A 71366-nucleotide genomic window follows, 5' to 3' on the forward strand; every position below is an offset into this window, starting at 1 on the left:
GAAGTGCTTCCTTAGCCTGGGCTTGTGCCAAGGAAGGGGAATCACCAGAAAGCCCCATGTTGTTTCACTCCATAAAGTGCACTGTATTCTAAGACCTTAGAATCCTTGGCATGTCCCTTTACACTGCCTTTCTCCTCCTTGATCATCATGAAATAAATTGTTGCAAAAGGAAAACTACCTAAGTCCCTGAAATCCACCTACTATAGGGTGATTTGAGATTTGAAGAAAACTGTTCATTACTCTGACGTTCTCATTTTATAAACAAGCAGCAAAGCTGTGTTCCTATAATAGAGCTACAATGTCTTCTGTTTGTGTATATTTGCATAATAATTGCTACACAAAATCAAACTCCAAGCTTCGTCTTTTGCATTCGGCTTCATTATTTTTTTCACAGCATCAAAAATATTTTGTCTATCTGCTTCTAAGGTCTTTTCCAGAGTTCATCTTTTCACTCTGTCATTCCCTCTTTCTTTTTGGCCTAATCAATGAAAGCATTTTGCTCCCGAAGCTAGAAATCCAGCCCAACTATCAAATCAGGAGACATAAGACTTGCATATTCACCAAGAGGATATTACCATAAGGCGGAGATCTTCAGATTCAACTTTTATTTGTGCCTGTCACTGGCAACAAAAGAGAGGTTGGCTGTGTCCAAGGGAATCAGTGCTGGGGATCTTTTTGTGTCAAAGCTGTGTGATAAACAGACTACCAGTAATATCCTTTAGACAGGATCCTTCCCTGCTGCCTATTTCTGCTGAGCTTGTTTTTGCCTGTCTTTTTCTCGCACTACACTGCCCAAACACTCCACAGAGGCAGTCGATTTCTGTAATTTCAAGGAAAAAAATAACTGAGATGAAACATGTTTTCTCTTTGAGGGTGACCTCTGACCTTTCCTATCCAATACACCTGACACCAGGGCTTTAGAAAGAGACCCGTTTAGGTCTGGGATGCTGATGTTGGCTTTCTCTTTTTCTCTTTCTTTTCTTTTATTTTTCCTTCTCTCTCTCTCTCTCTCTCTCTCACCCTGTCTCTCTGCCCCCTTCGGTCCCTCCCTCTCTTACTCCCTCTTCCTCTCTCTGCCTTCTCAGAGGCCGAACTCCATGAAAAGTTGGTGCAATCCTCGCAGCTCCCCGCTCCGCCCGGGCCGAGGAAGACGGGCGGGACACGCAGGGCGTTTTGTTAAATGCTCCGGTCGTTCGCAGGGGCTGGGACTTGATAAAAGGAGACAGTTTTCTGAAAAGATTTGATTGAAATGGCGTGTGCCAGGGCTGATGGGAGCCAGCGAGGGACAAAGCGCCGAGAATCCATGGACACCCGAGCAATTATGCCTCCGCGCTGAAGGTGGATTAGCGCGCTGGAAAGAAGCATATGTTTGGCCCGGGGCGACACTTCCCCCCGGCTGAGCTTAGAGAATGGGAGCGCGGAGAGCGGCTGGACCCGGAATATCAACTATCTGCGAAGCCCCCCTCCCCAGCCCAGCCCAGCCCAGCCAGTCTCCCCGCCCCCGCCCAGAAAAGTCGGAGCGCATTTTTACAAAGAGAGGAGGAGGAAAAGGAGGGGGAGGAGAGGGCTGGGAGGAGGGGGAAGGGATGGGGGGAGGGAATCCCAGAAGTGCCAGTGGGCCTGGGATTGGCGAGAAGCGCCACCCAAGGCTTTTATCTCGGGTCATCCTACTGGGACGTCCAGGCTTGGGTGCGGAGGTCACCGAAACGCTCCTCCGTGAAATTTCAGTAGTTCAGTCCGGGATGTTCGCTCAAACGGGTGTTGGAAGGTCAACCAAATTGTTGCAATAAAGCAAGGTCTTAATGACTCTTTAAAGATTCAGGTGGCTAATGGTCAATGTCGCGGGAGGGCAGGAGGCGCTGAGCGCGCGACACAGGTTCTCCGCGTCCGGGTGTGTCTAGATGAAGGCAAGGCCTCGGGAGAGGTGTCCGACAGTGAGGTGTTTGGTGAGATGGGTTGAGTTGTGGAAAGAAGCTTGGGGAGGCCTGGTCAGAAAGGAAGGGTGGAGGTGCCTGGGGTCGAAGTCCCACGCAGTCTTAGCTGCTTAGAGACCAGGCCAGGGATGCAAAAACTGCGCGCCGCCCTGGGAGTCGTGGAGGCAGAAAGTTTCCAAGATCCTGCCTCCGATCATTAATTAAAGCACCGCTCCTGTGAAAATGGCCCTTAAAACTCTGACCCGGAGCCTCCCGGCTCGCTCTCACTGCACCGGTGAGCGCGCGCAGGGAGGCAGGAGGCTCAGGCAGGTCCCAAAACTCTTTCTCAGGGTTTTACAGCAGCTTAATTGGGTCTAACCTAGTCGCAAGGGTCGGTGGCCGCCGCCCAGGCCGCCCACACCCCATCCCGGGGCTGCCCTCCCGGCGCCCTACGGTCCCCAACCCCGCCTTCATCCAACCCCAGGCTGGGCTCGAACCTCTGTATCCCGTTCCACCGTCACCACTCCCGCCTCCCACCTCTAACGCCAGACTTTCAAAATCAAGTTGCACTTTGCTTCCGATCCAAAGAGGCACACGACGGGATTCGGGGGCGAATTTAGCTAGGGCGGCGCCCAGGCCGGCGGGCGGGATCTGGGTGGATCCCGCGGGGTGCGTGGAGGGGGTGCGGATCGTGCCGCTTCCTCCTAGGCTGGGGTCCTGGCGCCCGGAGCTGAGATCTGGCGCTGGGGACCGACTCCATGCTGTGGACAAAGGCACAGCCCAGACTTGGGGGCTCCAAAAAAGACGGGGGTGGGGGAGAATTCTGAAATAGGATTTGGTAGCTGACAAAGCAGACGGAAATTTGATCCTAGCATTAACTCAGCGCCTTAGGAAAAAAAAAAAAAATCTTTTAAGCTATATTAGCTAAATTTAGTTTGACCAAACAGTTCAAATAAAAATACAAATAAATCTGTGTACATAGATGTGTATATTTCCCCAGGAGAGGCTAGATTCTAAAAGGGTGATGAACGAGAACAATTCAAGAGAGAGCTCAGGGGCAGAAACAGGGGCCCAGGCTTCCTGACTTGCAAAATTTGAGATTTAGGGTGGATAATGGGACAGCAGGGCATGGTGGTGCAGAGAGAGCCTGGACCAGGAGACTCCACTTCTGTTTGAGGCTTGGGTTTAGGATTGTAACTGGAATTTAGTGTATATAATCTTAATTTCCATAGAAAAATCACCAGCAGCGAAAGCAGAGCATAGAACTGGGCCGCAAAAAAAAAAAAAAAAAAAAAAAAAAAAAAAAAAAAAAAAAAAAAAACAAAGAACAACAACAAAAAACACCTGGTGCTGTTGTTGAAAATATTCCCACCTCTACCGGGAAGTTAGTATGGAAAGTCAAAGTAATTCTGTGGAGTTTCCCCAAAGATGATCAGACTCGGTTTCACATTAAAAACTGAGAAACAGAGAGAAAAGGAAGGAAGAGAGGAGAGAGGAAGGAAGGAAGGAAGGAAGGAAAGAAGGAAGGTCCACGTTATAAATACCATTAAGTGTCTCCACTATTGAAAGTTGTTCTCACCTGCACTTGCTTCTCCTCTAACATAGATCTCTCCAGTAATATCCTAAGTGTTACTTTTTTTTTTGTTGAGAAATACATCTCTGTGTGAAAATAAAATTGGCTGTGCTGTTCTTTTCAGGCATCAAAGATGAAAAAGAAACAACACAGTTGGGGCGCCTGGGTGGATCAGTGGGTGAAAGCCTCTGCCTTCAGCTCAGGTCGTGATTCCAGGGTAGTGGGATCGAGCCCCCCATCGAGCCCCGCATCGGGCTCTCTGCTCAGCGGGGAGCCTGCTTCCTCCTCTCTCTCTGCCTGCCTCTCTGCCTACTTGTGATCTCTCTCTCTGTCAAATAAATAAAATCTTAAAAAAAAAAAGAAAGAAAGAAACAACACAGTTTTACACATGAATAACATTTAAAGTTAGTTGTATTTCCCCCCCCACCCCGGGGGTTCAACCTCAAATTTCCTTCATTCCCTCCTGTGCTTTTGCAGTCATGATCCTAAGGGGCAGAATATTATTTTTCAAACCCAGGAACCTCTCATATACATGAATAACTTAGGCTTCCCTCCCAATATCCTTCTCTCTTCCCACTCTGGATAACCATCCTGCTGTCCTCAGTGGGAAACCCCAGTTACTTCTTTGGAGGGAGAATTAAATTGTGTTGGTGATTTGATTGAGAATGTTTCTCATCTATATCCACGTGGGCACAGATGAGTTTGGGCTACTGCTTTGGTAGAAAGAAATCAATGTCATGTTCAATCATACAACTGCTCTGTTTATAAATACTCCACCTCGGACTAATTGATCCCTGCCTTCAGAAACACAGTTGAGTAAATTCTGATCATTAATGGGATTTTCAGTTCTAACTCAGGGTTAATTTGGCAAATAACGTATCTACAGACAGGCATCTGAGAGGAACCCATAACAGGGTCAAACTTTTTCAGTTTCTCTCCCACAGAGTATTCACAAGGAGGACAGTATCCTTAAGAGTAGTAAGTAGTAACTGTTGGAAACTGAGATGGCTATCTGCGCAGCAATCAAGGTTAGTATAGAAAAGAATTGTTCATTGACATTCACAAGGAAAAATACCCCTGAGCATCCTAAGAGGTGCTGCAGGGGTGTGAGAACTGCTGTTAACTGGTGTGTAGTGTGGTTTCATTCTTCTCCGATGGGTGGTTGGGTGAGGCGAACAGTTGACTTGGATTTGTCTGTGGTGCGGGGGGGGGGGGGGGGGGGTATTTTCTCTCCTTGCATTTTAGATTTCTTTTTTACCATATGACACTAAGTGATGGGGAAACATAGATGTGTTTCTTCAAATGCCCAACTTGGATAATCAAGCACATTAAAGAACAAATTTCAGTCCTCTGGCCTCAGGACCGCTGACATCTCTGCACCTGTAACTCAGAGAATGAAAACGCTGGTTATTTATGTCGTACTTTCCGCCTCTTGGATCTCCAGCGAGTTGACCCGGTTTTTATGGCCCTTTTACCCAAGCAATGAGGATTCTTCCCCTCACTTCTCCTCCCTCCCACCCCCCCAACCCTATAACTGAGTGGCTTAGGAGATCTGTAACTGGGATGAAGCAGCTGTTGGCTTCATGCCGTCCTCTAACTTGATTATTCTTTGGACACGTTAGGCAAGCATTAGTGATTGATAATGACGCTAATTAACCCCTTTCCTTTCCAAACAGTAAACTGCTGCCAGCAGGATGCTACAAACAATAAATATAAAACACTGCATACATCAATATCTGTTTAAAGCACAACTTCATTTGGGCACATTTAACCACACTGCTTTCAGTTAACAATTTCGCTGTTTGTCCAACCACTTCTCCAAAAGCCAGAGGGAGGAGGCAGAGGAAGAGAGAGGGTTAAGAAAAGGAGCCTGCGGCTTTAAGACCACAAAATGCTGTCTTACCCGTCAGCTGCAACAAAGTTAAGCTCTAATGAAAACCATGCGTAATTTTTTTTTTTTTTAAATTTCAGGTCAATACTTTTTTAAAACTTAATTAATCCAGCTCTGTTCTTAACCTATTTAAACTTAACACAAGGTTGATGACCACATAGGACTTTTTTCTTCGTGGGGGAAAGTAGCTCTCCTGCCTGCCATTAAATTAGGATGAATTTACTTTTTGATTGAGAAAGAAATGGGGAGACCCTGTTTCAGAAAGACTGGTAGAATTCAGATTTTTAGCAGGATTTGGGGAAACCAGGGCAAATTTGATCTGATTGTGCAGCCTAATATAACCTGAGTTGTAAAGAAATGTACATTAAATTTGGAATTTTGATAAATGAATATTCCTAGCAAGTGAATAAAATGTATTCAATTAACTAAAACCCTGTGCACTTCTGAACTGAAGTGGAATCGACTGTAATTGATTTATTTGAAACCAGAGGTTAAGGACTGAATTAGCTAAGTACAACTGGGTATTTCAAGCCACTGACTTCTCAAATGTCAAATCCCTTCTATTTTAAATATTATTTCAGCTGCGGGGCATTGCAGTCCTGATGGTAGTTCCATCAAGAACTCAAATTATATTAATATTCGATTTTAGGGAGGAATGGATTGGATTGTGATTTTTCAAGGGTGTTGGAGAATAGAAGGGGTAATAAAGGAGCATTGTGTTTTTATAAAAATTGGGTGTGGTAATTAGCATAGCCTAGCAAGTATCCTTATAATTCAAGTATGTATCCTAATTTGAGTTAATCCAAAGAGAATCACGGTTGTTAGTATATAAACATGTGACCTGTCAAGAATCACCATGTGATTTAAAAAATACACATTGGTCACAATAGACAAAGTAAAAAATCTATATAGTCTTCAATTAGTCCCATAAAAATTTCTAATAATAACCCCTCTACTCCTCCCTACCCCTTAAAATATATAACTTCTTTTAAATTTTTGTTTAAAAAGAAAGAAAAAAAGTCACAATATCCTACTTCTCAAAATGTCCAACTACAGAATAAAAATAACTAATTCTGTGCATTTGGAAACCATTGTTTATTATGACCTTGTAATGTTCTAACCCACTATTTCCTTTCTATCTTTCTCAGGATGCAAGGATTATATTGGGTTCAGGTTTTCCAACATAACAGGCATCTGTAAATCCAGATATGAATGAATGGTATTTAATAAGATTGTTTTCGTTTTAAAATGAGTATTTATGTGTCGTTGGAGAAAGAGCAGCAATGTATGGCTGTTTATGAATGCTATTGTGCCTGAGGTTAGGATCCCCCACACAATCTGAGATGCAGCCAAGAAAAACAGCCCTGATAGACAATGCTTCACTTCACCTGCTACGATGCTGTGTGCATTTCATTTCTGTCAAGAGTATGTACAGTTAGGGTTCATTCGCCTCATTATTTTGTTACATCTACGGTTCCAGTTAACCAGTCTCTCTAGGAAATAATAAATAACCGCTTTAAAAAACAGTTGCCGCGTGGCTTTCTAAGGATACACTTTCCATTTGGAAAAAAAAAAAAATTTTTTTTAAACCCACCATTGTTGTGAATTCTCTGGCTTTGGAAAATAGAATTTAGACTCCACCAACTCTCGTTCGTCTGTCGAGATTGATTTCACACAGCCTCCCATAAGGAGATTAGAAAGCAAAAGGCTGCAAAATGGACACTGTCTAATGCTTTGCTTCCTTAGTCCTTCGGAATGTCAAACTGGATGAACAAATGCTAAATTTCCTCCAGTGTGTATACCTAGACACTTTTTCTATGACCTTTCCTATAAACCTTCCAGTTAACTACCCCCATTGTCTTCTTAAAAAACATTTAAAATCTCCCTCACTTCCAAAGCAAGGTCTTTCCAAATCAGACTTTATAAAAGCACTAAATTCGCCATTTTTACGTACAGGAAGTCCTTCCTGCTCTAAGAGCTGAGCACACAGCCCCGTTACTGTAGAAGACAGATAGGAAAGGTCTGGGAGGCAGGACGCACAGCCCTCCCCCATGCTCTCCATCCCACCTCAGAGCACGGTGGGTTTGTATTTCTAAAAGGTCCTAGGAGGAGCCCCTTCGTGATAGAAAAGGGTGGGTCAACATTTAGGGAGGGCAGGCAGAAAAGATTCTGGGAATCCACATAATTCCCCACTCACCTCTGCTATCTCAGGAGATCCTAAGAAGAGCATAGTGGTGAACTCATCCCTAAAGAAAATACTAAAATAAATGAGAGACAAGGTACTCTTTCTCTCTTCATGCATTTCTGCCACTATTCCTTTTCTCTTTCCAGAATACCAAAGCTAGATTTTGCTCATTTACATGTCTTAGGCACAGAGAAGCCTGAGCTAACAAGTAAAGGTTTAAGTGGGTATTTCCTTTGTGCTAATGAACTAACAATTCAAATTTCAGTTATTCTCTAAGACAGGTTCCAAAGTAGTTATGGGGATGGGGGGGCAGGGGAGGGTCTTCTGTTCTGTTCTTCATCTTCCTTGTCATCCTTAACGTTTGGTTCTGAAGGTTTTATATTGTGGTTTCCAGAACACAAATGAAAACCTAAAGGATCAACATAAATAAAATAAAAACTTTATTTTTAATAATAAAATTAATGTTTCTAGTAAGGAAAAGATAGTATGTCATTCCTTTAGCAGTACAAACAATATTTTATCCAAAAGAATACATTGGGTTTTATTGTGTCATTTGTCTGAATACAGACTCCGTGGAATATCGAAATGATACCCTGCTCTGAACTCCAAGTTGAAAGTAAGTTTTTATTATACTTGAGGGAAACAGTGGGTTCAGCTGCTTATTGCAAGGAGCAATTGTCAAGGGAGAGTTAAACTCAATTACTGTAACCATACTGAATAAAAAATACTGCCAAGAACAAAAATACGCCTGGGTAAAGACAGCCACTGAATAAAAAAAAATCGACATAAAGCGTATCAAATATTTATTTATCTGGGCAACAAAGGACTATGATACATTGACAGGCATGGAAACTACGCCAGCACAACTCAATACAATACAACTCGAACTGCTTCCAAAATGGCCAGTGAAAATACAGAATACCAGGTGGTCCCAAATGTTTGAAGTTCTTTGAACAAAAAGAGAGAGCGAGAAAGAGAGAGACAGAGTGTGGGGGTGGGGGGAATCCCTTACCCTTGGTTTAAAGACAATACTCATTTATTGCTCAAATGATGCTTTTCAAGGGAGGATAGTGAAATAAAATAAACTTTTTTTTTTTCTCCCCACAATACATAGAAGGGTTATCAAACCACTCAAGTTTAAAAAATCTTTCCAGGGTCTGATATCAACTTTTTTCTTTCAGTTCAATGAAATGCTAAATGTAATACTAATTATATATAAAATTTTATTTTACTTTTTAAAATTCTGTTCAGCTGTTTCATTGTCATCTTTAACATGCTACAACAGGGCTAAATTCATGAATCCCAGAGGGGGGGAAAAAATCCCCCAAACCTTGAATTTCTAAATAAGTACCATGAACCACATGAAGAACTAATAGGGAAGATTCAAAACCCACTAAACAAGAGGTAAACGAGATCACCAGATAAATTAAAAAAAAAAAAAAAAAAAAGAGAGGCTTAAAACAGACTCACCATATTTACAATTCCCATTAAATTACACATAAATAAATATATACAGAGACGTGAACACGGATTCCCTTATATAACTGTGAATCGTGTTGCCAGAGAAAGTTCAAGTTGGTCGCTTTACCTTGGAGAGGAAAAAACTTCTACAACTGAAGACATGACATGGAACTTCGTGTATTTGTGTTCAAGTTTATTCACAATACTGATAAAAATGTCATTTTCCTTTACGCCTTTTTTTTTTAAAGTATGGCTACAATCTGAAGTATGTAAGGGAAGGTGGTGATTCAGTCCCATGAAGCGCATATAGTATTTTTTTAATTTTTATGTTATTATTATTATTATTTATTTTTTTTTTTTTTTAGAAAAAAAAAAATGTTTTTAGCTTTTTTGTGGTGGTGGTTGTTGTTGAGTTGTTGGGTTTTTTGTTTTTTGTTTTTTAAAAAATCGTTCACAAACTTGGACAGAACTTTTCTTTGCTGGCTCCACGGCCTGTTCTGTTCTCTTAGGCTCCACAGGAGGGCAAAGGGGAGTTGGTGCCGACGAGGGACTTCGAGGCTGGGGGCCCAGTCAGCAGGTGCTGTCCCGCTGACGGCAGAGAGTCCCCCCAGCGTCTGGGGGACTGAAGGTGGTGGCGGCAGCATCAGCAATAGCAGCAGTGGGGAGGGGGGCGGGGGCGGGGCGGGGCGCTGGTCCCAGAGCTGTCACCTGCCCATGGCGGTAGGGGACTGGAGACGACTGGGTGGGTAGGCTCGCCGGGCTGGTGAGGCGGGAGAGGCAGGGCAGGGAGGACAGCCTCACTTTCTGTGTTTCTCCTCTTTGTCACTGCTTTTGGCGCTGTTGTCCGTGTGGCTGTTGGGGTTGTTGCTGAGGTACATTTTGTCCATGGCCTTGAGGGCCTCGGTGAGATAGTTCTGCAGGGCTGTGACCGCGGCGCACACCGCTGGGCTGCCGAAGCCGTGGGAGATGAGGTTGAAGTGGGTCAAGCAGCTCTGGATGCCAGGCTCCAGGATGGGGTTCGGCCGCGAGTTCCCCAGGGGAGATCGGTCCTGAGCCAGCAGGTCAGTGAACTCTTTGCATATCTGTCTGCAGCACAAGTGAAGCAGAGAGAAAGGGGGGTTGGGGAGCGGGAAGAGAGAGAGTTGAGGCTCCCCTGTGGGCAACGTGAGCAGCAAAAAGAAAACCTTTCTCCCTGCAGAACCCTGACCTGACCCAAGGCCCCAGAGACAGACTTGGGGGGGGGGGGCACAAGACGGAAGACCCAGTCACCCCTCCATGTCCACTGAATGTGGCCCCTCCTACCTTCACAAATTCTCCCTCTCTCGCTCCCCAGCTACACCTAAGGACTAGCCCCCTTCTTTCTCACTCACACCAAACACCCCTGACACAGAGAAACATTGCACATGTTTAGAAGAGAAACAAAGGAGGAGGAGAGGGATGAGGAGTCAGAAACAAAAGCATTTCCCAATAGCCAATAGCATGCAGCCATCAGTTGTCCTGTTCAAAATATCAGAGAGACCTGCTTCCTGCTCTGTTCTAGAGAGACCTCAGTTGGTTGGATGAAATCCTACAAATAAGGCTGGATGCAGACAGAAAGGCAAACTTTTCTTGGGATTGTTTGCCTTTAAATAAATGCACAAAAAATCGGTTACTTGGGGACAATGCAGACTGATATTGACAGCCAGCTCAGAGAGACAGACAGACAGAGTGCTGGGGAGGAAGAGGGACAAAGGGAGCTCAAGCAGGCTCCAAGCCCCAGTCTGAGAGGCAGGGATAGATCTCAAGACCCTGAGATCGTAACCTGAGTTAAAATCCAAAGTGGGACGCTTACCCAACTGAGCTACCCAGGTGCCCCTCAGACTGATTTTTGAGAAGAAATAGATGCTTCAATTTCAATTTCCCCATTCCAAGGGAAAATTGTGAACACAGGTGTGCTTAGGAAGCTAAGGGAAGAGAAAAAGTTGAAATCTCAGAAAGGGTCTTGAGAAGTCGGAAATACAGACAGCGGAGGCCTGTACACCGGAAGCTGTGAATCTGGGAAGCAAGGCCTAGGTGGGGTCTTCCTGGGGCACCAGCAGTCTGGAGGGGATGGGGGTACTGGTATGAGGCAGGTGGGGAAGAGGGAGAATGGGGGAGCACTTGGCAGGCTGCCTTCTCCAAGGCCAGCTGATGTCCCCAGGCTAGACACTGCCCCAACGGAGGCCTCACAGCCTCTGCCCTCTGGTTCCAAGCCCTCCTGTGACATCAACTTTGATAATTAAGGGCTTCCAAACAAGCCTTTTAATTTCCAGAAAACATATCAAAACAGTCATTTTCTTTTCACACACCACCTGGAGAAGCCTATTCAGCCCAAGCACTGACGGGAATATAACTTGGGCCATTTTGAAACCTATTTGACATCTCACCTGTAGGCTAAAACTTGTGGGCTGTGTGTGTGTTTGTGTGCCTGTGAGAGAGACAGAGACAGAGAGAGAGAGACTTTCCAGGAGGGAGGTGAAAGAAAGGCAAGAAATGGGATAAGGGATTAAGGCTGAAACTAGGACAACTTCTGGCTTCCACATTTTGCAGGCCACTGCTTAATCCTTGCTCTCGGAGCACATATTGATAGGAGACAAAAACTGATACAAGCGAGCCTGTTTTACCCGTTTACAGACTCAATGCTGGTCTTTCTAAAACGACAGTCACCAATCCACACTCAGCTTCCATCAAACCCCTACCATACTCCACCCCCATACACACTTTTTTTGTTTTAACTGAAAAGCGGGAGCAGAAGAGTGGATAAGATTAGGAGCACACCAAGAATCCCACTTACATTTATTTCCCCTTTAAGGTTGAGTATGGATTCTAAGACTGTGTTGGTAACTTCAATTATTTATGACAACAAAACTGATGAACACCAAACGAAGAGAGGAGAAAAGTGTGACCAGAAACAATTCTGGTTGTTTCTCTTGACAGTAAGACACAGACCCCGGAGAGGTAAGGTAAATGCCTTACTTTGTAGCCAGAAGCATGTTTTTTCTTGTCACTTGCTCATTGGGATCGGAATGTTGTCGGTTGAGAAATTCAGCTACTGCTTTGGCAGGAAATTCAGTTTCACACACGTACCCGAAGTCCCGGGCTAGGTGGACTGCTTCTCCTGGCAGGAGGAGAGAGGGGAGGTGAGCACAAGAGAATGAGAAGAGTTGAGGTCAGATTTTCCTTCCAGCACTCTTATTTTCTTAACCCAGATGTTTAAGAAAACACAAACTACTTGTTTTCTCGTTTCAGGCATTTTATTTCCTTCTCTGTAGGATCTGGCAGATGAATTTATCAGGAAAAATGGCCACTTGTCCCAGTCAAGCCAAGAGAACTTGAAAATGCATATCCCATCCCCCACCCACCCTGATCCCTGATGACATTTCCCCAACTTCTCTTTTAAAATGTTCCTTGGATTCCAACCTCACACCTATCAACACATTCATAAATGATATTCATAATTACTCGCTGAGTTTTTCTGCAGGGGAGAACAACTAAAGGTTTACATTTTAACTTGATCGCATATAATTATCTGTTCATCCAAACCGATTAACCAAGAGGATTTGAGGGTCACTCCACTGAGTCTGTCTGTGTTGTTGATTTTCGAATCTTTGGTTTTAATTTCCTGAACCAGTTGGTTTTTACTGCAGGGCTTCCTGCCATTAGCTCCAGCTCCGGAAGAACGCATGCGCCAATTAGAGCATCAAAGCCCTCTCTGCAGAGCTTGTTTCCATAAAATGGAGCGGATCACAAACAATAACAGTTCTCCAAAAACTGCCTCCCTGGAACAGGACTCAACCCCCAAACTCATGCACACTCTCACACTACACCCAAAGCCACTTCGACCATTTCCTTTGCGCTTAATTCTTTTGGGGTATGCATAGTAGGTTCTGTATGTACTCATGGTATTTTTAATGCAAAGCTACTGTTGTTGAGCTTCTGGCCCCGAAGAACTGCTTATTGTTTAACAGTTATCATCTTTAACGCTGTTCACAGATTGCCTCCTGGGAGTCCTCCTCAAGTGCATGATTTTAAACTTTACTACAGTTCTTTATAAAGCTGGAACCCAAACTCCACTGTGATCTATCTCCTCAACTGTAAGGTGTAAAGAAGACAAAATGCCTTCTTTAAATATAAATGGTAGTTTTGATATCTACCTGATCATTTAAGTGTCTTTCTTTTTCCAATGGCAGGAGACATTTCCAACACAACACAAAGGAAAAAGCAAGACAGCTTAGACATTCCTTCTAACACATCTAAACTTAAGCCAATTTACTATCAGAAGAACTTAAAAGGAATCCAGAGGAAGTAGGAATGTGAGTGGATTCTGATGACAGTGTATCTAGAGCACAGAGTGAGAACAGGGGTAGCTTTTGTTTTAAAGGGGTTGGAAGCTTTGTGTGTGTGTGTGTTAAAAACTGCCATGAGGAACTTTCAGCAAGGCTTGTTTTTCTTTTTTCTTTCCTAGCCCAACAATTCAAAATCTAAGATTGCTCACTTTTCTTCCCCTCCACTAGAGAAGCACCATTAAGTAAGAGATAAGGGAGCATATGTTTGGAAAACAAAAACCTAAAAGGGCATATAACCCTGAGCTTTCAGGACGGTCTTAAATCAGGATGCAGGTCAAAGATTCCCAAATTAATTCAGGAAGTAATGGTCACGCATTTCTCAAACGCAGATGTCAGAATAGCTTAAGTGATTTACTGCTGAGCTCTGTGGAGGAGACAGGAACTTGGAGAGAATATGCAGTTCTTAAATTTTCACATTGTTTAGGTCAGAATTGGGTTCAGGGAGGTGGAATTTTATGGCAAAGGGGAAGAAGAAAGGAGGACAGGAGTAAGTGCAAATAGTTTTTTGACGTGCCAGGATTCTGTTCCCTTCCAGCTATACTCGCCAGGAAAAAAAAAAAAAAAGAAAAAAGAAACTGACCAATTGACACAAAATACAACCAAACATCTGACCACAGAGTATTACCCATTTTCCCAGAAGACAGTTCCCTTCTTGTTAGCAAGTGGACTCGCTTACCCTCCACTAGTGACGTGAGCAGGGTGACATTGGCAGCTTTACGTCTCCCTGCTGGCAGATTTAATCCTATTTTGTCCAGTTTTTCTCTTAAAGATCTTCCTCCATTTTTAGACTTCGCCCTGTTTCACAAATACATGCAAGAAAGGGATTTAGAAAACACTGGGTGGCTCTGAGTCACATTATAGTCACTTTAACAACCTTCTAACATGTGCTTTTTAAAGTTGAGAATCATAGCCCCGAGATACTTAAGGGAGGGAAACCTAGGAAGGAATGGCAGGGAAAGATCATGGGAGACAAAGGCTAAACTGTAAAACACCCCCTGTGTTCAGTTATTCCTGCAGCCCTGGTGGCAGGTTGGAAGGTTTTGATTCCGCAACTCTCTAAAGAAGAACCACAAACAAACAAACACGGTTCTCATCTCTGGGGTTTGAGGTATTTTTGAGTTCAACTGATTACTGTGTATTTTCCCTGTTGTTAACAATCACAGAAATCCCAATGGGGTCTTTAAATTGTCTTTGCAAGAATCACTGTTAGGCTGTTCAGAGTAACCAAAGTTATCATCACTCTCACGTTTCCTGTTCTGGCTTTAACCCCAATGGGAAATTCATTTTACCAACTGTTTACATGCCATGTCAGTAGCCTAACTGGAAATGTCAGTAGCCTAACTGGAAATGTCAAAAGCCGGTATCGGCCTTTAAAAATTTCACTGATTTCAGAGACCATGGAGGTGGTTCTTATAAATAGATGTCTAAATAGACTCCGGTAATCAGAAAGTGGTTAAGATAAATTGTTTAAATAAAACAGCAAATTAATTAATTTCAGATTTTATTCCCTACTCAAGTGCTCTTTAATTGTGTGGATTAGATTATACTCCCCTAGGTAAACAGTCTCCAATACTGGGGGTGGGGGAAGGGGAGGAAAAAGCAGAGGTTTCAGATCTGTCAGAGAAAGATTACAAAAGGAAGCCAAAATGACTGTGAAGGAGGAAGAGGAAGAAAACACTGGAAAAGCGGATGTCTGAAACCTTCCAAAAGTGGTTTAATACGCTTTGTGTGGAGCATGCCCACCAGAGCGGGACTATGGGTCCAATGATGAATAAATAAATAAACGGCAAACTTAAGTTCTTGGTCTACTTTAAAAAAAAAAAAAAAAAGGAAAAGGAAAAAAAGATCACCTGGGAAAGTTCAGGCCAACACCCACCACTCACAAAGCTGGGTGGAACCCTAAGAAGGCGAAGCCCAAAGCAGGGAGAAACCTGCCCTGAGGGAAGGTGCTTCACCTAGCAGACCCTTAGCCAATCTTATCTAGGAAACCATTGCGACCTCGCAGGGCCGAGACGTGTATCCCCAGCCACGTATGTAACACGCACTGGTGGGTAACAACTACACAGAATGCACGTACACGTGTCCTGCGTGCTGCCTGGAGCACGTCGCGGCCGCAGTACCTGGGAACCACTAACGTGAGCGCCTTAGGCACCGGGAGTCGCCGTCTGGCCAGAGGTGACGGTGACGCGGGGTGGGGGGGGAGGGGGCTGGGACTCAAATGAAAGCCAATGTCTTCTACTTAAAACCCTATTCGAGGGACGGTGGGTTACCTTCGGAGACCCTACACGGACGTAAGGCAAAGTAAGGCGCCTGAGAGGAAGTTTTCCAGGGCGTGCAAGGTATACGCGGGGAGGGAAAAGGCGGCTGCACGGCGCCCCGCCGCTGTAGCAGCCGGGACTGAACCCGCGGTGCAGTGAGCTGCGCGTGCGCGCGAGGAGTTGGGTTGGGGGCGGAGGACCTGGGGAGCGCGCCGCGGCGACGAAACCGAGCGCGCGCCAGAAGCTCGAGCGCGCGAGAAGGCTGCGGAGAGCGCAGGCGCGCGCCGCCTCATCCCGCCCCTAGCTCCCACCCACCCCGTTTTACGCCCTTCTCCCCTCCCCTTTCCTTTCCCGCGAAGGGAGGGCCACGGCGCGAGGCCCGTCTGCGTCGTCGCCCAAGCGCAGGCGCAGTGTTTCCCCGGGCCGCGGGGCGGGGCGGGCAGGGCGGTGCCGGGCCTCACCTCCGCAGCACTCCGCCCAGCAGCGAAGCGTTGAGACACTCCGGCGGTGAGAGGCGCCGCTGTACTTCCGCCACCGTGACCTTGTACTTCGAGGTGGAGCTGAGGAGCGAGAGACGACCCGGAACTGAACAGAAGACTTCGTTGGGGTTCACGACGCCGCCGAAGAGGTTGTCCTTGTTTATGGGGATGGCGGAGACGGCGTTGCTGTTGGACTTGGACAGGGACACGGGGCCTGCGGAGACAGACGGGGAAGCTGCGTGTGGGCGTCGGGGGTCCCTCCCAAGTCCTCCCCGACCCCGGCTCTCGGCCCGGCTTGCGCCGCAACCCCCACTTTCCTTCCAGCCCTGAAAAATCCTGTGGTTCCTTTCCCCCACCTTCTGCCTTATTCCCTGCTGTACTCCCGTTCTGGGAGCAAGCCTCATCCCCTCGGCGCACCCCGCCCGGCGGCCGGGAGGCGCCCCCCACCTCGCCCCACCAGCTTGGACTGTGCTTCTGCCTCGACCCTTTCCTGTTAGCCGTCAGGGTGCTGTCTAGAAATGGTAGTGAAACTGTGACCCTCAGGGCTCTCATCCGAGGAGAGGTGCTGCAGTACGGGTATAGGGTGCAGGGGAGGGGATTACGCTTGCACACCGAGAGCAAGCTCCGTGTACTTTGGAGGTTTTGTGGGGTGAGGAGTGCAGTGTTGGGGAGAAATTGTTACAAAGATCAGCAGAGAGTTTAGATGGCTGAAGTGGCCTGTATGTGAACAGCTAAAGGCACCAAGCTGGGAGGTGGTGGATTCTCTGGTCACACACAGGGGAAGTGCCCCATCCTTTTGATAAATAGGCCCTTTCCTATGTTTAGTTTTAAAAAGGACCGTTTAGAAATGCATTCCACAGTCCCATTTTGAACTGGGAGAGAAGAAAGATAAACAGGCCTACCATAGGCTCTATCAATGCCCTTCTGTTGAGCAAAGAGTTAATATCCTTGTCTGCTTGAGTGTCTTCATTGGCAAGTGAAGAGGATATATTCTTAATAGGCAAAATCATAAGCTCTTCCTTGGCCCCACCATAGAAAAAAATTCAAGACCAGGAAAAAGTGTACTACCATGTTACATTTCTCCACACCAGTATAATTCAGATGCATTCACCACCATTTACGTCCTGTATGCGTTTGTATTTTAAAATTCCACAAGGAGACATATATAACAATATGCATACATTCTCCTCAGTACTCCTCCCTCCTTAATGGGGATATTCTAGATGTATGGGGAGGTGGGGGGCTCTAGGTTTTGGATAGATCACTTGTGACATTAATAGCTCTGGGGAGGCTAATAGAGACAATAGGAGTTAAACGAACTCTTGAGAGATTACTAATAAAAGAGCCAATTATCATGTCGACTTGGAAAGAGCATCTCTTAAGATTTATCCCTTGCACATCTAATTTGACGTGACAAGGACTTCACAGATGCAAAAATGAAACTTTAAACTAGCTAACAATATACTGATTGGGGTTAGAAATGAGAACAGTTTTATATAGCATCGTCCTCTGGTGGTGCCTAGAATTCTGCAATGTAACATTGCTACTATAACAACAACAAAAAAAAGCTGCTGTGAATAGCATTTAATCCAGTAAACTTTATTTCTACTCACTAAACACAATACAAATTACAAATCCATCCAAATCACTTGACACTTTTTAAAAACAATTTCTGCTCTGAACAATTATGCTAATAATCCTGACATCTTCAAGATGCTAATTTTAACCAAAAGCCAAATTTTTGTTAACCTAATTCACAAAGTTTAAAAACCCTTAAACAGCTAATGAGAAATTAAATTGAAGAACATGAAAGTTTTTTTTTTCTTCCTCTGCTAAGGAGTGGTACAAACGACACAACTCTCATAGTGATGTTGAATTATTTGCACTATTTTAGCATTATACACTTCTTAATACTCATGGCCACTTACACAATGGATTAACTAAACTATTAAACCATTTCAAAATTGAAATGCCACTTCCAAATCAGTTCAACTATTACACATTTCATGTGTCTGTCTAGATATCATTAAACTAAATTAAATGGTCAAATCATGAACAAAGCTAGCCTGTTGCCATTACTAACATACTGAAAGCCGATCATTTAAAGCATGGCTGTTCTATGCCATCTATTTGCTAATTCTGAGCCTTTAGGAAATCCTATTTGAAAAAAATAAATACAGCTCTGAGAGTTCTTTTAAATAGCAGTATGCCTGTAAGGACATGCCTGGAATGTAGAAGGAAATGGCTTACCTTTCTTAATTACAGTTTGATCTGGGATGTTAATACCCGGGTCTTCTACATGCTGCAACAAAAGGATACACATGGATGTAAGTGTGTAATCAAAACAAAAGGAAATGAATATTCTGTGCAAGATGGGGGGAGGGGAAGGTGTAGAATCAAAATTTCCCCCTCCTGTATAGTGACATTTATATATAAACATCTCTTCTTGGCTTATTGGAATTTGAGGCTTTGGAACTCAAGAGGTTTCACTGCACACCCACAGCCAATTTCTCCTCCCCCAGCAAATAATCCATGTTTGAAGGAGATGGGGGTGGGGAATAAAACTTTCTTTGGAAATTAAACCAAGTTTTGGAGCACCTAATCTTTCTCACAAAGTCAGTTTAACCTTTAAAAATGCACCTAGCTTTAGTTTGGCGCCTCAGCGGCTTCGGACTTTAGCGGTTCCAGTGTTCAAGCAGCAAAAGCCAGGGAAACACAATAGAAATGACAGAGGCGGGAGTAACAGGGGAGTGTTGTAAGCATTTTAGGTAATGTGATAAAAAGCAAAGGTGTATACACACCTTCACTTATGGAAAATTAAAATTGTTTTTAAAGATGATTATAGCCTAAACTAGGTATGGGAAACAAATAGGAAAACGATTAAAACAAAAGCAAAAACCTCTGAGGGTATTTTTTCCCCCTGTTGTCCAGCAGCGGGTTTGTTGGTGTGGGTTTTTTTTTCTTCTCTCCCCCCCCCTTTTTTTTTTCCTTTACAGATGGATGGGTATATGTGTGTGCTAGAGTCAAAACGTGATTAGAAAGTAAAATGAAATCATGTTTTCTAATGCAGAAACTGACAGGCAATATAATGTCTGGCTGTGTTTACAAATTAGCACCAGGGCTGCTGAGATAGAAGATTTCGCAATCGTTACCAAACACAGGCATTACCATTTAAAAAACTATTACTTCCTTCTTTAGTCTTTGTCCAACAATAATACTGATTCGAACATTTTCCATTCTGTCTTGGATTTATGCTCCTGTTAATTGTGCCTGATCGCAATGATTCCGGGTGGATGGTACTAAGTTGCTTTATTACAGGTTTTATTATACTCAATGCTCTCATTTGTAACTTGCCTAAAGTGCTTCTGGATTTAAGTATAATTAAATTGAGAAATGTTCAGAAATGACTACTGCTGCAGTTCTTGTGTTTTAACTATATGGGGAAATATGATCCCTTTATGCATGCACCCTAAACCCATAAAGTAAATGTAGTGTGGCATAATACTTTTATTTGTGTTATTTCTAGACCTTGTCCATACAGGGAAGACTGTTAAGTTTAAAACCCCACTGAGATATTAATGATTAAATAATTTTCACCATCAATTTGATTTTCTTAAATATTTAGCAGTCATTCTTATTAAAGGTTAACTGTTGCAGCAATGGGAAAATTGAAAACAACCCTTTTCCTGACCCAAATTCCTTTGAAAGAATTTTTTTCTTAATAGGTGGGGGAGGGTGGGGAAGAGCAACAACTGGGTTTCCTTGTTTTTATTTATCTTTTGGTTAATTTCTCCTACTGACTAATTTCACCACAAAAAGTGACTATACAGGTGTTAAGAATTCACACCAGCCACTTTGGAATTTTTGCAAAGTAGAGCAATTCTAATTCACAGTAATTCCAAACGGCTGCAGTGCATTTTGCAATTCAAATATGTCCAAAGAGCAGGTTAGAAAAAGGATTCAGAGACTCTTTGGGAAGGAGAACTGAAATGATCACAACTTCCAGGTTTGTTTTTTAATTGCTTTTTCTCAACAACTGCTCCTCTTATTTTACTTCCCAAGAAATGCAGTTTAATGTCAGTTTCCAAAAACATTTATGAACACAGACATACACACAATGCTTTCTAAACCCCACAATGGATCAATTGCCTGCTTTCCTTCTTTCCATGCAAGGCTGCTGAATATAACCAACAAATTTCAGTGATTAACTGGGCCAAATGAGAGCTGTAATAAATTTTCTATTTTCCTATGTAACTTAAATAATGTTTTAAATTCACCAAGCAAGCAGGTAAGTTCATCTGACCATTTTCTTTGCAATCTAATGCAGTAATCATTAAACTGTCAACGGACATATTGCTGCAATATTTGATGCACTAATTTGAAATAGCATTTTAGTAAAAATCACATCCAGATACATTTCCTCTCCAAAGAAAAGCAGCATTAACAGAGCCTTTACAGCTTTAATAAAATTATTGGCTCATTCTAATTCCATTTCAGGAGGGTTGTGAGGAAACCATAAATACGTAGAACTGAAACAGAGATGCTGGTTTAAATTTAATTTCAGAAAGTATTTTCAAATTATCAATAGCCTGGTTTACACTGTAAACAGTAAATGTGCTAATACCATGCTTATTCAGAAATCGTTTTAAACTGCATTTATCGATAACTGGATTAGAACTCAAATAATGTATTGCCCAATAGTCTCAAAACATTTAATTTAATATAGGGTGTAGCAGGTTCTGATAGGAGTTGGGAACCCAGCTAATGATTTATGAGGTCAGCACTTAGCACCCCTAGGAGAAGAAGGAGGCTTCATTTTAATGTCCCTCCGCTCCGATTTGCTACTTAACTATTCTTTAATCAGGGTAAGCTACACACAGAACTTTTAGACATCACTAGTGCTTATGAAATCCGGTAGAAATAATTTTCTTAATATGTTGTTCACACTTTATTTTAAACTCCTAGGGTATTTAATGAGCTCTTTTGCTTGAATTGAACATCTTTTCCAGGACAGGGATAAATCCCGCACGCCAGACACAGCGGTGGAATTAGATCCTCTCCCAATCGAAACAGTTTACTGTCCTGGAGAGGGGCAGATATTGTTAATGGTGACATTCATCTGATTTATTTCTGTGTCGGTGGAAATGGTAATGCAGGCATTGTTTGAAGGAGCTCCAGGAACCATTGTTCTAGGGCTATAACTCTCAACTACTTTTTAATTTTTTAATTCGGTCGTTTATGTGGGTTCTCCAAGTGTCCGCCCAAAAAATAAAATGGAATTTTGAAGAAGTAAATGCCACCGAGGGAAACCCCGGGCCACAGTCTGTATGTCCTGATTAATCTTCTCTGGGGGTGGGTGAGCAGGGGCTGCGTTCTCCCTCGCGCCGCCCGCGCGGCCTCTTACCGGGACGTCCTCGATGGCGTGAGGTAAGGAGTGGATCGGGAGGTCTCCGAGTCCTGAGCTAAGCCCGTGTGGGCCGTGCAGGAGGTCTTCGTGCCGCCGGTAGTCCCTGCGAGGATCCAGGCCCGAAAGCTGGTGGGGCAGCCCCCGGTGCGTGTGCAGGAGCCCAGACTCCTGGCTCTGCCTCTGGCCGGGCCAGCCCGGGTGCTGCGGCTGCGGCTGGGCGTGCAAGGGGTTCAGGCTGTAGGGGTCGTTGACGTGGGAGTAAGGATCTTGCGACTGGGGGTAGATAGGCTGGTAGGGCGGGGGGAAGTAGGGGGGCTGGAAGTCGGCATTGGGGGTGTGGGACAGCGGCGGGGCGCTCGTGTAGGGAGATTGACCTACAGTGCCCAGCTGGGGCAACCGCGCCGTCCCGTTGCTGGTGCCGTCGTGGCGGTCCTGAGAGAGAGAAGAAGAAGAAGGGGGGAAAGAACAAGAAATCAGGCGTCGAGTTACATCTGTCCACTCTAAATCCACTCCGCAAGACTGCGTGGGAAACCGTTCATTCCCGTCGGCAGGCCGCCGAAAGAAATGAGCTCTAAGTTGTTCATTTCGGTACCCCCGAAGTGAAATGGGCTTCTTCCAAAAACGCAGAGAATTAGATCGTGCAAATGTGGGAGCATAAGAGGCTCTGTTTAGGCGTTTGTTTCAAAGTGGGGGGGGGGGGAGTGATAGAAAAAGGCCTTCCAGAATACAGCCCGTTAAGCTGCAGCATGAAACCTCCCTTAAGCAAAATTAAAATTCCTGCTAAATATTTAACAGTAGAAGCGGCCTTTTCTTTTTCCCCCCGGATTTGAACCTGCCTGCCACTGCGTTATTGTTTACCCTGTTCCATTTATTTGGAGGGGGCAAAAATCATACACCTTCAAAGACTATTACCATTTTCATGACTATTTAAATAGAAACATTTCGTAGAGGGGCTGTAACGAAAGCACACCTTTAAATTACCAGCTTAAAGAAGGTTTTAACTGCAAGATGGGGTTCTGTCTTTTCCGCTTTCTCAGTTAGGAGCATTTTTCTCAATAGGGTCGATTTACAATATGGATGGGGAGAGGGGGGACGTCCAGTCAACGTTTAAAATAGAAAGATTCAGCCTTATTGGGTTTAAAAGAGAGAGGTGCAACCCGGCGCGGAGGCTCCCGCCCCTTGCACCCCAGCCCCAAAGGGCAGAAGAAACGCCAGACTTTATGTTCCTCTATTGCAATTCGCTTGCCAAAAAAGCGAACAGAGTTGATTCCAGGGGGTGCGAGCCCAGGGAGGTTCAGCCCCGGCCCCGAGGGCAGGGGACACACCGGGCAGCGTTTTTCCTGCATATGGATTAAGCATCAAACGTTGAGAACACCTCGGAACAAGTGAAGACGCAAAGAAATAAGGATGAACGTGGTTAGGAACACGCCTGGGGAAGTAGCGGCGAGGTAGGTCTGCGCGCCGGGAGAGGTCGAGCGGGGGCGGGGGGTAATGCATTCGATTAAAGAATGAAAAAAGCGAGAGAAAAGAGGGAAAGAGCGAAATGCAAATGGAAAAAGGGGTGCCCTGAAGGAAACCTGTGCGCGAAACCCGAGGTTGGGGCAGCTCCGCAGCACCAGGTTTCCAGAAGAGAATTCCTAAGGAAACAGGGATGGGGGTGGGGATGGGACTCACCATAGCTGAAAAACTGTGAACTAACATCTGCGAAGAGTCTGGGGTAACGAGTCAGGGTGGAAAAAAACAAGCAAGCCTGGAGAGCCCGGCTGCCCCGCCGCCCGAGCGCGCCCCACACAAAAGGCGCCGAGAGCCCCGCGCCACCCAGGACTCCAGTCACGGCGCAGACACTCCCCCGAGCGCTGGAGCCCCGCTCTGGTCCATCCGAACTTGAACCACCGATTCGAGCGGCGCCTTCAGCTGGTCGAACCCACGGTCTCTATCCTGCCGTGATCGCTTATGATTCAAAGTTCCTTAAAAAATGAAAAACCCCAAAAAAAGGAAAAAGAAAAAAGTGTGTGTATGTCTGTGTGTATGTGCGTGTTCCTTAATCCGTGTCTCCCCTCTTTTCTTAGCGGCTGCTTCGCTTGAGCTTCTAATAACCGCGCTGGGCAGCGTTCCTGGAGCCTCCTAATAGCAGATATTCATGACTATTAATATTACACGAATACTTAATAAGGGAAGAATGCCTGGAAATCGAGCGTGAAGCGGAGAGGCAACTCGCGCCGGAGCAGGCTCTCAATGCAGTCCATTGACGGGAGCCTCAGTGTAGCAAATCGGAGGTGGGGAGAGGGAGCGCGAGAGACAAAAAGCGGGCGAGAGAGGGAGCGGGCGAGCGCGCGGGGGGCCGCGGCGCGGCGTCTGGCGAATCACAGGGAAGGGGCAACATTTTAAAAGGTTGCAGGGCATGCAAAAGTGAAAGAGAAAGAGGGAGCGAGGGAAATCGAGGGAGAGAGCGCAGAGAGGGAGAATGTGTCTGCGTGCGTGTGTGAGAAAGAAAGTGTGGGTGAGAGAGTGGAGCCCAGAGTGGGGAGCGGGGAGGGAGGGAAGGAGGGAGAGCCCGAGAGGAGGAAGGGAGGGAAAGAGGGAGGGAGGGAAGGAGGGGGAGGGGGCCGAGCCGGAGCGCACGGAGGGGGAGGCCGAGGGGGAGGGGGAGGGGGAGAGGAAGCGAGCGAGGACAATCAGACCTAAAAGGCTGGGGCAGACCTCGGGATACCGTGGGGGCCGCGCGTCGCGGGCAGGAGCTGCCGGGGACCGCGTCCGAGCATTCATCGGGCTCTCGGCGCGGGAGGTGCTGCCCGGCCCTCTCCGGCCGCGGGCTCCTCCGCTCCGCAGCCGGGCCTGGGACTCGGGATTCGTCTGCCCGCCGCCGCGCCGCTCTTCCATGGCCCGGCGCCCCGCCGGGGACCGGCCAGCCCGCCCCCTCCACCGGCCCTCGCCTCGGCCGCCGCTCAAGCTTCCCTCGGGCAGCCCCGGCCGTTCGCTCTGCGGCAGCTGCTGCCCGCCCTCAGCTCTCCCGGGCAGGAGCTAGGGGAGGGAGAGCCGGGACGCGGTCCGGGGCGCGCAGAGACGCTAAGCGGCCCAGCCCGGGCGCCGCTGGCACGGGCTCCCGGCTCCCGGCGCAAACCCGTCCGACTGGCTGGGCCACTCCCGCCCGACGCCCCCCCCCCCCCCATCCGCAGACATGGCTCGCTCTCTCCCAGCGCGGCAAGGCTGCCGCCGCTGCCAGTCCGCCCGCTGGTTTGTCAGAACAAGCGGCACCTCGCCTCCTGCGTGTCCCTGCAGAGCCCCGACATAATTAGACAGCCCTGAGCCGGCTCGGAAACCCGAAATCCCTGCTCCGGCGCTCGCCCACCGCATTCAAAGTTGTTGAAACATCCCTCACTGTGTTCTCTCTCTCTCTCTCTCTCTCTCTCGTTGCCTCACTTACACACACATTCACACGCGCCCCCACAGGGTCCCTCCAGTTCTTTGCCTCCCACCTAGGTCTCAAAGGCGCCCAGCGCCTTGCAGAGGTTCGAACCCCGTACGCCGAGGGCTTGGCACCCAGAGCTGGGTTTCGGCCTCCGCGAAGGTGAAACGCTCGAGCCTCGGGCCAGAGCCCTGGCGGGGACAATTCACCTGCGGAGACTGGGGAGCAAACTCGGACCAGTTCGCAGAGCACCACCTCCCCCCCCCCCCCCGCCTCGGGCCTGAAAACAAAGCGGCTAGTGTGCCCGGGGGTCTCTGCGCCCCGCGCGGCGCACAGCAGGAGCCCCCAGAGATGAGCCCGTCCCCGCGGGATGTCACCCTGCGCCCCATGGGGTGAGGGGAAGGAGAAAAGGAAGAGCCCGGGAAAGGAGATTTTTAAATAGTCGACGGAGAGGAGAGGGGGAAGGGAACCAGTGACACACCGTTCACACAAACCCGGGTTCTGATTTCAAGTGAAGACGAGACCCACGCTGCTGCGCCCACACAGACCTCTGCTCCAGACATTTCCAGCTCCAAATGCCAAAGAGAAAGAAAGGAACAGAGAAGAAAAAAATAGCGAAAGCTGGGACTATCACCTATTTAGGTAATCATCGGCCTCGGGCCCCCTCCCCCTCCTGTGACTCCTCCGCTTATTTCAGCGGGGGTTGTGAAGGAGTTCGGGGCCGCGGCAGCCAGGCCGGTTCCCAGCGCCTCCCGCGGGCGGGCCAGTGGTGTTGGGGCTTCCCCGGCTGCTCCAATAAGCCGAGCTCGGGAGACCCTGGGTTTTAAAATGGGCTCCAAAGAGGCGCGTTCCACCGGCGCCGCGGGCTCCGCACACCGGAGGTCGAGTGCAGCCGGGTCAGGATTCCCACGGTCACTCAGCCGACTGCCCCGCAGCTTCAGGGCCCGCAGCTTGAGGACCCCGCAACTAGGCGGCTCCACGCGGTGCAGCCCTCCCACCTTCGCCCCAGGGATGCTCTCAAAGTATCCCTTAGAGGGAGAAGGTGCTTAGAACTTCTTCAGCAACACAGATACCCAGGGCGAGCCCCGCAGCAATTTGGGAGAGGGGCGCTTCCAGACTGAACCCGATAACTGGGAGGTGCAACACAGGTCAGAGCGAAGTGTGCGGGTGCCTTCTCCAAACAGAAAAGACCCTTCCTTTTTAGAAAGGGGGAGGAGGAAGATAGGAAGGAAGGAGGGAAAAATGAATAAATAAAAGAAGGAATATGAAAGATCGGAGAGGACGTAAGGAGGGAAACGGGATTTTCTCTTTTCTTTCTCTTTCTGGTGACTCGGGCTCCCAGAATCTCGCTCAAGACACACGCAGGGTGCACAGACGCGTGCCCAATTGCCAGCAACTGCCTCAAAAACCCATGTTCCTCTTTCCACTCTTCAGCAGTCCCCAAACTGGCCGGAAAATAGAAGGGGGGAAAGTGGGACACGAGCTTCCAAGGAGGAAAATGAAAGAAGACAGCATCCACATCCTTCCTCTCCAGCTTCTCCCTTGAGTTCTTGGGGCGAATTGGAGAGGCGGGCGCTGCGCTGGGGAAAGTTTGTCCCACCCGCATTTCGCAGCTGGCTGCGAGGAGAGGAGGAGGAGCGGGAAGGTAGAGCTCGGAGCCTGCGGCCGCAGGGATAGCCAGCACCGCGCTTACCTCGCAGTCCTCGTACTTGATATTATCCGTCAGTTTCCAAAGCATTTTCATGGATCGGCGTGAACGGATTTGCCCCCTTCTCCGCCTCGCACCCAAGTGGAGCTACTCTCTGGGTAAGCGCAAAGTGTCGGCTGCCGGCGGTGAGCGCAGGAGGAGGAGGAGGAGGAGGAGGAGGAGGAGGTCGAGGAGGAGGAGGAGGAGGAGGGCGAGGGCGAGGAGGAGGAGGAGGAGGGCAAAAAGGAGGAGGAGGAGGGCGAGGAGGAGGAGGGTGAGGAGGAGGGAGGAGGCGAGAAGGGAAAGAGCTCCCGTGTGCGCTCGGAGATCTCCCTCTAATGGTAGAAACTTTTCCCTTTTCCAGCTCTTTACCAACAGCCTAATCGCCTCATTAGCATATCAACAATAGTCCAATTGCTCGCCAGCACCGCAATCTGCGGCCGGCCGCTCCGACCCAGGTATAAAGGCCTCTCCGAGCGGCGAATTTGCTCCTAGAGCGCACGCCTGCCCGCGAGCCCAGGGAATCTCCCCTGAGACCAGCCGCGCGCCCCGGTCCCCGCCGCCGCGCCATTCCGCCCCTCTCCTCTTCCTCTCCGTCTCCTTCTCGAGGGAGATGCCTTCCGCAAAAACCCGGCACCGTGCAGGGTCCAAGAGGCTGCGCCCGGGGCTCGTCTTTCACCACCTCTCCCTCACCCCTGCCTGCGCTAACCGCGCTGTCCTTTCGGCCCCGTCCAATTTTATTAGAAATTATTATCCCTTTCGCAATTAAATATAATCATCAAACCAAGACCGGCAAAGTCACTCCAGGATTTCTGCCCAACAAGAGATCGCCTCCGCTCGCGGCAGCCACCATCTCGGGCCGCAGCGCCTTGGGAGTTTTATTGGCTTTGCGCTTACCCCCCCATACCCCCCCACCCCCAGGTTGAGAATTTTGCCAAACAGCTCCAGTCGCGCGGCTGGGGTTTGCGATCCTTTAATTGCTGCGTGTAAAATAAAAATTGTACCCCGAAGAGGTTAGTTGACAGCTCCAGGGGTTAAGTGATTTTCCTCTCATTTGTATGAAGCTAGGGCTGACTGATAATTCAACGTGGTGTTGGGGCTAAGGGTTTCGTAGGTGCGATGTGGACAAAATACAGAACTCCTACGGAGACTCACAGTCGCTCCTGGAGTTGTGCGGAAATACTGGCATGTGTGCTTCGTGTCATGCATGCATCAAAATAAATCGCTAGGAACCAACTCTTCGCTGTGCTAATCTGCTCCAGTTTTCCCAAGATCCCCCTTTTTAATTAAAGCAGGGAGAGTTCCTTCATGATTTGGTGATGTTACTAAAGCGGGCGCGCTTGCGGCGCAGTGCCCGGCTGACGCGGAACCCGAGGCCCCGGGGCCACCCCCTGGTCCAGGTTGGCCAGTCCAGGCTTTCCCGGCTCCACACAGGGACTGGCTCGCCCCAGCGGGGCTTTATAGATGTTTTCCTTCTGTTTTGGCGAATTGTTTTAAAGAAGAAATTAAAAAGAAAGACGTGATGTAATCCTTTGAAATACGGAGTAATTAATTTTTCTGGTCAAACTTCTCATTTGCCCTCCATAAAAAAGTTTTTGTGTGTCTTTCTCTCTCTTGAATACTGCAAATTCATCAACAGTAGGTCTGCCTCAGAGTTGCTCTAGGAACGACTTCTGATTCCACCTAGGCCTGTCTTTTGCAAATCTCCAGGCCTCCCAAGGTCTCCAAAGCGTGTCCTTGCAGAGGGGGTAAAGGGTGTTGCAAATCCAAGATTCTCTTAACAGGTGGAAGGAAGGGAAGGAGGAGGGACGACCACCTACCTCCCTACCCCACCCCCCACCCATTTGCTGAGGGCAATTTCTCCTTCCGGATGGCTGCAGCAAATTCCCCAAGCCAGGCAGAGTAGGCCAGAGGCCCTCCCAAAAGTTAGAGAAATGGCTCGAGCTGTAAGGGGGATTTAGAGCATGAGGGACACCCTCCTCCGGCCCTGCCCTGCACTCCTTTTCCCCACCTGCACACTATCACAGTTCTCTGGCTGAACACAGCCCGAGGTTAAGCGCCACGCTCCACCCGGAAAACCGTCAACTTCCAGCACTCACACCACTCACCCTGAGGGGCTGCCCCAGGGCCCGCCGCCCAGCGCAGTGGATTGAAGTCGGGAGATGGGCCGCCGCGAGCATTTACACCTTCCCAGCAAGCGGCCACAGCCTCAGAGCATGAGCTGTAGGCCAAATCCTAAACCTGCGAGCGTGGGATTTTTACACCCTGGGACGTTGCCGCACAGTGCTTAAGGAAACTTCAAGTTTCGCTTTCTTTCAGATTGTGGGCTGGGGAAGGCATTCAAGGCCCTTTATCTTCTCCACCCATCCCCCCTTGCTGACCGGCGCCCAGCAGATTTCAGGCTCCGCACCCTCTAGGGCTTGCTAAACTGTTGTTGTATTCCCGCCGAGGGTGCCTTTGAGGTGCAGATTAGGGCCTGAGGGCTCTGCGCCACCGCTGGAGTTCTGGGCCTTCAAGAAAGGCCCAGGCGAGCGCCCCAGTAGATCCTGGAGCCAGCGGAGCCGCATTTGTAGGAACGTCATTACCACGACAAGTCTCTTCATTGCATGTCAATGCTCTGTCCCCACCGGCACCCCAGGGCAATAGCGCCAGGCCTGGGGCTAGAGGTGGGGGGTCCAGGCCTGAAGTGGGGGCGTGAAGAGGCCGTTGGAGGGAAAAATGAGTATCAGTGTGAGACGGAGACACTGGCAGAAACAAAGAGACAGCAAGGGGTCTGACTGACTCTTCTCTGGTCCTCACCACTCAGTGGGACCCAAGGGCGCAAAAGGCCAAGCCTGAAGGATCCAGCCCCTCCAGGCCCCAAATCCACGTGCCCCACCCGAGAGGCAGGCTTCCCACCACTTGCCAAACTGTGAGCCCGAAGGAGCCAGGCCCAGGGTTCACTCCTTTCCCCTTTGGGCCATATTCTCACTGCACCCGAATGGTAGGCCGTCTGGAGGCTCAGACCCAGGATGATCCTCCGCTACTGGTGCCTTCTCAGACCCGAGGAGTTCGGCTGGGAGGTCTACCGGTTTTGTGGAGAAAACTGCAAGGACCTCACCCCAAGACCTTCCCCAGTCTACACCCTCCAGAGAAAAGAAAGAAGAAGGGCCCTGAGGCCCACTGGAGCAAGGGAGGGAAAGGTGTGGATTCCCAACATTTGTGTTTGGTGTGGGTCTTGCATCCTTAAACCACAAAGTCAGTCTAATTTTTGGGATAAAATTGCATTTTCGTGAGATTTAATTGGGAAGAGAGGTATAAAAGAGCTCAGGGTTAATAAAAATAATAAATAGAAGGAGAGAAGTAAAAATCGCAAGACTATTTCCTTTCCCCAAACTCCAAAGAATATAGAAAAGACAAGACTTCTGAACTTTATTTCTAATGGTATGAATCTGAAACAAGAAAAAGAAAAAGAACTCGCCCCTGAAAAGGGCAGAGCCTTGACTTCTCTCTGGAGAGTTCCCCACCTTCGGTTCAAATCACCCTGCAGCCTTTTCTGCGCACAGAATCTTGCCCTAACCAGGCCTCCTTGGCCAGGAGATTCGGTGCGAGTGGGGGGAGGGATATAGGGTCCCACGGTTCCCATGATGAAATCCGCCAAAGAGGAGAGTGTCTGCTACCCTCACCAGCCTGTGCGGAGCTGCCCTGGTTTCCACAGGGGAAATGTCTGGAAGTTAGGAGAGAGCCAGAAGAATGTTCCTGTGGCCCGGGTTGGGTCAGGACTCAAGGAGGGCAGGATCAAGGGCCCATTTGGCCTTGAGGTACCCGAGGCCTAGCCGGTGGAGTTTGGCAAACTTCGGTTTCTGCAAATTTTGGACCTCCCTTATCACCCATCATTCACCCCTTATCCAGTCACCCCAATCTGTAGCCCAAGAGGCGAAAACTGGCTTCACAACTCGGACCGAGAGAGAGGCTAAACTTTGTACAAACTCTTTTAAGTATTTCCCCAAAGAATATTCTCGCGGGCGCGCCCCGTCCATCCGGACCCCTTTCCATTCTCCACACCCACTAGGCCCCCCAAATTGGAGACAGAAAAAGAGACAGGTGCACCAGAACCCCACCTCATGCGTCGCCCTGGGGTCTAGGGTAAGAACGAAGGCGTACAGAGTAGTGAACCTTCCTTACCACGCACTGCAACCCCCGCCCCGCGCCCTTCCCCCTCCCGAATTAGTCATCCTCCCTTGTTCCCACCGGGTGGGGAGGGGGGGCGTTAAAGGCCGCAGCGCAAACCACAAGTGACCCCCGGGGCCACCTGTGGAGCGTGTGCCGGACTTTGCTCCGCTCCGGGCCCGCCGGCAGCGCGTGTTTTTTCTGCCCTTTCTCTCCTGGGAACTCTCCTGGGCGCTGCCAGGCGTGCCTCGCTTACGACTCTCCTGCCCAGGGCCAAGGCTCTTCCTCTCCGCCTCCCCCTTCCCGGCCCCCTCCCCCCTCCACCCCCGCCCACTTCAGCCCCAGCCAAGGCAAACCCCCGTACCTGCCAGTCCCCCATTTTGGCAAGTATGGACATCGCGGCTCGGCGCTCCAGGCGATGGATCCCCGCCGGGCATGGGCTGTAGGGCTCGGCCGGGCCCGCTCCCTGGAATCGCTTAGACAAATCCTCCTTTTTTACCTGCTCACCAACATCTCACCTGGTCATAAAGAGCTGGGTTGCTACCTGCCGACGCATGCGCGCTAGCCCAGGAATTCACTCCGCCAGCTCTCGTCCCAGCGCCTCGCAGAGCTGACCTGGGAAGTGATGGATTTATAGCCGCGGCAATCTCGCCATCAGCTCCAGCTTTTCCCAACAGCCCCAACCCGCTTTCCCGGTCAGTTTCTGACCGGGGAACAGAGGCAGACTGCTTGCTGGGGTGTGCAGGGCTCGATGCGAGTGTGAGTGGGTGTGTTTTCGCACTCAAGCAATGGGGGCATCTATGCGCTCTTCCCCAGACTCCCCCCCCCCCCTTGGAACTTTGGGGCTGGGAGTCTCCACCCCGAGGTGGGGAGAACTGGAGGTGGGGAGGGGAAAAGAGCAAGGCCCGGAGATTGGGCCCGATCCAATAGGTCCGGCACACCTGTACGCTTGCGGTTCGGCCAGACCCTAGGCCCGGCCTCCCCACTAGCTCGGGAGATTGAGGACAGTCCGGGCCCTCGCGGATCGGAGTCCGCAACCCCCAGGGGGTTCAGCGTCCAATCCCAGATCAAAATGTTTCCCAGTAGGTGGAAACGTTCGCGATTCTATTTCACTTCTGGCTTCTAGTTCAGTCTCCTCCCACCGCAGACACACAAACACACACTCTTGCACACTCATACACTTACACTTCTATTTAAGGTGGTCCCCTCCCCCACTCCTCTAGGAGTTCCCTGCTCTTTATCTTTTCCAATAATAATTCTTTAAAGTAGAATGGGGGCGTTGGTGGTTCTGGGATGGGCAACTGAGGTTTGGGCTGGGGTTTGCTTTCCCATGACAGATAAAATCACTCAAGTGATTTCACCGCTGCTTCTAATTAGAAGGGAGATTTAAAGGAAGCCACAGGATTTGGGGCTCCCGAGGAGCTCATCTCCGCATCAGGAACCACACCTGGTTGGGAGGGAGGCCCGGGTGAGGAGCTTAGCCTCGGGCCGCGCTCCTCCGAGACCCTGCCCGCTCCATCCCGGCAGCGACGAGATGGGAGAATCCGGGGCTTGGGCCTGTAACCTCCGGGACAGGCTCTGAGGCAGGGCCGTTTACCCTCCCCGGCTGGCTGCCGTCGCGGGGACTAAGAGGAACAAAGAACCAGCTTCAAATCGACCACGACACGTCAGGCAAAATGTGTAAGAGGTCAGCTCAGAAGCTGAGGAGTGAAGACTTGTCCCCATACTCAAACTGCCCCTTTCTAGCTCTGAGCTCGAGCCTCCATACCTGCCCCACTGGCCTTGTACCCTCCTGGCATGCACAGAGATGGTGTGGTTGGTGACTCTCAAGGAGTCCCCGTGTCGCCTAGGCATTTGAGTCGTCCCTGGGCTGAGGGACTCTCATCCCTGTGCCTATTCTCTTCTGGATTTGAAACTTTCTTGGACCTGCCTTAGTACCTTGCTCAACAAGTTTGGTGTGTGTTTGTGGGTGCTCCCCCCCCCCCCTTGCGAGAACTTTAAATAATTAAAATTAAGGTCTTTTTAACCCGTAGTATCTTCACTTCACTTTCCCGGCTTTCTCCACACTGTCAGAGCAGGTCGGTGAGTGTCGAATTCTTTAAAGTCCCCAGACAGACGCGGGAGGCGCGTCCCGGAGATTCCGGCGGGGGGCGCTGTGCTCTCTTACAAAATGAACACCGTTCCCGGCCCCGGCGGCCGCACTGCTAGCGCGCACCGGTGGCGCAAGAGCTGGAGGGACCTGAGACCCGCTGGCGGGGCCCGGCCGAGCTCGGGAAGGACCGGCGAGCGTGGGCTGGGGCTGGGGTGGGACGCAAAGAGGACCGTCTCCGACTCTGGTACCTTTTAGGGGCAGGGGGTGGCAAGGCGTGTGCGGGAAAGAGAAGACAACGCTACCAGCGCGGTTAAGCGCGAAGCCACGCTGCTCCGCTGGGCTGGATGGATGGACGAGATTTGAGATCGATGTAGCCTAGGCCTTGCATGAGGGTTTCTGTTCGGATGACTGGGGCTGGGGTCTGGGTGGGGAGGGGACTGAGAAGGAAGACTCCGGAAGCAGCCGGGAGCAAGCATTTCGCTTTGGAGAACGATCACTCGGGGTCCAGACTCCGCGCAGCCATTTACATTTACTGAGCGAAGTTACTGAGCTCGTTTGAACCTCAGTTTTACTCATTTGTAGAATGGGTAATTTGTTGTGAGAATTCACTAGAGGAAAGCGCTTAGCACAGCACTAGCCCGCGTTGCGCTCTCAAGGAAAGCCGCGAAGCCTGGTCAAGGACCGTTTACTCCGCCCATCCCCCACCCTCAGAGTACCTGAGACTGGTTCAGTTCAAGATGCTGTCAACTCCATTGGCCCCCCATTGGCACACTGCATGCAGACACTGTGGTCAACGGCGCCTCCAGCGACTCCTTCCATAAAACCCTCTTCTTCATGTGTGGGCCTTCCCCCTTGTTCCCCAGATACCCATTCCCGACTCCAAGCCTTTCCCCTCTCGACCTCCTCCCGAGGCCAGCACCAGCCTGACTCTGCCTCCAGATGGGAGCCTTGGGGGGCAGGCGGGGTGGCACCTCCCAACTTCACCCAGCACCCAGACTCGGGTCAGATGCACCCAGTACCAGGGCAGTCCCAAGACCACTGGCTGCACTTGGTGACCCACGTCAGCACCTAGCAGTCTCCAGAACTGTGGCCTCAGGCCTCCTGCGAATCAGAGAAAAGTGAGACTTTTTGTTTGTTTGTTTGTTTCTTTTTTTCTTGCTGGGTCAAGGGAAAAGACATCAGCAGTCCTCCTCCTCCCCTCTCCCAACCCTGCCTCCGAAAAGCAGGTTCCGCAGCTAACAGGTCCTGGGACTTCTTGACCCAACCGCAAACTTTTCTGTGCGCTGCTCAGTGCAGGTGGCCAAAGCTGTGGGGAGAGGCTGGAAAACTTGATTTCAGCTGGCACCAATCTCCCAGCTTCATCTCTTCTCAGGCTCTCTGCAGACCCCGGTGCCCAGAGGTATCCGGGTGGAATTTTTCATATCCTGTAACCCGCCTCCCAGCTCCAGGAGCCCCAAAGTTACAGCGGGAGCAATCGCTCCCTTAGGGTAGAGCTGTGCTCCAACCGCATTCCTCCCCACCCCAGAACTTTCTGGACTTACCTCACCTTTTCGTTTTTTCACTCCGCATCAAGTGCCCCTCCCCAGTGTCCCCCAGCCCGCCCACTGGAGGCTCCTTAAGGCACTTGGAAATTTAAATTTAAGTCTGAGCAATGGGTTAACTCAGAATTTCACACCTGTGGTGGCCTCAGCTTGCTTTTCCCTTAGAGGAGTCTGGAATTATTGCGACAGATTGGATGACGGCTCACTGCACCTGGAGCTTCTTCCCCTGTAGAAGTTCATCTTTCTGGCCCTTGGACCTGAGAGAACCTTCAACTTTGGTCATTCTTGGGCCCCTCTCAGTGGTAAAGTGGACCCTAGGATCAGAGCAGGGAAGGGAAAACGTTTGACTCTTCTGCGGGAAAAGTGAGGGGAGCTATGGGGTGATTTGCCACGCCAGGACCCTCCAGCGATTCCTTCAGCACACAAGAGCCCTCTCAACTCTCCAACTGGTTTAGAGCAAAGGATTAGGGTTACCAGTAACCGCAGAGGAAGCCAGACCTCTAACCGAAGTTGCCCAGGGAGAGTGCAGAAGGGACACACCGCTTCCTGGAGCTGCGCTCACATAGGTGCCTCCCAGGCAGGCACACTGAACTGGGAGTTCTTGGAGCATTGGGTACAGAAGGCCCGAGGGGAGCAAAGGCAGGAGGCCCAGAGGCCAAAAACTTAAAGGTGCCCTAGAGGTCAGAGGACCGTGACTCCCTCCACGCGTGGCCCGTGTTCCACCAGGCCCCAGGCGACAGGTGCAGCCGCAGCCTCCGCCGCCCGCTGTGCCAGGGCTGCCGCCGCTCGCTGGTGCGGAACCACTATCGGAACGAGTTTGCGCTTCTGTTTACAAAGCAATCCTGCCATCAAAAGAGGAACAAAATCACCACTTATCACACCCTGTCATAAAGTAATCTGCCCCAGAGGGAAACCCTAGCGAAGAACCGCGAGAAGTGTGTGTGTGTGTGTGTGTGTGTGTGTGTGTGTGCATGCGCGCGTGGCGCGGAGGATACGGGGACAGCCAAGGAAAGGGGAATTCGCCCAACTCTTCCAGAGTAAATCTCTTGGACAGGCAGCGTCCCTCCAGGCGAGGAAAGACTGAGGGCAGCCCCAGCTCTGGCTCCGGGGTGTGATGGGGAGCCCGGTCCAGGACTGGTAGGGCAGAGTGCCCCATCACTCTCTCCGTCTTTGGAATCCACTCATTTGCAGCTCTCCCAAGGGATGCCTACTTTTCTAGGGTCTTCAAAGATCCTCGACCCCCACTCCACACCCCACAGATGAGCAGAGAGGAGAGAAAAGTGAGTTCTTGGAAACTGCGAGGTCCCTCTTGATCTCCTTCCCTATGGGGGCACTGCAGGGTTCACTAGCAGTCTTCAGTAATTCCTAACCAGTGGCTGAGGGTCTTGTTCCCTTTAACTCCCATGGTGCCCCCCACCCACCCACACTTGTTGCTGAGGAGGATATGGTTAAGGCCGCTCTGGCAATACAGACCAAATGGTCTGAAAATTGGGGGATGGGTGCAAAATTATTGGGAAGTTATAAGCAATCCCCGTGAGTGTCCAGTCTCTTTGGGTTATCTTCATCCCTTGGCTTGTCTAGAGTGAAATGAGAAATCCTTCCGTCGACCAAACCTACGCCCAGCAGAGTACCTCTGGGGGTTTCCTTTGGGGCACAGGTGTCTCTGCCCCTTGTGTCACCCTTGGACACAGAGAGCTGGCTTTCCCACCCTCCCCATTTCCTTTCCATTGTGAAGACTTTTCTAGTCTAGCTGTCAGTAATTCAAGACTTCATAACACAACCAGAGTTTAGGCGTGGCATAGGTGATCCTCAAATCCAGTACCGCTCCCCTACCCCCACTCTCCTAGTCAAGGGTGCAATTTCCCCTGCAATCACATTAATGTACCACAACAGCATCTGGTGAATTCATATCCAAGTGCCTGTGATCTAGCCTAGATTTGAAATTCTTGGGCTCCAGGACGCTTGCAATCACTAACCCAGAGAGATCACTTTGGCTCCTAATGGGATATTCTTGAGCTGGGGCATGCAGAATTATCAATGAGAAATTATCATTTGTATTTTTAAAACCTCAGGGGAATTGTTTCGTCCTCTGTAATTCCTATATAGTTGAAAACAGAGAATCCACGTCATGCTTGCAGCACTGTGCAAAACATCTGTAAGGCGGGGGACTTGTCTTTCCCAAGACTGGGGCGCTAGATCTAATGCTGGCAGAATCGCCAAGAACAGAATGGGGGAAGGTCCTTGTCCCCCTCTCCCCGCACACAAGTTATTGTGTCATCTTGGGACAATAAGTGACTTAGGGCAGTTGTGTCCAACCTTTGCTCGATAGTAGAATCACCTAAAGAATGTGAAGCTCCTGATACCTGAGTGGCACCCAAATCAAAGGAATTAGAATTTTGGAGATTAGGACCCAAGTATAAATATTTTTAAAAGTATCCCAGCTGACTGCACTGTGCAGCCAAATTTGAGAACTAATGGCTTAGGGCAGTGGTTCTCAAAGGGTGGTCTAGAGGACAGCCAGGCGAGCATCATATGGAAACTTAACAGAAATGCAAATTCTTAGGCACCACTTTAGCTCTGCTGAAAACTCTGAAGGTGAGGCCCAGCAATCAGTATTGGAAACAGCCCTCCCAGCCAGGCTGGTGTGCGCTCAAATTTGCGAACCACTCCCGTGGGGAACTGTACGCCTCTAACCGAGGCGGCGTTTGCAAGCCGCCGCTATTCGTCTTTGTCTTAGCGAAAAACTGCGACCCCCGGGTTTTACCTGTCCATCCTTTGGCAACACAGGGCTTGTCTCGGCTGTAGGTGCGGAGACGTGTCAGTCTTCCAGCAACTTCCCACCATTAGAATAAACCAACTTAGGAACAAGTGCGACGTCATTGCTAAACAACCCCCTATAAACCCAACGTTCCCCCGCCTCTCCAGGTGGCGTCGGCCGCTTTCGCGGGTTACACTTTAGAACGACACCTGGGTTTGACTTGGGGTCAGATGGAACTTTTTACTCAACCTCTGAGCTCTGGGCTTCTTTTTCTTTCTGAGTCTTTCTTTCTCTACTCTTTCTCTCCCCGTCGCCCCTCCCCCACCCGCAACTCCTGGAACCCTGCTAGGCACCTCTGTCTCACTCGCCCAGGCCACGTGTCTGGGACCTGTCCCGGGAATCTGAAGTCCGTTCACAACTCTCCCCCATTCTCCGACTTCTTCCGGCACTGCGGGCGTGCAGTCTCCCTCCTCTTCAACTTGCCCCCAAATCGTCGGGTTAAGTTTGCTGATCGGTTGCGCACCCAGTCGCCTCTCCCCCTCAGACACCCCGGGCCCGGTTCCTAGGGCAAGCTTGCCGGATCTGTACCTAAAGGGCGCTAGGTTGGCTGGGCGGAGCGGCTCGGCGCCTTTCCCTGCGGCGGGCGGCCGGCGCGGCTGGGTCCCGGTGGCGGCTGGCACCGCGGGGAGCGCGCCCTGCCCTCGGGGCTTCCCACGCAGCTGCCCCTCGGGCCACGCAATCTAGAAAAAGGTGCGCTCCCGGGTGCCCTGCCGCGCCCCGGTCGGGGCCTGGTCACCATCCCGGCTCCCAGTGTCTATCCTTAGGGCGGCATCTGGGCAAACAGGTGGAAGTGCTCCCAGGCGGCGCGGAGGCTTGCGCGGGGGCCGGGGCGAGCCGCGCTCCCGGCACCCCCCTGCCAACTTTCGGCTACCGAACGGGTCTTCTCCGGGGTGCGGGGTCCGGGAGCGGAGGGAGTGTGTGGCGAAGGCGGCGGCGGCGGCGGGAGGAGGGGCGCCGCGCGGGGAGTTGGGCGCCCCCGCCGGGCGGACGGTCCCCGCTGCGCACGGGCTTCGGTCCGGAGGGCGTTCTGGCGCCAAACCCGGGCGGGCCGCGGCGGGGGGGTGGGGGGGTGGGGGGAGCCGATCGGGCTCCCTCCCTTTCAGAATTGAAAGTCTGGTGGAGACAGAGAGTCTCCTAAATTGAGGCACGTCTCCTGAAAGTCTGGGAAGGAAGCCTCAAAACTTTTCGCATGCAAAGCCGGGGCTGTCCGAGCGCTCGGTCCCGGTTCCCTTTGTGCGGGCGCTTAAACGCTCGCCCATTTCCCGCTGCCCGGAGGGGTCGGCCGTCGTGGCTGGACTCCGGCGAGGCTCCGGTTACTTTCAGTTTGTCGTAGCTGCCTAGTGGCAGAACCGGCTGCGCTGCGCGCTCTGAGCTTTTCTCAAGGATTTGCCCCTTTAATTTAGAAACACGAGGTAAGGCCTTATTTTCCAAAAAGTGTAGATCGGGGCTTGGCCTTTCTGCCTTCCTCAAGGAAGCTCCTGATGGTGGGTCAATCTGGCACACGCCAGATTCCACTGCTTTTTTTCACGCGACCACAGACTTTAAAAGAGCAAACTTCGGTTGCCATGAAAACCTGTCCGACTTCCATGTTGGGATCTCATGCAATTTCCTAATAATGGAGCCTTGCTGCTTTTCACGCGCTGCGGGAAGACTTGCCCTCAGTGGGGGTGCTCTGCCATGCGATTTGAGGCCGTGCAAGACTATCAGGGATCTCCAAGGAACAGGCCAGCTATGTCTGGATTTCCAATTACATGTTCCAAAATCAAAGATGTGTGTGTCTTGCTTCTTGAGTCTAAAGAAAAATATATTTTTGGAAGGTTTTTTTTTTTTCTCCCCCCAAATAAAAGGATGCTTAAAACGGCTCTGGAAACTTGGAGGGAGGCATTGTTCAAATGGTATTGTGTTCTACTGTATTTATTTCTACATGGCAAGTTGCATTGGAAATTTAAGTTGATAATTGAACAAGGCCAGATCAAGCATGTGAGGTTTTTAGAAAATCGACAAGGCACACATCTCTTCATCTGTTTCCAAACTCAAAGTGTATTTTTTCTAAATCTTACAATGTAAATGGTACAACCTTCCTAATTGGATAATTTCAGCCCTTATGTTGTGGATATAAGAATTATACAATTGTCCTTTGAAGTGCAGTGCTGAGGAAAATGGAAAGGAAGTTTTTTCTTGGGAAGCGATTGCAAACAAACACCAGAACCTGACAATTTATACACACAGTTCCCTTTCTGACTTGACCTCCCCTCTCTGAGAATTACTATTTAAAATACCAAAGTTATGGGATACTAAGTTAACTGTGGTCTTCATTTTAAATATTTGATTTCTCATTTTGAAAAACTCATTTTCATTTGCTTCAGGAACTTTTGAAGGAAAAATCGTCTGAGACACTTTTTTGAACAGACAATAGCAGTTGACTGATTTTAATTTCCAGTTACCTTAAATTTTTTTAAATTTTCTTTTTAAAAAAGATATTTATATTTTTTTTTGTAGGAGAGAGAAAGAGAGAACACAAGCAGGGGTAGTGGGAGAGGGAGAAGCAGTCCCCCCACCTGCCCCCAGCAGGGAGGAGAATCCAGGGCTGGAACCCAGGACAGGGGATCAGGACCTGAGCTGAAGGCAGACACTTAACTGACTGAGCCACCAAGGGACCCCAATTTTTTTTTCTAATTTTAAAACTACACCTAGAGGAAACTCTCAAGTGTATGAATAAAGGATAAAACTTAAAAACTGTTTAAATACATATTCTCTCCTTTCATTGTTGGAGCGCATAAACACCTTTATATAAAATTCAGATTAAGTAAAACATAAAAAAATACATATCCAGTTTACATATTCTTATTGTGTTCAAATATTTACACACAACCCCACCTCCCAGGATATTGACAAGATTTTAGCATTTTTTTTTTAAATTTTCATGTTCTGCTAGAAAGAGAAACTAACAAAGCAAAAATTCTTTAAACAGTAGGATTTCCTTGGCCCTGGTGTATCTCAATGCCAACACTAGCTAGGAACAATCTGATGTGATTTTCAACAGCAGCCTGGCTCAAACCTCCCAAAGAGTGGGAATTCAAGATGCTTTCCCTAGTTTTATTTCAAGGGAGAAAGAATCATTATAATGCCCTTCACCACAAAGTGTGTTCTGAGCTTAGTACTGGTACAGGTTCTGAGCCCAACACCATTCAGCTTGTTGGTAGCCCAGGGAGTCGGGACTAGGTGTCCAGGCTGGTGGCCTTTCCCTTGCCACACCTGTTCCCCCATTGAGTTAGTCCATGACACTGTGTCCTAGACTGTGCTCGGGATTAAAGGCCTGATTCCAATACCCTTTTAACTAAATGTTTGTAAACCTAAGTATCGAACCCTCTTTAAAGGAGTTGAGATTAAATATGACCTATGTACCCATTGTTAATTGCAATGGAGAATGTTCAGTGTTGATAGAAATGACCAAGGCCTTGATTCTGGTGGTGCTAGAGAGACGGCTCTTGGATTTAATGTTGATGTTGCACTGGTGACTGTTTCCCACCAAACAGTCAACCTCTACTGAAAGCTACAAGAAAACCAGAAAATGTAAAACACTTCTAGTCCAACTATGCCTGCAGTTCTCTGTCTCATCAATGTCTCATCATTGTCTAGACACTTGCTTGATATTTTAGAATACACAATTCTAGTATTAGCAGCCCACTTCTAGTAATAAGTGGTGGCAGGAAAGCAGGACTAATCCTTCTAGATTATTATAATCCTTCTAGACTATTTGGGAAGAATTATTAGAGAGCAACAAGAAACAAGCAAAAATAAGAAGAAAACATTAAATGAGTAGGAAAGTAAAAAATTGAAGTATCTACCAAAAGAGAATGTTGATTCATAAGTAATCATAACAATGAAAATGGGTTATAATAACAGCTGAAGGAAATCTTCACCAGCAAGTTCAACTAATAAGTTCATGTGACATAAAATCTTGTTAACTTCTTTAATAAATTCTTTAATATTAACAAACATTCTGAAGAAGGCATTCCATTTATAAAAAGAGTGCTTTTGATCGTCTCTTAGCGGTGGCACATTTGGAAGCAAAATTGAATCACCGTGACTACCACTGTCTCTGAAAATCTCTTTTCCAAACATTTTCCAAATACACACACACACACACACACACACACACAATCTCCTACATGTTAGATCTGGACGTTTTTCCTAAACATTTGCTGCCCCCATGTGTTCCTTTAGAAAACTGAGTGTTAAGGCTAAATAACACTAAGGGTTATTTAGCATCTCCTAGACAGCATTCAATTTTGATATACAGAACTACCATCAGAGAAACGCTGAAATCATTGTAGGAAGAAGCACCAAAGACAGGGCTGGAGAAAGGTGGAGAAAAGATCTCACTTTTGCAGCAGACTTCTGATGTAATCTCTAGGAATTGCATAACTTCTTTATGCCTTTGCTTTTTAAAAAATTCACATGGGTGGCTGGTTGGCAGGACGGGGCGCGAAGGGAGCCAGATTTTCTTTAAGGTCCCGTCTAGCCTCATGTTTGGTCATTCTTATTGAGGATAATAAAACAGAAGTAGGAAAACCTAGTGATTCCATTTCTGGCTAGGTAGTTAACTTGGAGATGTGCCCAAAACTCATGAATGAATTTCCTGTTTCATCACTGGAATCCATTACCTTGGCCCTCTGTCATCTTGACAAACCTGCTTCTCAATGTCTGAGTAGCTCCAAGCCTAAGGAGACAAGAAAGAATTCATTTTCTTTAATGACCAACAATTATGAAGCCGACTGCTTGTGATTTGAAAACTGAAAATCATCTTCACAGTTTATAGTACGTATTAGGAACAGGTGCTTCTACAGCTTTAGCTGTTCATAAATCTTCTATGCAAACCCATGGTAGACTTCACAAAACTATTCCCTCCCCATTTCCTTGATAACAGAACCCTGATTTTACTTAGTTATCAGGCCACCACGTGTTTCAGGAAAGGCTGGGTCCCTCCCTTACCCAAGGGGATGAATCTTGGTTCATCTAAGAATTAGGCTACTCACTTTCACTGCCTTCTTTTTTTTTTTTTTATTCAGAAGTTTTTGTTTTATTATTATTGTTATGGAGGTGCAAATGACATAGATTAGTTTCAGCTGTACATTATAATGGTTTGATATTTGCATGTATTGTGAAGTGATGACCACAATGAGCCTAGCTAATGGTCACCACCATGCATAATTACATTTTTTTTTCTTGCAATGACAACTTTTAAGTTCTACTCTGTTAGCAATTTTCAAGGAAGCAATACAGTATTAACTAACCCCAGTTGCCATGCTGTACATTATATCACCATGACTTATTGCTTTTATAAGTGGAATTTTGTAACTTTTGACCCCTTCACCCATTTTCCTAACCCTCAGCTTCACTCTGACAACCACCAATCTGTTCTCTGTATCTAGGAACCCAGTTTATTTATTTTTTTTTTCGGATTCCACATGTAAGTGGGATTCTATGGTATTTGTCTTTCCTTGATTTATTTCACTTAGCGCCTGTTCTTAAGGTCCATCCATGTTGTCACAAATGGCAAGATTTCCTCCTCTTTGCAGCTGAATAATACTCCTGTGTGTGGGTGTATACATATACACGTACCACAGTTTTTAAAAAATCCATTCATCAACTGATGAACACGAGGCTGTTTCCATATCTTCGCTATTGTAGAAAATGCTGTAGGGGCACCTGGGTGGCTCAGTGGGTTAAGCCTCTGCCTTCGGCGGCTCAGGTCATGATCTCAGGGTCCTGGGATCGAGTCCCGCATCAGGCTCTCTGCTCAGCAGGGAGCCTGCGTCCCCCTCTCCCTCTGCCTACCTCTCTGCCTACTTGTGGTCTCTGTCTGTCAAATAAATAAATAAAATCTTTTTTTTTTTAATGCTGTAATGAACATAGGGGTTCATATATCTTTTTGAGCTAGGGTAATTTTTCTTTGGCTAAATACTCAGAAGTATTGCTGGATCCTATGGTAGTTCTATTTTTAATTTTTTGAGGCACCACTATACTGTTTTCCATGATGGTTCTGCCAAGTTACATTCCCATCAATAGTGCACGAAGATTCACTTTTCTTCACATCCTTGTCAACACTTGTTATTTCCTGTCTTTTTGATATTAACCATTCTAACAGATGTAATCACTGCTCACTGTTAATCAGAATTTTCTGAGAAGCGCTATAAAAATACTGACTCTCAGTCTCCCCCCAGAGATTCTGGTTACTTGGTCTAGAGCTTTACTGTTTTTGAAAACTCTCCAAGTGATGCTAGTGTGCAACCTGGATTGAGAATCACCTGTCTAACCCAGTGATGATCATTTCGTTCACTTCTCTGGCAGTTAGTTTAGGAATGAACACATGATGCAATTTTCAGCCTTTTAAGAGGAAATCTGATTGCAGTGGGGCATCTGGGATAGTTTTCCCCACTCTTAGAAAGGAACAGAAGATGAGATTATGTCTTTATTTTTCCTTCTAGGTTTTGGTTATTACCATCTGAGGGTAGAAGGAATGTGATGTCTGGAGCTGCTGCAGCCACTTTGTGACCATGAAGGAAGCTCCCACCTGCAAGGAACAGCTGAGTGGAAAGACTGAAATAATTCCAGTCTTTGATGATCTTGTTAAACTGCTAAATTAACTAACCCCATAGCTGTCCTACCTCAGGACTTAATATGTATGTGAATAGAAGACATTTAATTTAGAGTAGAAGACATTTGATTTAGTCATCATCCTGATACCCTGATTTTTTTTTTTTTTTTTTTTTTTTTTAGAAAGCAGGCACACTTATTTTAAATGGGATTCCTTGAACAATGCACATGGAAATCCTGGGAGTTCATGGAATTCTGCTAATATTGTATAGGGATGTTTTCTAAGTAGGATTCTCTAGTGGGTATGTATATCTTAACATAGTAAAATGTGTGATGATATAATTTCAGAATGTTATTCCTTTCACTTCTGTCTTCAAACTAAAGCAGTCTATTCATTTGCATATACAAAACCAAGACTGGGGCAGAGAACCTACAAGTAGAAACTTTCTTATTTACCTGGATAAGATTAAGCCTAAAGATAAAGAAATTTTTCTTACAATTCAGACAAAATCCCTAAACTATCATAATGTGTACAATTGCCATTTAAACTACTATCCTCTTCCAAGTAATTATTAGTGGTATAAACTTCATTACCACTTACCTTGAATATGTGAATCATTAAAATGATACCAGGATATCAAGGTTTCCCAATTGTTTCCTTTCTTTTTTTATTTTTTTTTTAAGATTTATTTATTTATTTTTGAGAAAGAGAGAAAGCAACCATGAGCAGGGGGAGGGCCAGAGAAAGAGGGAGAGAGAGAATCTTAAGCACACGCGTCACTGAACCCCGACCAGGGCCCACTCAGGACCCCAAGATCATGACATAAACTGAAATCAAGAGTCAGATGCTCAACTGACTGAGCCACCCAGGTGCCCCAAGATTTGCTGATTGTTTCTTACCAATTGCTTAGCTTTAATGACCAAAGTGTTTGAAAATTCCTGTACTCAAATCTGTTTTTCTTTTAAAGAATCTGGCCTTCTTTTTTTTTTTTTTTACTTTCGGCTTTGGTTTTCATGTTCACCATTAATGTACACATCACCATGTGATGTACTGTGAAGCCCTTTGACTTTTTTTTGTGTCTTCTTCTTCGCACACATGAAACATTAATGCGGTCGCTACATCCCTAGGGCACAGGGTTCTAAGTCATACTCAGATTTATGAGCCCTCCTTTGAATATCATATATTAGCGCTAGAATATTCATGTGCTAGCATACTATGCCTCACAAAACAATGCGGTAAATGATTCTACCCTCGGTTGCTTGGAGGAGCTTGATTCTGGTCTTCCATTCTTGTGTTTCCTAAGCATTACTGGCATATTAGTAAAGCACATGTCTTGCTATGTGAATTATATGCAAGTGTACCCTGACTTCAACAAGTGCATATATATTAGGGAGGTATTACTTTTAGCCGGATTACCATCTATTACAATGTGAAATTTAAAAAATCCAAAGCCCCAAAGGCATTAAATGTAACATTTCAGGTTAAACGTAGGCAGATTTTCAAACATTCTCTCCATTACCAGGTGGCTTAATATATAACTGAATAGAAAACAGACTTAGGGTGTAGGAAATATTCATTTTTTAAAAAGATTTAATTTATTTAGTTGTCAGACAGAGAGCACAAACAGGGAGGGCAGCAGGCAGAGGGAGAAGCAGGCTCCCCACTGAGCAGGGAACTGAATGTGGGGCTCGAGCCCAGGACCCTGGGATCATGACCTGAGCTTAACTGACTGAGCAACCCAGGCGTCCCAATATTCATGTGTTCTTATCTAAATAGTGTTATTCCACTTCTCCCTCTGTACCAAGAAACCAATGATATTTATAGACATTATTAACAATTTTAACCAGAAGAATCTTCTGAGAGCCACTGGTGTACTATGTGTCCTTGGAGCAATGGGCAGAGGGACAGGCGCGAGGTAATGACCTTCAGAGCCCAAGTTCAGTTTGGTGGAGGAGCCAAGTGCTGGGTCTGATTGCAGTCCACTCATTATTGCGAGGGCTTTGTCATTTTTGTAATGCTTCTCAAATGCCAGCCCCATTCCTGTGCTATGCCCATTGTTTCCCAAAGCCGTAGGACCTGTTTAAAAATAGAGAACCTAGCCTTCTAAAAAGGGCTACTGGCACAGGTGGGGCCATGCTCAGTTTGCAGTGGGTAGGAATGTGGGGGTTTTCTGAGCAGCATGTAATGAGGGAAAGGGACTCAGACTGGCGATGAAAGAATGGGACTCTAATGTCACCCTTGTCACAAGCTACCTGTATGTCATTGGGCAAGTGGCTCCATGTCTTGAGGTCACATCTCCTGACTTGGAAAGTAAGATGATCTCTGAGGCTCCTTCCAGATCTAAAAGCCCCTTGAGTCAGATTCACGTGTCTGTCAGCTGAGTTCCCAAACAGCAGCCTAGAGATCTCTTTTCTGGAAGGGAAACGTACAACTGAGAAACATCGTCTAACGCATTCAGTCCCCTTCAGAGGAAAGTGAGGTTAAGCAGTTCAGAACACATGAAAGTCGGTCCTGTTTCATTTTATTTATTCGTTTGCTTTTTTGCTTTTAAAGATTTTATTTATTTATTTGACAGACAGAGATTGCAAGTAGGCAGAGAGGCAGGCAGAGAGAGGGGGGGGAAGCAGGCTCCCTGCTAAGCAGAGAGCCCGATGTGGGGCTCAATCCCAGGACCCTGAGATCATGACCGGAGCTGAAGGCAGAGGCTTTAACCCACTGATCCACCCAGGCACCCCTCGTTTGTTTGTTTTTTTAAGGAGGTTCTGTGCCCAGCGTGGAGCCCAATGCAGGGCTCAATCCCAGGACCCGGAGATCAAGAACAGAGCCGAGGAGTACCTGGGTGACTCAGCGGGTTAAGCGTCTGCCTTAGGCTCAGGTCCTGGGATCCAGTCCTGCATCGGGCTCCCTGCTCAGCAGGCAACTTGCTTCTCTCTGTCCCTCTGCTGCTCCCCCTGCTTGTGCTCTCTCTGTCAAATAAGTAAAATTTTTCTAAAAAAAAAAAAAAAAAAGAACTGAACTGAGATCAAGAGTCAGATCCTTAACTTACTGAGTCATCCAGGTGCCCCGTGAGGTGGTCCTGTATTTTTTTTCAAGATTTTATTTATTTATTTGACAGACAGAGATCACAAGTAGGCAGAGAGGCAGCAGAGGAGTGAGGGGAGCCGGCTTCCTGCTGAGCAGAGAACCTGATGTGGGACTTGATCCCAGGATCCCGAGATCATGACCTGAGCTTGAAGGCAGAGGCTTTAACCCACTGTCACCCAGGCGCCCCTCAGTCCCATTTAAGATTATCTGATATTAGGCAAAACATTTTTTTTAAGATTTTATTTATTTATTTGACAGAGAGAGATCACAAGTAGGCAGAGAGGCAGGCAGAGAGAGAGGAAAGGAAGCAGGTCCCCTGCTGAGCAGAGAGCCCGACGTGGGACTCGATCCCAGGACCCCGAGACCCCAGGACCTGAGCCAAAGGCAGTGGCTTAACCCACTGAGCCACCCAGGCGCCCTAGGCAAAACATTTTTGCCTGTGATATCTCTCTCTGTATCCTAACTTAGAAAATCCAGGTGAGTTCTGCTTCTCCCCCTGCCTACTCCTCTCTCTCTCTCTCATGAATAATAAATAAAATCTTAAAAAAAAAAAAAAAGACTACATTTATCCCTATCCACACAGTTCTGGGTGCGCGGGCCTGGAAGAGAAGCTAGTCAATTCTTCCTCTTGCCTTTACACAGAGCAAAGGGAAATATCAGTAAATTTGGAAACTATTCTATTTTCCAATGTCCTCAGATACTTGGTTGTTTTTCTTTAGAGCTTATTGCAATATTAAGGATTTTCAATATCTGGTAGTTTGGTTTTGTTTTTTTTTTTTTTTAATTCTATATAATCCTTCATGTTAGTGGCTCACATCAAATTTTTTCTTGTTGTCTCTGTGTGAGATGTAGACAGCTGTTGGGATTCTTCGTACTATGACCTTTCTTGTTCTTAGCAATTACCTCTGGGTGGGGCAACATGGTCTGGTCCTTTCAATTATTCAGCATATACTCATTGAGTATCTTCGTGTACCATGCCCTATTATAGATTGTGGGGGTAGGACAGTGAAAATAAAGGACGGAAATCTTTGCCTTTGTGGAATTTATTTCTAAAGAGAGAAACCGGACAATAAACCAGATAAATAACTAAAATATATAGTATGCTAGGCAACGGTATGGGCGAAGGGAAATCTAAATGAAGAAAGGGAGTTAGGAAGTACTGGGAGAGTGCATGATATGCATTTTAGATAGGGATGCCCCCAAGGATAAGGTTACATCTGCATCACCAGGGAAATCAGCAAGTGCAAAGGCCCTGAGGCAGAAACGTGACTGCCTTATGTGGTTAGAGAGGCTGGACAAAGGAAAGAGTAGTAACTGATCAGACCAGAGAGAAATTGCGAAATGTTGGAGGCCTAGGAGCTGGAGGTGCTCCTGGCAAAGGGCCTTCTGAGACACTCTAATGACCTTAGCTTTTCCTTTTGAGGTAGAGAAGAGTCTTTGAAGGAGTTTGTGCCAAAGAACAACACGATCTGACTCATGTTTTAACGGGGATGCCTTGACTGCTGTGTCACCATAGGGAGACAAGTGTGGAAGCAGGAAAACCAGTTCGGAGGCTGGAGCAATTACCAGGAGCCCGCTTGAGATCACCTGGGCAGTGCTTTCAGATAAACAGGAAGAGGCCCGAGACCGAGCTCTGGGGTTCTCCAACGTGTAGTGTCAAGGAGGTGCGGGGCATAGTAAAGCACACCTGAGAAGGAACCACCAAAGAAGGAAGAGGAACGCCATCGCGCGTGCACTCTGGAAACCACATTTTCTGAAGAGGGAGTGAACTGCTCTGTCAGATGCTGCTGACAGTTTGAGCCGAAGGTAGACCCCTGGCCATAGTCACAGAGAAGTCACTGCCTGCGGTAGAAAGCGCAGAGACATTCTGATCAGAAAGGCCTCTGGTTTTAGCCAGATTCACTACATAACGCGTGGCTATTGCTAAGCTATTTACTCATCTCTCAGTGTTCTCACTGGTAAAGAGGTAGAATAATTCCTACCTCAAAGTGGTAAGAACCTGAAAAAGATAATCACTGGGTGTTATATGCAGTTAATGAGTCATTGAACACTACACCAAAAACCAATGTTGTACTGGGACACCTGGGTGGCTCGTTCAGTTAAGCAACTGCCTTTGGCTTGGGTCCTTTCCCCTGGGTCATGGGATGAATCCCGAGTCCCGTGTCCAGCTCCTTGCTCAGCAGGGTGCCTGCTTTTTCCTCTACCTGCCACTCCTACTCTCCTTGCTTGCTTGCTTGGACAAATATAGAAATAAACCTTAAAAAAAAAACAAAACTAATGATGTATTGTATGTTGACTAACTGGATTTAAATGAATAAAAAATAAAAATAAATAAAATGCATACAACTAATAAAAACAAAAATTAAAAAGGTGATGCTGAGTAAGGATGTATTGGTATGCTCTTGCCGCCATAAAAAATTCTAGAGACTAGGGGGTAGGACACAGTCTGCAGCAAAAACAAAAACAAAAACAAAAAACAAACCACTACAGTCTGTGTGGCTTAAATAACAAAAATTTATTTTCTCATAATTCTGGAGGATGGAAGTCTAAGATCAAGGTGTTTCAAAGTTGATTTCTTTTTCTTTCTTTCTTTCTTTCTTTCTTCCTTTTTTAAGAGAGAGAGAGAGCAGGAGAGGGAGGAGGGTCAGAGAAAGAAGCAGACTCCCCACTGAGCAGGGACTCCTGATGTGGGACATAATCCTGGGACCCCAGGAACATGATCTGAGCTGAAGACAGACACTTAACCAACTGAGCCACCCAGGCACCTAAGCCACGGTTGATTTCTGATGAGAGCTCTGACCTGGCCTTTATACTGATACCTTCTTGATACATCCTCCAGTGGCCTTTCCTCTGTGCTCCTACAGAGAGAGACCTCTGGTGTCTCTTCCCCTTCTTCTAGGGACACAAGTCCTAGTGGATTAGGGCCCATCTTTATGCCTCACTTAGTCTTAATTATCTGCCTACAGACCCTATCTCCAAATGCAGTCACATTGGGGTAAGAACTTCAACACATGGATTAGGGGATGGGCAAGTATATTTCGGTCCATTACAAAGCCCTTAACACTTCTTAGTACTCAAAAATGTTACTTCCCGGGGCCTCTGGCTGGCTCAGTCAAAAGGGAATGCAACTCTTGATCATAGGGTCATGAGTTTAAGACCCACGTTGAGTGTAAAGAATACCTAAAAATAAATAAACTTAAAAAAAGTTATTTCCTATCTCACTTACTCTAGTATTTTTGTTTATGTCATTAAGACTTAAAGGTTTTTCTTATTTTTAACTACTTTCTTATTTAATTCAATTCAAATCTTATTTTATGTTATGTTAGTCACCATATAGTTAACTCAATTCTTATTTATAAATTTAAGAAATAATCTAACTTGGGCGTCTGGGTGGCGCAGTGGGTTGAAGCCTCTGCCTTAGGCTCAGGTCTTGATCCCAGGGAGCCTGCTTCCTCCTCTCTCTGCCTGCCTCTCTGCTTACTTGTGATCTCTGTCAAATAAATAAATAAAATATTTTAAAAAGAAAGAAGGAAAGAAAGAAAGAAAGAATCTAACTTGCCCAAAGTTTCATTAGCATCTTGAAAAAGAATGTTAAGAAAAAAATGTTGGCCAATACTGCCATCTACTGGAATTTTCTCAAAAGCTCATTTGTTGGATTTAATTTATTCATACCTTATATGGTGTGACTTGCTCATTTTTCTCTTTCTAATGAGTGTAAAATTGGATGATTTTGTTCTCAGTTTAATCCCACTAAAAGAAATACATAAGTATTCTAACATGACAGATTCGGTCTTTTCCTACTTTCAGGATCCACTCTGAACATGACAAAAGTAAGCTCTGATCAGGAAGGCCTAGATGGAAAGTCTTAGCTTTTGGAGTATGTGCCATGATGGGTAGATAATGGTGTATCATTTTTTCCTATAGCAAAGATTGGAAACAATCTAAATTGTAAGTAAGATGCTTTAAGTAACTTATAGTATAGTTACATAAAGGAATACTGTTATGTTACCAGGCGGAGGCACTTCTCTGCACTGAAATGGATGAATCTCCAAGATCATAGTGTTAAAAGAAAAAGTCAAGTACACCTCTGTCAGGAATTGTATTTTGGGGCACCTGGGTGGTTCAGTCAGTTGAGCATCTGCCTTTGGTTCAGGTCCCCATCTTGGGTCGCACGGTCCTGTGATCAAGTCCTGCATCAGGTTCCCTGCTCAGAGGGGAGCCTGCTTCTTCCTCTCCTGCTCCCTTTGTGTGCTCTCTCTCTCTCTCTCTCAAATAAATAAATAAAATCTTTAGAAAAAAAAGAATTGTATTTTGCTTCAAATAATAACCTCATAATAAAGGTTTAAGTGACTTCTCTTGCCAATAGGAGGAAATCCAGATGTAGGCAGGTCATAGCTTACAGGATTTGATGAACGTCAGGATGAGCTTTTTTTTTTTTTTTAAGACTTCATTTATTCACTTAGAGAAAGAGAGAGAGAGAGAGAGAGAGAGAGCGCACAAGCAGGGGGAGAACAGAAGGAGAGGGAGAAGGAGATTCCCCAGTGAGCTGGGAGCCAGATGCAGGGCTCGATCCCAGGACCTGGAAATCATGGACTGAGCCAAAGGTGGTCTCTTAACCACCTGAGCCACTCAGCTTTCTCTAATTGCATTGATCTGCCATTCTAAGTGGGCTGCTTCAAGATCTAGTCATCAAGGACACCATCCAGCCTGCAGAAAGAAATTTTATAAGAAGTCTGACATACACCTGGGCTTCCATTCCAGTATCTAGAACTGAGTTACATGGTCAACATTACTGGCTAAAAGAAAGGCTGTTAAATGCAGTTTTTCAGCTGGATAGCAATGAGCTGCCCCAACTAAACTTGGGGTACTGTTGTAAGAAGAAGGGGCATAAATAACATGTATATGTATTTGCTTGGAAACAGTTAGACTATCTAGAAATACAAAAGTACCTAGCAACAATGTTGTCTTTGCAAAGACCTGAACTGACTGAAAGAAAATCCAAGAACGGAGATCATTTTTGCACCTAACCATTTTGTACCTTTTGAATTTTCTAGGATGTTCATTTCTTCTATAAGAAAAAGTTGAATGCAAAAAGGTGTCCATCAAAGCTATGTAGGATTGATATTGCAATAGACAAATGTCTCAAACCAATGCATTGCACTCCTCAAACATATACAATGTTATAGGTCAATTATAGCTTAGTAAAAAAAAGAAAAGAAAAGAAAAAGAAAAAAAGAAACACTTGACTTTGAGATTTTTACATTGAACCTACTTTGTTAGCTAGAGCATTCCCAGAAGGAATAAAGTGGAGAGGAGAGATGAAATCCCTTTAATGGAAGAAAAGACTGGGAGAAATATGACTGTGTTTTCATTATGCCCACTGGGAAGAAAAGAGCTGGAGTCTGGTTTCAGTTGACTCCCCCCCCCCCCCCATATGACTATCTGGCTAGCACACGTGTATCTCAGCCGAGATGAGGTTTGATAAGAGTTTGCAAGAACAGAGAGAAATATCAACTCAGTGGGGGGAAATAAAATCATTGTTCTTTAGCACTTTCATCTTTTCCTTTATGATATACCTGTGCTCTGACATCTATGCCATCACATTTACAAATGAAAAATACACGTTCGAATTTTGGAATCAGGTAACCTGCATGGAATGCCCAGATCAGTTGAACGCATTAGAATGTTGACATTTTCCTTGCTCTAAGAGGAAGATTTCAGGACCTTGAGGGGTTTGCCCAAAGCATCAGCTCATTGCCCGGACTGGCCCTTTACCCCCTTTGCTTGCCGATGCTTGAAATTCTTTTAACACAAGATAAACCCTCTCATTCCGCAATTTGGAGATAAATCTTAAGATCTGATTGAAGGTAGGGCACATGAAAACGGAGCTGAAATGACAAGGCATAGAATCCCAGAGAAGCTGACAAGGGACAGTTAGCATGCTGCCGTCCCCACTAAAAGAGAGAGGGAGCATGGCGTATGGTTGGAGCCAGCAACACAGCATGGTGTCACAGAGCAAGGTTATCTCTGGGTTCATGGGGAAGACCATCAGCCTAAGGCCCTGAGATAGAAAGAAAGACATTCCCTTGGGGGGCACCTGGGTGGCTCAGTGGGTTAAGTGTCCCTCTCGTGATTTCGGCTCAGGTCATGATCTCACTAGTAGTGAGATGGAGCCCCAGTCTAGCTCTGCATGTGTGGGGAGTCTGCTGGGATCCTCTCGCTCTGCCCTCCCCATACTCGTGCTTGCTCTCTCTCTCATAAATAAATAAATCTTTAGAAAAGAAGAAAGAAAGAAAGAGAAAGAAGAAAGAGAGAGAAAGAAAGACATTCCTTTAAGAGAAACCTCTCTGACTGAGCCAAGAAGCTTAGAGGAAGAAAGCTAGCAGTGCTAAAAAAAAAAAAAAAAAAAAAAGAACTGTATTCCATTCCTAGAGGAATATCCATTGTCACTGGGGAACAGGTTTAACAATCTATATAGTTAGGGCACCTGGGTGGCTCAGTCAGTTAAGTGCCTGCCTTCGGCTCAGGTCATGGTCCCAGGGTCCTGGGATCGAGTCCTGCATTGGGCTCCCTGCTCAGTGGGGAGTCTGCTTCCCTGTCCCTCTGCCCCTATTCTCTTTCTCTCTCTCATAAATAAATAAAATCTTTAAAAAAAATCTATGTAGTCAAAACTTACAGACTCCTATTTATAAAACAAATAAGTTCTGGGAATATAATGTACAGCCTGGTGACTATAGTTAATAACACTGTATTGTGTATTTGAAAGTTGCTAAGAGACTAGATCTTAAAAGTTCTCATCCCAGTGAGAAAACATTTGTAACTACATATGGTGATAGACATTAACCAGATTTATTGTGGTGATCATTTTATAATACATACAAATACTGCTGTATTATATTGTATAGTTTAGACTAATATTATATCAATTATTTGTCCAAAAAAAAAAGATGTAGAATTAGTAATGAAGGTGTCCTCTAGCAGTGGGCAGTGGCTTAGAGCTTCCATTAGTCAATGGAACTCTTTTCTATCCACTACAAAGTGCACAGAAATATTCACCCAAAGAGTAGAGGGTGTTGAGATACTTAGTATTTCTTTTTTTTAATATTCTATTTATTTGACAGAGGAGACACAGCGAGAGGGGGAGCAGAAGCAGGGCGAGTGGGAGAAGGAGAAGCTGGCCTCCTGCTGGGGAGGGAGGATCGGTCCCAGGATCCTGGGATCATGACGTGAGCTGAAAGCAGAGGTTTAATGACTGAGCCACAAGCGCCCCTAAAAAGTCTTTTGATTATTATTATTAAAGATTTTATTTATTTATTTGACAAACAGAGATCACAAGTAAGCAGAGAGGGAGGCAGAGGGAGAGCCCGATGAGCAGAGAGCCCGAGGTGGAGCTCGATCCCAGGACCCTGAGATCATGACCTGAGCTGAAGGCAGAGGCTTTAACCCACTGAGCCACCCAGGCGCCCCTAAAAAGTCTTTTTGAATGAACGAAATGAATGAATGAATGAATGAATGAATGAACAAAGGAGACATTCCTAAACCAGTGACTGTGTAAACTATAAAGGAAGAATGCTCCTAACATGAATTTTACAGAAAACACCATGAGGGAAAACACACATAAACCAAAGAATAAGTAAATGTCTGAAATTGTTAGGTCTCAACACTCACTCTATCAAATGTCTTGAAGGAGGAAGGGGACCAAAAGGGGAATTTGAAGTGATATCTAAGATTATTGCTTTTTTCCTTAATTTAGATCTTTCTTCAATCGTGAAGCACACACTAAAAAATCTTGAGAAAACATACGTTACTTCTTTTGGGAAAGCACATTATATCAGAGGTTTGGGGGTATGGTTATAATCCGTTCTGCTAAAAACTGGTATATTCTGCTTCATGGGCCCCTCAACACCCAGAGAGTTTGGGAGAGAGGAGTGATCCATTCATAGGCTCTCCTAAGAGAACTGACATTCTAGAATTCTCTTTAGGCTTCGGTGGTCATGTGATTTGAAAATCCCAGAGAGGGAATGGCTGTGTTGCCTCAAAGTTCATACTTCTTTCCATGAGGTCAGGGCACAGGAAAAGTGCCTAATCCAGGGATTCTAGACCCGGGGTGCACATGGGAATCTTTAGGAGAGTTTTATATAGTATTGATGAAACAAAAAAGAGAATTAAAGGTGAAGTTCCCCCACTGGACCAACGCAGTCGGAATCTGTGGGATTGGGACTGTGGTGAAGCCTGATTGTGCAGGCAGGATTGAGAGCCAACAGGACAAGACACTCAAGACATATGGAAAGATGGCACTGCTGGAGTCCTTGAAGCATGTTCTGGCCTGAACTGGAGCTCATCATCATCAAAGTTAAGGGGGGAGGGGCTCATTCTAAAATAGGGAAGTTGGGGTGTTTGGCTGGCTTGCTCAGGCTGTTGAACTTGGAGCTGTGAGTGTAAGCTTCATGTTGGGTGTAGAGATTACTTCAACTAAAAAAAGGAATAAAGTAGGGGCATCTGGAAGGCACAGTTGATTAAGCATCTGACTTTTGCTTTCAGCTCAGGTCATGATCTCGAGGACCTGGAATCGAATCCTGCGTTGGGCTCCCCGCCCAGCATGGAGTCCACTTGGGATTCTCTCCTTCTGCTCCTCCCCACACACATTCTCTCTCTCTCAAATGAATAAGTAAAATCTTTAAAAAAATTTAATACTTAAAATAATAGTCATAATATAAAATAAAATAAAAAATCCTGGCAACAAATGGATCAAATAGTGGGGCTGACATCTTGGGAAATAGAAAATAAGAATAACAATGCTTCATCTATCTATTTTTTTTTTTTTTTAATTCTGTATTTTCCTCTCAACTCACCTAGGTCTTCTTATGTCATTCCTCCAAATAAACTACTTCCCTGGGGTTAGGATGGCCCCTGATTTTGGACTTTACTTATAGGCCTTTGAGTTAAAATTACTCAACTTCTTGGGCCTTTAATCCTTAGAAGTCTGTCTTTACGTCTACACCATGTTTGTATCACCCCCAAAGTCTCTGAAATTAGCCTTGGGAATGTATCTGAGAAAGAAAAACTCTGTTTATCCCCAGAGGATGAAGTAAACACCCAATTATTCTTTCCCCAAATGCATTACTTCTTAAAAACTTGAAGGTATATTATCTTTTATAGGTTCCTATATAAACAGCATGAAGACCGCCAAGCACTTAAAGCTCTTCTATTGTTCAATGTCTGGGGCGATTAAGGTTGTGTTCTTTCTTGGTTTTGAATAGTTTCAGATTGCTTCTTTAATACCCGAGTGGAATTCTACTGTCCAAGAGAGCTTGGGGGACAAAGAGGAAGCCTTTTAATAGGGTGAAATGTATGCCCATGGACAACAGATGGGGTGAATCAAAATCAAGGCAAGATTTTTTCCTCCCAGGAGTCTCAAACTTTTCTTTTTTTTTCTTTTAAAGATTTTATTTATTTATTTGACACGAAGATCACAAGTAGGCAGAGAGGCAGGCAGAGATTGGGGGGGGGGGGTAGGTTCCCTGCTGAGCAGAAAGCCCAATGTGGGGCTCGATCCCGGGACCCTGGGATCATGGCCTGAGCCAAAGGCAGAAGCTTCAACCCACTGAGCCACCCAGGCACCCCTCAAACTTTTCTTTCTTTCTTTTTTTAAGATTTTATTTATTTATTTGACACAGATAGAGATCACAATTAGGCAGAGAGGCAGGCAGAGAGAGAGAGGAGAAAGGAGGCTCCTTGCTGAAGAGAGAGCCCGACGCGGGGCTCGACCCCAGGACCCTGAGATCATGACCTGAGCCAAAGGCAGAAGCTTTAACCCACTAAGCCACCCAGGCACCCCTCGAACTTTTCTCAGACTCTAGATTTAGCACTTTCTTTTTTGTCCTCATATCCAAACAAGGCAATTTTCCCCCCAACTTTTTAAAAAAGTAAACTGAAATCATCAGAAAAGCTGGAAAATGGTATACAAGCACACAAATATCCCTCATCTAGATTTAACAATTCTTATTACCTTACCATTTTTGCTTTTTTCTCAGACAGATAGATAGACAGATGATGTGAGATAGATACACAGATAATAGATGATATGTGTATGTGTTTATGCATATGCATGTGTGAGAGAGATTTATAATTTTTCTAAGTCATTTGAAGGTCCGTTGTAGAAACCATGATACATTACCTTGATATACTTTAGAATGCGTCCCCTCGAAATAATCCATCAAGGCTATTTTTTTTTTAATATTTTATTTATTTGAGAAAAAGAGAAAGCATGAGCAGGGGGCGGGGCAGAGGGAGAGGGAGAAGCACAGACACCCTGCTGAAGAGGGAGCCCAATTTGGGGCTCTATTCAAGGAGACCGTGAGCTGAGCTAAAGGCTCACGCTTAACCAGTCTGAGCCAAGTACAGACCTTGAGAAGAGAAAATACAATGCCTTTTTTAGGTAGACTGCATCATCGAAGGAGACTGTGTTCTGAGTGTCAAATTGCAAGAAGTTAGGCTGGAGTTCACACAGCCACGGAGCCTGCAATTTAGACCTGGATTGGATTTTGTAAGTGACCCAACAAAATGGCACCCCTGTTTCCTAAAGCACTAATGCTCTCCCTTCTGGGTGAAGCCTGTTGAGTCTTAAGAGTTCCTTGTCAAGCTAGATTTGGTGAATAAAATAGGTACATCTTAACTAGCTGCATCCATGTAACTTTTACCCCAACCGCCCCCCCCCCTTAATTCTCACATCGAATTAAGAATAATTTTGCACACCAGACAACTGGTTGACCATGTGCTATACTTTGATCCATTTGAGGGTCTAAAAATACTGTATCAGAACATGGTCACAATATAAATAAAACTTCCTGGCTCCCTCCCCCTCTCCAGCAGTCCATGTTTAGGTAGCAGCAGGAATTAGCAACATGTTTATGAGCCCTCCCTTTGATGTAGGTTCATTCATTTCAAGGCATTCATTTGATACAAATTATAATTCTGTCCTCAGTTCAGGACATTGGTCTCCAGAGCAGTTTTATTGTACTTATGTGTTGATCAAATACTGCTAATGTTGGGTTTCTTCTCTTTTTTAAGATTTTATTTTATTTATTTGACAGAGAGAGACACAGCGAGCGAGGGAACACAAGCAGGGGAAGTGGGAGAGGGAGAGGCAGGCTTCCCACCGAGCAGGGAGCCCGATGGGGGGCTCCATCCCAGCACCCTGGGCCCAAGGCAGACGCTTAATGACTGAGCCACCCAGGCGCCCCCCCCCCCCCAAGCACTGCCAATATTTCCCCTTAAAGTACAGTATTATGATGTCAAAATTGGTTCTAGGTTTAGTCCAACATGTCAAAATGTATTTTTCTGTAGAAAATTTCAGAAAAAAAATAGTGGCTTGAGTTTAAAAAAAAAAAAAAATCTTTTAGTTACCCTGATGTAGATTTTAGTCACATTTATATTCCTTAATGTTCTATTTTTATATCCACTCCATTAGAAACTCGGGGAATAGATACAGTTGTTCTATTTACTGCCACAGTAAGCAACATGGAACATCAAAAATAATATGTATTCATAAACAAGAGCAAAGATGGTATGGCACTATAAAATTAAGAAGGACATTACAACTGGACTCTGGGAAGAGCCTGACTGATTTCTTCCAAGCAACGCATTTTCATCCAAACTCATACATATTCAGTGAAGCAAATAGAGGGCTATGAATTCAATGAGCTGTCAACTAAAACCAAAACATCCATTTCCCAGCATCTGTTTGTGGGGATTATGTAAAATACTTAATGCAATGTGTTTTCACTGCAATCCTTTTTTTTGTTTGTTTCCCAACCCGTGAATGTTCATTTAAATCAATATGTTTACCTGAGACCTGCGTGCACACGTTTATTGGCACCGAAATGCACTGACAGATACAGGCAACATGTCCGTGGCCAAACCAATGCATTTTGGTGCAACTCAGCCAATTTTCCACGACATGCACCCTGTGTCTCTAGGGAGAGAGAGCCCCCTGTATGGGTGAATGCTTCTGATTCTGAGGGAGGGCCAGAGAAACTGATGTCCTGGACTCGAGGGACATCCCACAAGAGCAACGGCCCTCTTAAAACCTTGTTACCCCACAAGTGTCCTGCAGAGCAGCAGCACTGGCTCCCCTGGAGCTCCAGCCGGCCCCTCCCCAGACCTATTGATTTGGAATCTGCATCCTAACAAGCTCTCCAGGGAACTTGTTTGAAGGGTAAAATTGGAAAGGCTCTATTTTAAAATAAACTTTTGGGACACAGGGAGTGGGGGTGGGGGGGTTGCCATCAGTTAAGCATCAGACTGTTGGATTCGGCTCAGGTTGTGATCTCAGGGTCCTGACACTGAACCCCGAAATCAGGTTCCCCACTCAGCGGGAGTCTGCTTGAGATTCTCCCTTCTTCCGCCCCTCCTGCTCATGCTCTCTCTCTCAAAAAATAAAAAAAAACTCTATGGGGCGCCTGGGTGGCTCAGTGGGTTAAGGCGCTGCCTTCGGCTCAGGTCATGATTTCAGGGTCCTGGGATCGAGTCCCGCATCGGGCTCTCTGCTCAGCAGGGAGCCTGCTTCCTCCTCTCTCTCTGCCTGCCTCTCTGCCTACTTATGATCTCTCTCTGTCAAATAAATAAATAAAATCTTAAAAAAAAAACTCTAAATAAATAAAATAAAATGAAATAAAATAAATAAAATAAAATAAAAACTGTTAAATGCACACTGTTATTTTTAGAGTAATACTCAAGGTTCTAAGGCAAGTACTTTTTCTAGTGGAAAGACAGCTTGGCGAAACCAACTTGCTTTACAGGAAAAGACAACCCCCACCTCTTTTGTCTTTTTATTGCACACTCCATTCATGACTGCCTTTCTTTGTCAAGAATCAAACTATTTATTTATTTTTTTAAGATTTCATTTATTTATTTGACACAGAGAGAGAGAGAGCACAGCAGGCAGAGGGAGAGAGAGGCTCCTTACTGAGCAGAGAGCTCAATGTGGTACTCCATCCCAGGACTCCGGGATCATGACCTGAGCCAAAGGCAGACGCTTAACCCACTGAACCCCTCAGGTACCCCAAGACTCAAATAGTTCAGAAATCTGCAGGGTAGTTTCCTTTATATTATTTTTTAAATTTTTTTAAACTTTATTTTATTTTTTCAGTGTTCCAAGATTCACTGTTTATGCACCACACCCAGTGCTCCATGCAATACGTGTCCCCACACTTTAAAACCATAAACGAGATATGTATTTGTTATACATTATGCACACATTTTCACATATCTGTTTTGAATATCTTTTTAACTCGCCCGTGTATGTTGGATGAACCCAATCTTTCAAATGACTTCAAGCTCTCCTGAGTACAGATACCCCATAATCTGTACAGCTCATTCCCTATTTATGGACCTTTGAATTGTTTTGGCTTTTGTTTCTATAGCAAACAATGCCCCCAGAACACTCTTGAACATCTGTTTTTGTGGCCACGTGTTGAGAATTTTAAATTAGACTCCTAGAAATCTCTAGGGTCAAGAAAAAGAGATAGAAAACCTTAAAAGCACAGGGCACTATGTTGGTTCCTAGTAGTAATCAAATGAATGCAAACTGAACCAAGAGTAGAGACCTTCCCCTTTCCAGGTCAGCAAAAATTTTTAAGACCGGTGCATTTTTGGGAGCAGTACCAATTGGCGAAGTCTTTGAGAAAAATTGTTTAGCAACATCCAATCGAAGGTTTCAATGTCAATGAAGGTCATGCTCAGGCTGTGTCAGGGCTGGGGGGCTGACTCTCAAGAGCCTGAGGGGCCCACATCCCATGCCTTTAAACAGCACTTCAACCCTTTCCATTCCCTACATGGCTCAACTTCTCTTCTTGCTGCCAAATCCCAGCAGTGATCTGAAAAATTTGCTTTGGTGTCCGCAGCCCCATGGAACCCCCACTTCTGCTCCGTCTTCCATCAGTCTCCCCATGTGAGGGCTAGCCTAGGGTCCCCCTTATCTTACCCATCAGGATAACTATTTTGGTCCTCCTGTAGACCTTCCCAAACCCTGGGTCTTCCTCAGAGCTGCTCCAGGAGCTCTTGCTAAAGATCCCACAGCTGATTCTCAGGGAGCAGGGGTTGAGTGACTGGGCTTTATTGTCTCAAAAGGCCCTGATCTATTGTGCACGGCTTGCCTCCCCGCCAGAATCAGGCCATTTGCCATTTGCATAAGTAGAGGAGATGTTCACTCAACCTCTCGTTGGGCAAAACTGTTCAGCCTTAAGAAAATCTTACGCCTCCTCGTGCTGACATTCACAGGGAAGTCCAAGAGGAGCCACATCTGGTCTCCCACAGGGGTCCCCCAGCAGCACCAGGGGCACATCAGAGCGTGGATGCCTTGATGGCAAGAACTGCAGCATTCCAGGGAATATTTCCCCCCCCCAGGGCTGGATTAAGTGCCCCCCGTCCAACATGAGTCCGATGAGCGATGTCTCTCACGTCTGCCTCCCATCTCTGGGAGTGTCCGCACTTGACTGTCCCTCCTTCCCTTCCTGCCTCGGGCATTTGCTCTAGGTGGCAGAAGTGGGCATGGGAAGCACCGTCCTGAATCGGGACAACCGCCGTGGGTCAAGGTTTCAGCCACGCCATGGCACTTGTGACAAGAAGAGGGTCCCTTTTGGGTTCTCATTTCTGGGACACTCAGAAGCAGCTGTGACAGTGACCTTGGCTGGGTCGCTGGGGAGAACAGACAGACAAGAGCTGACACAATCCCTTTCTGGGGAGGTGACCGCGTGACACCAGACAGGAGAACAGCTAGACAAAGTTGTTTTCCTTTTCTCTTCTTCTTTTTTTAAGATTTTATTTATTTATTTGACAAAGAGAGAGATCACAAGTAGGCAGAGAGGCAGGCCGGGAGGGCGGAGTGGGGAAGCAGGCTTCCCGCTGAGCAGAGTGCTTGATATGGGGCTCCATCCCAGAACCCTGAGATCATGACCTGAGCTGAAGGCAGAGGCTTAACCCCCTGAGCCACCCAGGCGCCCCGACAAAGTTGTTTTTCCGATAAAATGTTTGGTGAGTCTTGTCCATGCATTAATGGCATGTTTTGGTGAAACAGCCCTACAGAAATGCCCATGTGCCCTGCAAAGTGTCGGTGATCTCCTGGCAGAGTCCAAAATTCTAAGCCAAGGCAAGGATGTGGAGGAACAAGATGCCAAGGCTCACCCAAGAGGGAGGATAACGTGTCTCTGCTGTCGGTACTGAAGGGAGACAGAGAACAGGGCACAGGCAGGGGGGTAGCGTGGCGAGCGGAGCTCAAGACCGGCTCACTCAGCTGCTTTCCTCCAGGATCTTGGTCCAGGTGACATCAGATGAAAATGAACTCTATGAGCCTTCCTCAAAGCCAAAAGAACCCTCCAACACACACAGGTATAAACGTGGGTGTGTGTGCGGAGGGTAGGGCGGGTCAGGTTCAACCATTTGCTTTCATATTAATGGCAGAGGAGCAAGAGTGTATGTGTGTGTGTGTCTGTGTGTGTCTGTGTGTGTCTGCGTGTTGCTGATACTCAACGCAGGTCTTCTTTGTTCCTACTCAACCCAGTTGCGGCTCTCAGGTTGTCATCAATGTTCACAAACCTTCATTTGCATGCCTGGTGTAGACCTGCTTAATGGTAACCAGGACCATGCGTGATTAAACATTATTAACCTCGGTATCGATACGTTAAAGTTAACTTCCTGAGGATTCTGAAGCAACAGTCTAGCAAGAAGTCCTGATTGCAGCTTTGCAATTCTGCTGGGCACATTTCCACGTAGACAGTTTGAATTCCAGCAGTGGAAAAGGGTACATTTTCACTGGGGACCTGCCCGAGTTACTGTGAGTGCTTGTGGTTCTCAGGGAGTGCTATTTTTGTTGTTGTTTTGGGGCAAATTTTGGTCAAAATTGCTTATTAAGGGAACACAGTTTTGTGTCTATTGGCTTATTCCAGTTAAACACAATATGATACATGCAAGCCTGTAATTTTTTTTCATTAGGTGTGGTAAAACCCCTATCATTGACTCTTTATTTCAGTTTATGAATTTAGTTTATTCCTGAAATTATTGTCTCTTCAAATGGAAGGGTTTTTTTTCCTTTATGAGAATTTTAAGTAATATTTTAGTGCCTGAGAATGTTCTCTGTAAAACACACAACAGAATGCATAGCAGTAATGACTCAAAGGAAAACAGCTATCTTAAGATAAAATTTGACTTGCAACTCTAAATGAGGGTCTCAAAACTTCCCAAACGATTTGGTCAAATAGAATTTTTCAGGTGGCTTGAATCTAGAACCCATTAAAAAGTTAGAAAGTGTCTATATTCACTGTGTATTTTATTAATTATATCTACTCATATTCATATTATTTAAATGAGTACATTGAGTTCTATTAAAAGGTAACAATTCTGGGAAACAAATGGGAATTATTTTGTAGGAACCGGAAGCAGTAGGACAGTGTTATGGGAGTAACGGAGGCCACCATCGAGTGGTTTCTACATTTTCCGAGCGGATGATTCGTGTCCTGTCCTTTGCTTCTTGCCGCCTTTTCTCCAACCTTCGCAGCATCAAGAACGGAACATCAAAAATGTCTGTTTATCATAGTTTACAAAAATGTCTTTCATATACAACTGCACTTGTTTAAAAAAAAAATTGATTTTCCCACTGCTGAATCTTAGTTGCCGTGCGTCTGAATGTGTCTAAAAAGTTCTTCTGGCCCTTTTCTGTAAGTTGTAGGCAGCCCCGAGGCACGCTCAAGATGATTGACAGCTCTTAACTCTGGTTTGGTATGACCTAACCTGAGAACCGTGGCTGGATCTTGGGTACCACGTGGGGGTGTGATCCCTGAGAGAGGCCCATGATTCTCTGCTCCCTTGAAGAGAAGGTTGAAGCCTTGGGCGATGGTTCATCTGGTAAATGACCAGATGTCAGAGCAGGAGTAAGGCCCACAAACCCGATCTCACCTCCTTTCCCTCCTCTCTGTTTGCCTTCACAGGAGAGATAATCCAGAAATTGAACTCGCTTGCCTAAAATAGGACATTTGGTCACCTGTGTGCATGACCTCCTTGGATATATTTGTGTCCACAGCTATTGTTGAAGTTAAAGTGGGTCAAAGCTGGTACTGCTTTTTTTTTTCTTTGGTAGAAAAAGGTGGTTTTATTAAAGCATGGGGACGGGACCCATGGGCAGAAAGTGCTGCACGAGGGTCATGAGAAGTGGCCCATTATATACTTTCAAATTGGGAGGTGGTTAGGGATTGCTTAAGTCTCTAAGGAATTTTGGAAGCAAGGTTTCCAGGACCTTGAGCAGGCCAGCTATTGTTGGGAAAGGTCATTTATTTTGGTACTGATTTTTAATTATGCTATATTGTTGGTTTTTTAAAAAGTCTTTGTCAGTTGAGTTTATAGTGTGCTTTTTGGTTCACCCTACAATGTGTGGCAGAACATCTTTCTGTATTTCTGATTTATACTTCCTAATAGCTAGACTAGAAGTTGTACCCATGACTGCTTACGTAGAAATAACCAACCCATGCCTCAATTGCTGAAACAGGCATATATCAATTTTTTCAAATTGCTGTAAGACAAACACACTTCATGGCTGATAGGTTACCTCACACGCATGTTCATAATTTTCAACACGCTCTTGGAGTAGAATAAAGCTATTTTTTTAAAGTTTACTGTGCATCATTTTAGGTTATAGTACAAACACTATTTTATAAGTTCCTCGTGATCTGAATTACAGAGTATTTCCCATCCAAAAGTGGGGTGGTTTGGTTGAATGGGTTGGGGAGTATTTTGCTGGTTAACGATGGACTTGTTGGCGAGCCACTCATTATGGAACACCGGTATTGGTTAAACTTTCAGGCCAGGTGGCATCACAGGCAATTGAGGAGAAGATTGGTGGCTTTTGCACAAGTGCAGGAGAGGGGTCCATGAGGAGGAGTCCCCTGACCAAGAACATTCTATATGCCTGAAGCTGTGAGTAGAGCAGACACCCGGAGCGTCCCCTAAGATGCGTCTTCAGGACAATAACGCTACTTGTCCAACTAACAGGCATTTCTTGAGCATTCCTGGGCGCTGTTTCATAATACTTATCCATTTGTTCATAAACAAAACAATATATTTGAGGAAAGTGTCTTCTGTTCTAAGGTAATTGATAAGCAGTTCACGAAGTTGCAAGGGATTCAGGCAGACTCGTCGCAATGAGCCCTGGGTGATGTGAGGAAGGGTCGAATCGCAATGCTGTCCACCAGAAATGGATGCCACACTGTGTGTTAACTTTACTGGGGCTCAAATTTTAAAAAAAGAATCAGTTCACTATATTCCGCTCCAAATCTTTGTTATTATAGATAGAGGTGCTTCTTACCACCAAGAAGCTCATAATCTGCTGGGGTAGTAGTCTTAGAAGCATCCCACTCTAATAAAGCTGTATTAGCAAAAGCAATTGCAAAGATGAAATTGAGGGGCAGGTTAAAAGCAGGGACCCTGGAGCCAAGCCACCTGTATCCAAATTTGGATTCTGACACTTTCTAACATTCAGCTTCTTACCAGCTGTGTGACCGTGGGCAAGAGAACTAATCATTCTGTGCTCATTTTCTCATCTATAGAACAAGGATTTTATGAGAATTAGTATTTATGAAGCACCTAGGGAAACACTTGTGCTTATTTGTTGTAAAATACTGTTTCCTAAATAAAGTTCATGTTAAAAAGACTATATGGGGGCGCCTGGCTGGCTCAGTTGGTTAAGCATCTGCCTTTGGCTCAGGTCATGATCCCAGAGTCCTGGGCTCAAGCCCCATGTCAGGCTCCCTGTTCTGCAGGAAGTCTGCTTCTCCCTCTCTCTCTGCCTGCCATTCACACTGCTTGTACTCTCTCTCTCTCTTTGTCAAATAAATAATAAATAAAAAGATTTTTAAGAAAGCCTGTTGGGACAAAGATTAACAAATGGTTGAGATTCTCATATGTAGGTATGGGGAACGCATCCCTCCCTTTCCCCGTCTTGGAATCTGAGTAGGATTGACCCCTACCTGTAGTTCCAGGGATGGATTCCAATTGGGGGAGGGGTGTCACAGCAAATCTCATTCCTCTTATCACAGTATTTGGTATAGGAATCTGCAAGTGACCCAAGCTGGACCCATAAGAAAGACAGGCTCCCGGCAATAACATACCAGGGTAGAATCTTTTTTCTTCTTGGGATATTGTAGAGTAAAAATGAGAAGTTTGGAACTACAGCACCCATTTTGCTACCAAGAAGGGAAAGCCTGGAGCGCATGGGTTGGGGCGCACCCCTGCTCCTGGGTGTACCTGATAATGAAGCTGACACCATGAGAGGCAGAATGAGGAACATGGAAAAGTTGTGTCTTTGATTATATTGCTTGATCAAACTGCTGGATCAAACCTTACTTGAAGGTAGCCCTATCTGTAGATCTCTGAATTTCAGGGATCAGTAAAGTCCCCTGCTGTTTAAGCAAGTTGAGTTAAAGTTTCATCCCCTAAAATGGAAAGCATCCTCACTGATTAAATATATTGACTTTGTGGAATAAAGAAGAGTCATGATTAAACTAAGTTCCAGGGGCACCTGGGTGGCTAAGTCGGTTAGCATCTGCCTTCAGCTCAGGTCATGATCCCAGGGATTGAGCCCGGCATTGGGCTCCCTGCTCAACAGGGAGCTTCCTTCTCCCTCTCCCTCTGCCTGCTCTTTCTGATAATAAATAAAAAAATAAAATCTTAAAAAAAAAAAACATAAGCTAAGTTCAAAAAATGTATCTACATCTGCAGGTATGGAATTTCCTGACAGCCGTGTTTCTCAAAGTGTGATCTTCGGATCACTAACTCTGACAGATGGGCCCTGAAAAAGCTCTCTTGTGTCGATTTTGGAAATGCTGCCCATTGTAACCCCCTTTTGTAAATTAATGGTGATATCATCGTATTAAAGGAAAGGTCCCCAATCAAAAAACAATAACTAAACTGTTTCGTGTTGTTATCCTAGTATTTCCAGAATTTACTTGATCATGGAACTCTTACTGATAAAATTTTCATTAATGTTTTAAGAAAGGTTGACTCAAAGAATATACTGCCTTAGAGAGAAAGACAGCCTCATGACTAAAATGGCCCCATTGTTAGAGGTTTGATAGGAGCCTGAGGCACATGCTGTTCCTGTGTTTTGGCACAGCATGCAAAAACCACACGGGATGTCACAGACACCCTGTGTTCTGTGTAAGAACCAACAAGTCAATGATTGGGGGAGGAGAGGATTGCCATCTTAGCAGCAGCACATGGAGATGCTAAAGGAGCCTGGATCTTGGAGTCTGATTCCTGGTCCTGGCAGTTGTTTGAGACAAAATTAATTAAACTTTCTGAGCCTGGTTCCTCATCATAATGGGGATAATTTTACCCTTACTTTAAGCATTGTGGTGAGAACACAACAAAATAAATAGATGACAGCTGTTATTAATATCATAATAATGTTTTACCACAAGTAGGCTGTGGGGTCTTTTGCAAATGTGTCCCAAGCCTTAATTAGATCCAGTTAATTCTCTTTGCCTTGTTTTTTTTCTCTATAGCATTTAATACTCTCTAGCGTGCTATATATTTATTGTTTATGAGTTCATTGTCTTTCTTCCCCTGTTAGAATGTAAGCTCCTTGGGGGGAGGAGTCAAGATGGCAGAGAAGTAGCAGGCTGAGACTACTTCAGCTAGCCAGAGATCAGCTAGATAGCTTATCTAAAGATTGCAAACACCTGAAAATCCATCGGCAGATCGAAGAGAAGAAGAACAGCAATTCTGGAAACAGAAAAACAACCACTTTCTGAAAGGTAGGACCGGGGGAGAAGTGCATCCAAAGCGATGGGAAGATAGACCCCGGTGGGGGAGGGGCCGGCTCCCGGCAAGTGGCGGAGCAACGGTGCACAAAATCAGGACTTTTAAAAGTCTGTTCCGCTGAGGGACATCGCTCCAGAGGCTAAACCGGGGCGAAGCCCACGCGGGGTCAGCGTGGCCTCGGTCCCGCAGGGTCACAGAAGGATCGGGGGTGTCTGAGTGTAGCAGAGCTTGCGGGTATTGGAACGGGAAAGCCGGCTACAGAGACAGAGCCGACAGTAAGCTCGCAGCTCGGTGTTACCTTGAACCGGTCGCAGGCTCGGTGAGCTCGGAGGGCGGCCGGAGGTCGGGCAGATGGGAGTGACTGAGCGCTGTTCTCTGAGGGCACACTGAGGAGTGGGGCCCTGGGCTCTCAGCTCCTCCAGGCCGGAGACCAGGAGGCCGCCATTTGTATTCCCGTCCTCCGGAACTCTACGGAAAGCGCTCAGGGAACAAAAGCTCCTGAAAGCAAACCCGAGCGGATTACTCACCCCGGCCCCGGGTAAGGGCGGTGTAATTCCGCCTGGGGCAAAGACACTTGAGAATCACTACAAAAGGCCCCTCCCCCAGAAGATCAACAAGAAATCCAGCCGAGACCAAGTTCACCTACCAAGGAGTGCGGTTTCAATACCAAAGAGAGCAGCAGAATTCCAGAGGAGGAGAAAGCCAAGCACGGAACTTATGGCTTTTTCCCTGTGATTTTTTTTAGTCTTGCAGTTAATTTAATTTTTTTCTTTTTCATTTTTTGTTTTTTTTCTCGCCTTCGGGTAAGTTTTTTTTTTAACTGTTACCTTTTTCTTTTTTAACGATTTTTTACTAGTTTATCTAATATATATATTTTTTCTTTTTTATATTATTTTTCTTAGGTGTTTTCTTTTTTTTAAAATTTTTTTCTTTTCTTTTCTTTTTTTTTCTTTCTTCCTTTTTGAACCTCTTTTTATCCCCTTTCTCCCCCCTCACGATTTGGGATCTCTTCTAATTTGGTTAAAGCATATTTTCCTGGGGTTGTTGCCACCCTTTGAGTATTTTACTTGCCCCTTCATATACTCTTATCTGCACAAAATGACAAGACGGAAAAATTCAACACAAAAAAAAGAACAAGAGGCAGTACCGAAGGCTAGGGACCTAATCAATGCAGACATTGGTAAAATGTCAGATTTAGAGTTCAGAATGATAATTCTCAAGGTTCTAGCCAGGCTCGAAAAAGGCATGGAAGATATTAGAGAAACCCTCTCGAGAGATATAAAAGCCCTTTCTGGAGAAATAAAAGAACTAAAATCTAACCAAGTTGAAATCAAAAAAGCTATTAATGAGGTGCAATCAAAAATGGAGGCTCTCACTGCTAGGATAAATGAGGCAGAAGAAAGAATTAGTGATATAGAAGATCAAATGACAGAGAATAAAGAAGCTGAGCAAAAGAGGGACAAACAGCTACTGAACCACGAGGGGAGAATTCGAGAGATAAGTGACACCATAAGACGAAACAACATTAGAATAATTGGGATTCCAGAAGAAGAAGAAAGAGAGAGGGGAGCAGAAGGTATACTGGAGAGAATTATTGGGGAGAATTTCCCCAATATGGCAAAGGGAACGAGCATCAAAATTCAGGAGGTTCAGAGAACGCCCCTCAAAATCAATAAGAATAGGCCCACACCCCATCACCTAATAGTAAAATTTATAAGTCTCAGTGACAAAGAGAAAATCCTGAAAGCAGCCCGGGAAAAGAAGTCTGTAACATACAATGGTAAAAATATTAGATTGACTTATCCACAGAGACCTGGCAGGCCAGAAAGAGCTGGCATGATATTTTCAGAGCACTAAATGAGAAAAACATGCAGCCAAGAATACTATATCCAGCTAGGCTATCATTGAAAATAGAAGGAGAGATTAAAAGCTTCCAGGACAAACAAAAACTGAAAGAATTTGCAAACACCAAACCAGCTCTACAGGAAATCTTGAAAGGGGTCCTCTAAGCAAAGAGAGAGCCTACAAGTGGTAGATCAGAAAGGAACAGAGACCATATACAGTAACAGTCACCTTACAGGCAATACAATGGCACTAAATTCATATCTCTCAATTGTTACCCTGAATGTTAATGGGCTAAATGCCCCTGTCAAAAGACACAGGGTATCAGAATGGATAAAAAAACAAAACCCATCTATATGTTGCCTCCAAGAAACTCATTTTAAGCCCGAAGACACCTCCAGATTTAAAGTGAGGGGGTGGAAAAGAATTTACCATGCTAATGGACATCAGAAGAAAGCAGGAGTGGCAATCCTTATATCAGATCAATTAGATTTTAAGCCAAAGACTATAATAAGAGATGAGGAAGGACACTATATCATACTCAAAGGGTCTGTCCAACAAGAAGATTTAACAATTTTAAATATCTATGCCCCCAACGTGGGAGCAGCCAACTATATAAACCAATTAATAACAAAATCAAAGAAACACATCAACAATAATACAATAATAGTAGGGGACTTTAACACTCCCCTCACTGAAATGGACAGATCATCCAAGCAAAAGATCAGCAAGGAAATAAAGGCCTTAAATGACACACCGGATCAGATGGACATCACAGATATATTCAGAACATTTCATCCCAAAGCAACAGAATACACATTCTTCTCTAGTGCACATGGAACATTCTCCAGAATAGATCACATCCTCGGTCCTAAATCAGGACTCAACCGGTATCAAAAGATTGGGATCATTCCCTGCATATTTTCAGACCACAATGCTCTAAAGATAGAACTCAACCACAAAAGGAAGTTTGAAAAGAACCCAAATACATGGAGACTAAACAGCATCCTTCTAAAGAATGAATGGGTCAACCGGGAAATTAAAGAAGAATTGAAAAAAATCATGGAAACAAATGATAATGAAAATACAACGGTTCAAAATCTGTGGGACAAAACAAAGGCAGTCCTGAGAGTAAAATATATAGCGGTACAAGCCTTTCTCAAGAAACAAGAAAGGTCTCAGGTACACAACCTAACCCTACACCTAAAGGAGCTGGAGAAAGAACAAGAAAGAAACCCTAAGCCCAGCAGGAGAAGAGAAATCATAAAGATCAGAGTAGAAATCAATGAAATAGAAACCAAAAAAACGATAGAACAAATCAACGAAACTAGGAGCTGGTTCTTTGAAAGAATTAATAAAATTTATGAACCCCTGGCCTGACTTATCAAAAAGAAAAGAGAAAGGACCCAAATAAATAAAATCATGAATGAAAGAGGAGAGATCACAACTAACACCAAAGAAATACAAACTATTATAAGAACATACTATGAGCAACTCTACGCCAATAAATTTGACAATCTGGAAGAAATGGATGCATTCCTAGAAACATATAAACTACCACAACTGAACCAGGAAGAAATAGAAAGCCTGAACAGACCCATAACCAGTAAGGAGATTGAAACAGTCATTAAACATCTCCAAACAAACAAAAGCCCAGGGCCAGACGGCTTCCCGGGGGAATTCTACCAAACATTTAAAGAAGAACTAATTCCTATTCTCCTGAAACTGTTCCAAAAAATAGAAATGGAAGGAAAACTTTCAAACTCATTTTATGAGGCCAGCATCACCTTGATCCCAAAACCAGACA

General features: G+C 46.1%; 1 protein-coding gene across 8 annotated transcripts; it reads right to left on the reverse strand.

Moving 5' to 3' along the window:
• Positions 1–8348: 8348 nt before the first annotated feature.
• On the reverse strand, positions 8349–31341 carry TFAP2A (transcription factor AP-2 alpha). Of its 8 annotated transcripts, none has more exons than XM_059179233.1 (8): positions 31138–31341; positions 21906–21963; positions 21529–21766; positions 18375–18426; positions 16107–16338; positions 14064–14182; positions 12018–12159; positions 8349–10109 (listed from the first exon to the last, which is right to left on the reverse strand). In XM_059179233.1, exons 1-8 carry the CDS (start codon positions 31208–31210, stop codon positions 9821–9823), a joined length of 1203 nt encoding a protein of 400 aa, XP_059035216.1. In that variant the 5' UTR covers positions 31211–31341; the 3' UTR covers positions 8349–9820. The 8 variants fall into 8 exon arrangements, with proteins under 8 accessions (XP_059035216.1, XP_059035217.1, XP_059035212.1 ...); XM_059179234.1 differs by lacking the exon at positions 31138–31341 and adding an exon at positions 24232–24389 and having other exon boundaries at positions 21910–21963; XM_059179229.1 differs by having other exon boundaries at positions 21529–21963.
• Between the last annotated feature and the right edge of the window lie 40025 nt (positions 31342–71366).

The sequence above is a fragment of the Mustela lutreola genome, chromosome 6 (assembly GCF_030435805.1).
Source record: "Mustela lutreola isolate mMusLut2 chromosome 6, mMusLut2.pri, whole genome shotgun sequence".
Lineage (NCBI taxonomy): Eukaryota > Metazoa > Chordata > Mammalia > Carnivora > Mustelidae > Mustela > Mustela lutreola.

Bases quoted from the DNA above. Each gene is read 5' to 3' on its own strand.
- TFAP2A (XM_059179227.1), bottom strand. From the start codon at position 24,411: ATGGAAGAGCGGCGCGGCGGCGGGCAGACGAATCCCGAGTCCCAGGCC. The intron at 16,339-18,374 runs GTAAGCCATTTC...CTGTCTCCGCAG, and splicing joins TCAAACTGTAATTAAGAAAG to GCCCCGTGTCCCTGTCCAAG. The intron at 14,183-16,106 runs GTGAGGCCCGGC...TTTGTGAAACAG, and splicing joins CTGGGCGGAGTGCTGCGGAG to GGCGAAGTCTAAAAATGGAG.